This window comes from Elaeis guineensis, chromosome 14 (assembly GCF_000442705.2).
Source record: "Elaeis guineensis isolate ETL-2024a chromosome 14, EG11, whole genome shotgun sequence".
NCBI classification, from domain to species: domain Eukaryota; kingdom Viridiplantae; phylum Streptophyta; class Magnoliopsida; order Arecales; family Arecaceae; genus Elaeis; species Elaeis guineensis.
Genome location: NC_026006.2, coordinates 60,875,377 through 60,947,465, shown reverse-complemented (window position 1 = coordinate 60,947,465; position 72,089 = coordinate 60,875,377). Strand labels below are relative to the sequence as shown.

The following is a 72,089-nucleotide window of genomic DNA, read 5'->3' as shown; positions in this document are numbered from 1 at the left end:
GATTACATATATATATCTTAATGAATGATATCTTTGTCAAATATGAATTATCATCATTCAAAAATTTATCAAATATCAATCTTCTATATATTTATTTTATTTTTTATTTTTTAAAATATAGTTCATCAATTTTTTTATTTTTTTTATTTTTATATTAAATATAATAATTTAATATGAAATTTATTTTTCTATATTAGATTATTCCAAATCAAATGAACCTCGTGAAACAAAGTGGTGTTTAGAAACGATCAATCATTATTCTTCTTCTTCTTCTTTGGAGCAGCTACCTATCTTCGAGGCGGGGCGGCTCGCCTCCTAAACTCTGTCGCCATCGGGTTAAAGAATTTTGACCTTCTTTCCATTATTACCCCTGCTATTTCGTGGCATAGAGGTGTTACTCTCGTTTCAGCGTGAACAAGGCAGGGGATCAAGTGTAACATTCCTTGGACGGCCGTGATTTAATCTGAGATATTGACTAGTTGTTTGGGGTGGACTTTTAGGATCACGACAGCAGATGGGTTGGGCCATTGGATTTACTTGGGGCCCATATTAGTAGAGCCCTGATATCAGGGCCTCCAATTCCGATCCAGTGTAGGCTCCGGTCTAGATGAGATGACATAAGGTGGGACGAGGACTTAAAAAAAAAAAAAAAAAAACATGATGGGTCCATTTTGCATTTTATTGGATTTTAAGAAAATTGAAAGAAGATAAATTTTAAAGGATAGAAAATCCCTCCGAAGAGGAGGAGTCAGGTCCATCTCAACAAGAAGTATTGTCAACTTTGGCCATGCAGACCATACGACTTTATCCCTCTGGGCCTTTGACCCAAAAGGCGCCTCTTGAAGGAAGAACGGACTTCAATCCTATATAAGATAGTGCATCTCTGACTCACAATTAATATGAGACTAAAATTTCTCCCTACAACAGGTATGCATGAAGGCAACAAAGCTATAGACTCAATGACTTTATATGTGGTGGATCATGCTAATAGTATCTTATAGGAGAACGTTGCTAGTGTTTCTATTCAGTTTCATCATATTTTATATTATAGATGATGCACTCATACCAGATCAATCTCATCGAGACGGAGATTATTTGGTTGAGGTCAAAATGAAATTAGATATAATTGCCTCTTTTGATGTGTCTATTGCCTTTTCGCCAGTTTGGTGAAAATTAATGTTGCATGCGACATGAATTATGTTTGTGTATTTGATGTATTTTATTAATTTTTCTAATGAATGTTATTGTTCAGTGGCTTGGATAATTGATAGGAACAAGAGCGCATTAAGTGCAGATCGTGCTTGCCGGATGCATGACAAATTTGTTTAACCAACTTGACTTCCATCCTAATTTACAAAATTTTGGCTCGAATGAATTATATATTATCGTGACAAAATCTGACATCAAGAATTTTGGTAAAATCCAAGATCACATTGATGAAATTTGCAATATTGTTCACATTCGTCAATTGTTGAAATTGATGGCTATGGTCAGGAATTTGAGATTACTGGCAGAGACGCTAACTTTATCACATGGAAAAAGTCAAATGCAGCCACTATTAAAGTCCACGTTCCAGTGGGACAAGGCCATCATGGTTGAGATGAAAGGTTTTATCTCTAATGACATCTTTTGGAAGTATTGCCCCTCACCATATGGCATCTTTCGCAACTACCAATGAACAAAAAAATTTTGTGCACCATTTATGATACAATAAAATTAATGTAGAGTGCACCATCTAATCATATTTAAGCACGTAGCCACTTTTTTAATATGTATTTAATAACGTATTTAATGCTGCAGTTTCATTTTTTATTTGAAATTTTGAATGACGAAAGTGCTTCTTCTCTTTTGAAAGAATTATGATATCATGTAGTCATATTATGACATTCCGTATTCAAATTATGCTTCCTGCATAGGGGATGCCATAATTTTTCTTCTAAAAGTCATAAAGAAAGAAGGACATTTTCGTCATTGAAAATTTTATAAATTTTCGTCATTGAAAATTTTATAAATGTTCAATAACAAAAATGTTCCTCTTTTCCTTATGACATCCTGTGTGCAGAAAGTCATAATTTGACTGTAGAATATCATAATATAGCCACGTAATATCATAATTTTTTTAGAATAATAGAAATATTTTCATTATTCAAAATTTCAACTGAAAAAGCAGACTTACATACATTAAATGTGCATTGAAAAGCGATAGCTACGTGGCTCGATGGAGCAGTGTATTTTTTTTTTAACACCGGATGCGATATACAAAAAATTACTCACCAATAAACAACCCACTCCTGCCAGTATCATCCACTTCCACTACCTCACCTTGCCCACCGCTTGGCATAAGAGGCCATCAACACTCCAGAAGTCCTCCGATATAGTTAATAGCACTATTGGTCAAAGTAATCTTTAAGAAAGGCAATTTTTCCACGACCATGAGGATATGGCCGTCATCACCTTCTTTAAGAAAACAGCCATCAGATGAATAGCATTTGTTGCTGCTTGAATCGATCAAAATCGAAAGACGGATATCTAGTAGCTTCAAGTGGGAATGTTGGTGCTGGAGTGACCTGCAAAATAAGTCTCCAAATCGAAGCTTGTGGCTCCGACGAGGATCCTTCGATGCTTAAATCAGAAAAAATAGAAAAAAAAGAAACAGCAACAGATTCTCTGAGAGGGATTCGATTGAACTTACTTTAGTCCTCGGAGCTCTGGTTGTTTATATAGAAGGATGCCGAACAGCTGGTTGCATAGCTGTGCGATCATGCGATCCCGAGATTGTCGGACTGTTGAAATTACCATAGTAGGTGAGATAATTCTGCCTTTGATTGCTTTCGCGAGATCAGGGGAGACTGTTACGTCGGATTATTATCTGTTCAGGATGGACAGCTATCGCATGCATACAATAAAAGAATAAGTTACTGTGGCAGCTCATGCACAGGTCAAACTTCGCGGATGCCTCAGCTCAGCAGGGAGACTGACTCCCCAGCTCATACGACAATCAGTAGTTGTGTTGACAATCTGAGAGCCTGAAATATCTTACAATACAGTACCGATCTAAGGTGCTCACGGTATCCCCATAACACTACCCCTACTCCCGAATCTGAGAATTAGAGAAAGAAAGTACTCCAAAAGTACCTCGAACTCGATGCCGGATGTTTCTGCTTTCACGCCTGTCTTCTACATTTAAGGCTCATGGTGTCAGCTTGATACGGTCGTTACGGATGAGCGCAATTGTTGGGACCACTCAGACGACGTTCCTCTCGAAGCTTTAATTATTTTGCGGTGGCTTTTTATTTTTTTTCTCTTTTAAATTCACGCTTTGAAGAACGAATATGCACAAATTTTTTAGTATTGATTTCTCATCATTTTCTTAGGGCTGGATGGATTCACAATGCGTGAAGAAGCTAGAGCAGATTCTGGCTCGAAGGAGACAAGTTGTGGTTCCAGTTGCTAAAGCGGAACCTGCGGTCAGGAAAAAAGATCATGCCATTTTTGCCATCGAGCCCACGTCCCCATCATCGAAAGATATGGTGCATGATTCGTCAGAAAAAGTTTTGATCGATGGGGCACTGTCGGAGACAACATTGAAAATGAGTATCGTGGGATGCTTCAAAGAGGATCCGACTGAGATATCGAGGATGGAGAAGGTGGTTGATGATTCGGAGAAGGATCTGATGATGTCAATGGAAACTGGGGGGGTCTCTGGAGGTAGCGACTCCTGCTTAGTGTCTTCTTGCATTTGCTTCTCCTGCGGATCCTTTAGATCTGATGCTTCATGCCCCATCCACATGAGAGAAACTCCAATCCACGGTAGAATACCTGAGGAATCTCCTATCACCAATTGAGAGGCTGTTCCTCGATGATCAAAGGGGGAAGAAGCGATTTGTCGGTGCTTTAAGGTCCCTTGCACATGTGGGTCGATATTTAGCGAGTTTTGCAGGTTCCAATCTTGATGATCCGATAATGGAGAAGGAAGAGATTGACTTGCTGAAGTACCGATCAGAGCAACTAGAGAGGAGTAATGCCGAGCTAGTCAAGGAACTCAGCTTTACTGAAGAGGCTCTCCAGTAGACCCAGGAGTCAATCTTCCATCGAGACGAAGAACTGGAGAGGACCAAAAGGAAGATCGTGGCCTTCGAGCGGTTGAAATCCAAAGACGACAAGAAGATCGAAGGTCTCGAGGAGCAGATAGAACCCTCAAGAAACAAAAGTTTGAGACTGAGAGAGACTATCGTTGGGTCCGTGATGACTTGGAGCATCTGAGAAGGGCATCTGAAGGAAGAAAAAGCTCTCCTCGTCTTGAAACTCACCCTCAAAAGAGTCCTAGTGGGGGTCCATCCAAAAAGGCCAGGACCTCCGAGGGACGAGCCGTAGAGAGAGAGCACTTCGAGGAGATGAACGTTCTACTTTCAAGGGAGTTCAGACCTCTCCAAAATCATTTTTGGGAATCCAGCAGGCAGGATTGGATGTGGAGCACCTGAAGAAAAAGCTGGAAGAGAGAAAGGTAAGTCACATGCAAGCTTCTTTGGGATAAATTCATTGATCAGGAGATTTTACTTAAACGTGTTGAAAGCAGGAGAAAGCAATTAGAGAAAGAGGGAGATAAAGTTATAGCCCGAGCTTGCAAGACAACGTTCTTCGCGGGTTTTGAGAAGTGCAAGTCCCTGCCCAGGTGCATCTTCCTCCTGACTTCATTCAGCAGCTTCAAATCGATTGTCTAGACGAAGATTTGCAAGCGGTATTGTTTGACAACTTGTCAAGATTCACAATGACATCCTATTTTTGAGATGAGACAGACAAGATCAATGCAGCCATCCAGACTGAAAGAATCATCTACACCGAGGAATACCATCCTACAGATGACTACCCTAGCATCCCCCTGAAGAATGATTTATGCTCTCTTTTTTGTGATCCAAGGCCCCTGGTTTTATAATAAAATCTTCACAGAACAAATGTAATCCTCTTCTATTGATAAATATGAATCATACTTTTTAAATATATGAAAGAATTTAATGTGTGCTCGGCCCTTGACTATAACTACGAAAAAGCCCAGGCAAATACCTAGCCAGTTGTGCTTCAAGCAAGGCATGAGCCGAGTTGAAGGTAGAGCTAAAATCGAGTTGACTCAAGTTGTGATTGAAATCGCAAGAGATTATAATTTCAATTATGATTCAGAACGAATTTTTATACCTGTCGTATAGATTTTGAAGAGAGTTGGAATTCGAATTACCTCCGCATGGGAGTAGCTAGTGCACGTCTGTATGCACTACTTCAAAAGTGGTGTAAAGTGTGATTCGCCTGCTACTGGTATTAACTATCATATCGACAGCAGCAATTATATTCATTTGCAGTCTCCACGTGTCGCACGTATGCTAGTCCTCTAAAGATGCACGTCATCTGCAATTAATGCACAGACGGAGTGCGACTTTTGGTGGTCCCGTCCAGATCTGAGGTTATTTAAAATCTCCAAACAGGACGTGATATGACCTTACAAAGCTGTAGTTACGTTCTCCTTCCATTACAAATTTCTCTCTTCTTCATCTTTTTGTGGCTTTCCTACACGAGAGATAGAGATATAGCCACCATGGAGCCTAATTTTGCGCCGCTGAGCTTCCAGTCAGAAATGACAGAGCAAGACATAATTATGCTGCATGAGCTATACCAAATACCTCCCGTATTTCAATTTGAAGTTCTGAGGCCAGATGTTCGAGTTTACCATCCGTCTCTGGGTTGTATGGGCTTCTATGAGGAGTACTTTCGGGTTGGATTGAGGCTTCCTCTCCACTCTTTTTCATGACGCTCCTCCAATACTTCGAAATATCACCATGCACGATGGTCCCGAATGCATAGCGGCATATCTGCGGATTCACTGCGATATGTGTGCTGGTTGAGGTCGTGCCGAACGTCGCATTCATTTGCTTTCTCTTCAGCCTTAAGCGGCATCCTGACTTACATAGATGGTGGTATGTGACTCCACAGAGAAAGAAGGATCGCTTTTGCTTGATATTTTCAAATATGCCTTCCACTATATATGACTGGAAGCCAAAATTTCTTTTTGTCTCGCAAACATCAGGCAAAGACTGAAACTTTACTGTCGAGGGCGAACCCCAAGAGGCTTCGTTAAAGGAGCCTTTAATGAATAAGACTCTAGAGCAAGAAATTGTGGCTCTGCGGGGCTTTAAGATTCCAGAGTTGAAAGAGCTGCTGTTGGTTCAGATGTTATTTAATGTCAGTATCAGCCAAGTTGCTCCCCAATATATGCGAGTAAGCTGTTCTGGTCTTAATTCTTCTGGCTTTGTTCATCTTACAATTGGATCTCCATGATGATTGCAGAGCTAGAAGTTAGAAAGAGCTCGAGCCCGCCAAAGGGAGAGAGAAAAATTCTGTAGAAAAGAAGTATCAAGCCCACTGTCGGATGGAACTTCTGGGTTAAAGTTGGAGAACCCACGCAACCGACCCTAAAGATCAGAGAGTCTGAACCCTATCCTCTGAAGGGTCATGAGATTGCACGGGTGAGAGAGGATTTGCCTACCATCTCTGACGCTGTAGGTTACTGTGTGGATCATGCGGAGCAAGGCCTGGAGGAGGTGATTCTAAGCTTACTCGCTCCTCCAAGTTCTCCGATCCAACGAGCTTCACCTGCAGTCGAGCCTTCCTCAGACGAGGCTCCCGCTGAGGTTGCCAGTGCATCTGAAACTGCATCGCTTGGGTTGAAGCTTGAGGCCTCGAGCTGAGAGATCCCATGCTAACGAGCAAGCTACTCTTCAGATTGCTCTTCTCTGTTGATGCGAATGAGCTATCGGGCGTCCCTCGAAGGGAGATGAGGGAGGAGCTGTGGATCGCTTTATTGGGTATATTGGAATTTTCTCACTTAACACCTACTGTATGCTCATTTTTCATTTATGAATTTTTCTCTACTTACCAGCTCGCCCATTACCTAAACGAGTATATTGAAAGTTCTCATGAGTTAGCCAAAAAGACAAAAAAGTTCGGGCTCGAAGCTGAAATACTCAAAAGGGCAAGAGAGAAGGCTGAGAAGAAGGTCGGTGAAGTCTTCATGAGAGCTGATGCCACTGAGAGGAGAGCTGAAAACATCGAGGCAGCATTGAGAAAAACTGTCGAGGAGAATTCTCGACTGCTCGGAGAAATAAAAGAGCTGAAGACCCACCTCGGGGCTAAGGAGAAGTGAATAGCCGAAGCCGCTTCTTAGGCCGTGGAGGACTTCTGAGCCTCTGAAAAATATGAGGAATCAAGGGTTGAATACTCTGTCGATGCCTTTGACGTTGAAAGACAGTCTATTCGAGCCTGAGTTGCTGCTAAATATTCGGATCTGGACTTAAATTTTCTTGATAAAATTTGGGATCCTACCGTAGCGGATGTCTCAGCGGCCGATACCTCAGATCTAGGCACCACCTCGTAATTTCTATATTTTTTTGGGTCCCTTTGGGATTATTTGTGAGAAAACTTGAAAGAAATAAAATAAGAAGAATCTTTTCACCATACCTCGGCTAGTGGACCTACTGACATCGATCTGAGGCAATTCAAGTTTGAGTGATAACCTCATTTTGCTCTCTTAAATGTGGACGATTATAGAGAATGACGGTTGATGACTTCGTCCGATAAGATCATGCTTGGAAAATGGCACAAGATTTGAAAAAATACACCACGTGGGCCCATTCTGTTTTACGAAGCATCGCAGAAATTTATTCTCATTCTGGAGGAAGTGCATTATTAACAGCTTGGGCATTAACTTCTCAGAAGCACCGATTAGCGATTGATGCGGTTGCTAGCACTTATAAATAAGGAACCAAAGAGAAAAAAGATCTCCACTTCTCCTTCTGTGTCAAGGAATCTTTTTCTTTGACTGCTGCCATGTCTTTACCTTCGAATCTACCATCCTTGGAGCAAATGAAGCAACAAGTGAGAGAGCGGAATACCTTTACAAGGGATGCCCATCGGAGGTACTTAGCCTATGGAAGGGATAGAGCTAGGCGGGCTGGTGCATCCGCTTCTCGTGGGGCTCCCCCTCCTTTGCCTCCTGTGGCTATGCTTCCCCCTCCATTTGAGCACATCCCATCTGCAATCTAGGAGCATTGCATTGCAGAGTTTCAAAATTCTGCGGTGTTCATAAGGGAGATGCTCGACGTCGTCGCTGCCATCTTTATCTAGGGCTTCGACGATTGCAAGGCTCGTCTGTAGAAAATAATGTCGTATCTAGAATTTCATGATATAGAAGCTGGTGGCACTGATGAAGAGGTAAGACCTCGATGGATGAAGAATGAATCAGCTCACTTAGATGGTGTGGAGGTGAGGTTCCTGGTGGACGAAGATCGAACCAGCTCACCAGCCGATCTGATGTTCCATCGATTGCAGTGGGACATCCGTCATCATTTTTTTTTTATTTTCCTTTCCATTTTCTCCCATCCCCCTCTTCTTCTTCTTACTTTCCTCATTTTCTTCTCTTGTTTGCAAGACACTGCCTGGAGCAATTGTCCTCTCTTTGTAAAGTATGGATCAGCTTCTTCTTTATAAAGACTTTAATAAAATGAAAATGAATTACTTTGCTTTCACCTTTAAATTTGAATCGATGAATCCTGTATGAATCTTGCTGGGCTCATAGAGAACAGCGCAACGCGCACTTTGCTCGGCTCATAGAGATACAGTCAAATGCTTAGATCGGTACTGTTTAGCTTAGTACGAGTGAAGTTCTAGATAGCTCAGCTTTAGCATAACTGAGGCATCATAATAACCATCTCAATATTGCCCCTCTATTTCTGAGTCAGAGACAATGCTTCAAATGGAAGGAATGCTGTTGAGATGATTACTCTAGCCATATGTTGTCTGTCTTTTGGCTCTTCTTTTGAGGAGGTAGAGTATGCCAGCGGTGATCTTATGCCTATGGCATCTAGCACTTTTCGTCTTCATGAGTGACTCAAGCTCTACTGGGATCTTTAAGTTAGCCCCACCTTGAAATCATCGAAGTCTTCTCGAGGGTCTGGTAAGTTAGCCCTCACGAGTGGTGTTGTGTGCCTGCAGCGATCTTGCATCTGCGGCATCTAGCACTTCTTGTCTTTGTGCGAAAGGTATTATATGCCGGCAGCGAGCTTGTGCCTATAGCATGCACTCTCGACAGCCTTCCTTTAGCGTCATATAGCATTTCTTATCTTCGCACGAGAGGCATCATGTGCCGACGATGAGCTTGTACCTGTGGCATGCACTCTCGACGGTCTTGTGAATGTCTGATAAGTTATCCCTCACGAGTGGCGTTGTGTGCCTGCGGCGATAAGTTATCCCTCACGAGTGGTATCTTCGCATGAGAGGCATTATGTGTCAATGGCCAGCTTGTGCCTGTAGTATGCACACTTGACGGCCTTCTGAGAGTCTGATAAGTTATCCCTCACAAGTAGTATTGTGTACCTGCGGTGATCTTGTGTCTGCGGTATCTAGCACTTCTCGTCTTCGTGCGAGAGGCATTATGTGCTGGTGGTGAGCTTGTACCTGTGGCATACACTCTTGGTGGCCTTTCTCTAGCGCCATCTAGCATTTCTCGTCTTCACGCGAGAGGCATCATGTGCTAATGGTGAGCTTGTGCCTGTGGTATGCACTCTCGATGGTCTTTCTCTAGCGCGATCTAGCATTTCTCGTCTTCACCGCTTGTGCCTATGGCATGCACTCTTGGTGGTCTTCTGAGGGTCAATAAGTTATCCCTCATGAGTGATGTTGTGTGCCCGTGGCATGCACTCTTCGGAATCTCCCCTTCCTCTGTCTATTGCTGCTTGAATCGATCGAGATCGAAAGACGGACATCTGGTAGCTTCGAGCGGGGATGTTGGTGCTGGAGTGACCTGCAAAATAAGTCTTCAAATCGGAGGTTGTGGCTCCGACGAAGACCCTCGATGCTTAAGTTAGAAAAAACAGAGAATAAGAAAACAGCAACGGGTTCTTTAAGAGGGGTTTGATTAAACTTACGTTGGTCCTCGAGGCTCTGGTTGTTTATATAGAAGGATGCTGGATAGCTGGTTGCATAGCTGTACAATCATGCGATCCCGAGACTGTCGGACCGTTGAAATTGCCATAGTAGACGAGATAATTCAGTCCTTGATTGCTCCCCTGATCTACTGTTATGCTAGATTATTATCTGTTCGAATGAGCAGCTGTCGCGCACACACAATGAAAGGATAAGTCGGCTGTGACAGCTCATGCACAGATCAGACTTTGCGGATGCCTTAGCTCAACAATAAGATTGACTCAGCTTATACGACAATCAGTAGTTGTATTGACGATCCAAGAATCTGAAATATCTTGCGATGTAGTGTCGATCCGAGATACTCACGGTATCCCCGCAACAGTGTCCAATTAGCTTTTGACAATCCTAACACATAGGAAACTTATAATTTACAAAGACAAGATTAATGTGAGCTGTGAAATCTCTAAACTGCAAATATTATTGTGCAGATGAGCCGAACCAGCATTGTTGCATGGGAATTTTCTGAAACATTGCTAATGCTAAATTCTCAACTGAACTATATCATTAGATTGTGCACATTTTCCCATTTATAGAAGAGCATCAAAATTTCAAGTTCTCAAATCAATGCCAACCTTGGTCAACAAGAATTGGAGGGGAAAAATAAATGAAATAACTAATGATCGAGTAAGTTATGAATAATCGCATAAAAGATTGATAAGGCCTTTATTTTCCGCTAATACATTCTCTTTCTCAAAACTGGGTTTCGGGCTTCCTTCTTACCGGGTACCATACTAGATCCGAATGGAGTTATTCTGACAGCCACTTGATATAAATCCTTCAACCTGTAAAAAAGATAAGTATGATATGGTAAACCTTTCATGTGTCACTTAAAGAATTTTATTGGCATCAAAATCCAACCTACTGACAAAGAGGGCAATGGCACAATGGTATACTTGCAGACCATTCAACCCACAAATCCAGCACCCGACTCCCAATCCTAACCCAAACCTGACCCCAGCCGACTCATTAATGAATGAGTTGGTCATGGGTCGATGGTAAGACGATTGAAAATTTTATGCCTTTAGACCCAACATGGTCCCAAATAATTATCCTATTTATGTACAAGTATATAGTTTTTACTTTGTTTATATATCCTTCAATTTTTAAACTCGTATGAAATTCTATTCTATAACTTTATAGCATAAAAAGAATAAAAATAATAACATATTAGAACATGTTTGTACTGTTTGTGATCTAATTCTTGGAGCATTTGATTGAATGTTTTATTAATAAACTTCTTAAAGCATGGATGGTTTTAGCTTGATCAATCATTCAAGATATGCTTTTTTTATATTTGATAGCAACCCAGACCTAATCCACGCTGATCTGAACCCAGCACACCCCTAAGTAGGATGACCAGAAGATCCATTATACTTTTATTGCATCAATCCGAACCCAACCCAATCCTTTAATTAGAAATATATGGAAAAAAGTTTAGACAGAACACCCCAAAAACCATGAGACTTTTTATTTCTTCATTTTCTTTTCCGATGAAAAGACTAAATGACTAATGCTGTTGATCTAGTTTTTTAAATCTGAACCCATGCTCTGGCTGAGCCCAACTTTGCCTCTTAGAAGCTCACATATGGGTTGGGCTGAACAGTGCAGACCGCGTTTAGATGGGCCAGCTCAGATATGGGTTGGGCCAAATAGTGCAGATTACATTAATCTGGGCCAAGTCGAGCCCAATTACCGAGAATGCAACACCTAATTCCTTGGTCTTTGAACTTGGAAAATAATCGAGCCGAAAAGTGAAATTATACCATTAGAGCACAAGGATTTATTAAGTTCCCCTATTGCCAATAAAAATAGTAATTATTACAGGAGGAGAGTATCTTTAATCGCACATCAATTGTGAGTCAAAAAAAGACTCTGGCTCGTAGAATGGGAACTTCTCTCTCTCACGAGGCATTTTTTAAATCGTAAGGCACCAAATGATCAAGGCCCATATTGGTTGTAAGTTAAAAAAGACTCTAATTTATATGGAATAGGACATTCTTTCCTTGTGATGTATTTTTTAAAGGACAAAACTATGAGACTTCAAATAATCAAGGCCCACTAAAGCCAAAATACACTGAAGTATAAAACGGCAGAGTTAAAACAGACAAAACTTCATGCATATAGGAACGGAGATCGATTCATCCATCCAACCTCTAACCAAATAATAATAAAATAAATAAATAAATAAATAATTTGACCTCCTTCTGAACCAATTCACTAGTTTTGTTGTGACAACGGCAGCATTGCACTCTATGCAACACGACTCATGGATCTCTTATTACAATTTTTTTTTTTATGCAACACGACTCATGGATCTCTTATTACAATTTTTTTTACTCGTGGTCATATTTCAACAAGACCTACGAACGTTTTCTCTTGGGGGCAATCTCTGCCTGGGTCCAGCATTTATCGAGCAGTACCAGACCTGAGAAAAGCTGAGCTGACGGAGCATGGATCAGCATTGGTTTCATCAATCTGGACTGAGACACAGAAATCACAGTCCACATTAAAATTTGATCAGGGACCAGGCTTATTCTTGTTCAGCCCATCTGTAGCCCGAGTTCAACTCTTGGTGTATACACATCACACATAACTTTAAGAAAAATGGTAACTCGTTTCCATGGCCACTAAAAATCACTGATGGGTCTCTTACTGTATGAAAATCTAATTAAGGTATTCAAGTTGCTGATTATCGGGAGAAATTGTTGGCTGGATCAGGTCTACTATCTCAATAGTAGATTAGTTCAACTATGAATACAAATATGGACAACGAAATAGGAGCAAAAAAAAGTAATATAGACGTGGTCGTGCATGTTGGATTGTGGTTAATTAGTCCGTGATTGATTCCCTCTAATAACTGTACACGAGTTTGGACTGATACACACCAACCATGTACTGTATCAGTCACCAACTGCCACAGAGTTTTCCATGTAGGGTGAGACCCATCGGTGAACCAACCGGCAGTGGTAAATGAGCGAGGTGTGTCTTTGCTCTCAAAGACTCGTTGATCTGTGGAAAGATATTTCTTTCCTAAAAAATAATATTTAAAAAAATATTTTTAAAAAAAATATTTTTTTTAAAAAAATTTAATATATTTGATTGATCATGAAAAAAATAATCTATTGTATAGTGATTTATATCTTATTGAGTATTTAATTTTTTAAAAAAAATTATAGAATATCAATCGCACTCTTAACAGACACAGAACCATATCTTTTAAATTCTAAATTTTATATAAATATATATTAATATATTATAATATAACATTAGATCGTAATAATTTATTATATTAATATAATACTAACATATTAATAATATATTAATATTTTAATATAATAAATTTATTAATATAGATATAAATATAATATTAAATATAATATATTATTAATATTAATATAATATAATATTAATAAAAATATCATATTATTATAAATATAAAATAATATTAAAAATAATAAATACTATAATAATATTTTTTTGTAAGAAAAAAAAAGATATCTTGCCATATATCACTACTCTCAATATGTCATTTTAACCATATATTAATATTTATCAAAATTTTATTTATTAATTTAAAAAATATATTTTTAAAAAAATACTATCAATTTTTATTCTATAAAAAATTTAGGAACCCATCTTTTCCGTGAGGTTCCGTCTCTTATAAAATATATAAAATATTTTTTTAATTTTTTTTAAAAAAATTTAATCAAAAAAAAATTCTTTATTTATTTATTTTTTTTATTTCTTTTTCTCCCCCGTTACTTTCCATGAACCAAACGGGTCCTATCTGGCAAAGCATAGCTGAGCTGTGATGAGATAAAGATAATGGTATGTATTGTTTGTTTCTTCTTATTTTATTTGATTTCAATTCGTTCTAGGTTATCCAATCGAGGCGTTTTCTGTAACCAAAATAGATCACAAAGCCAAGATTCCCTGGTCACCCAAACGCGTTCCATCAATGTCACCCCACACTCAGAACTCCCATCCAATCCAACCACTGTTGTCCTTTCAATCACTCTCCCATCTAACCTACACGTGACCCAACCACCCCCCAAGCCAACTCCCCGATCTCTCTGCTCGACAGCGGGCGTGCACCCGGCGGGTTACACCTACCGGGCGGTGACACCACGCCAGCGACTATCCCTGTCAAACCCAGCTTTACATCAATCAATCCACTGGCCGTCAACTCCGTCCGCCACCGAGTTCTCTTACAACGCATGTTGGACCCCCCGGTTGTGGCCACGACGTCAACCGTCCGTCAAATCCAGGCGTCAGGCCGTCACGTCGCGGTCTAGCCTTTTATAGCAAGATCAAAGTACCAGATTCGGCCCAAAAGGTTTCTAAAAGAAGTAACGAGGGAAAAAAAAAAAGCCGAGCCGAGCCGAGCCGATGGCTCGCTAATATTTATAAGGGTGATGGAGATGGACGAGGGACAATGATCTCGATCCGGGGCCGTTGGATTTGTTGGGCCAGCCGGCGGTCTAGTTGAAGTGCTGTCGCTGGAAACCGAGGTCGGTGGTCCGTGGGAGGAGCGGGCGACGGGACCCACGCGAGTTGGACATGTGGGTCCAGTTGGCGGTGGGTGTACGAGGTGACTGTTCGCTCTGTGTACGGGTGTTTGGCACATGGTGCACCTACCGTGGTGTGACAGCGGCCCATGTAGAGCCGTGGACGTGGATGGCTTGGATAGGGAAGTAACGCTATTTGGCGAGCCAAAATTTATAATAATAAAAATAAATTATATTTTTAATTTTAAATTATATTAATTTTTTTAAATAATTTTAAATCATAAAAATTTAAATTTTGATTTTTAAATTTTTTAAAATATTTAGATGTGAAGACAGCTTTTCTAGACGAAGAGCTAAATAAAGAAGTGTATATGATACAACTGAAGGATTCACATCTCAGACGAGTCCAAGATATGCAAGTTCAGAGATCTATTTATGGATTGAAGCAAGCATTTCGGAGTTAAAATATACGTTTTAATAAGGTGATCAGAACGTATGGCTTCATTAAGAAAGAGAAGAACCCTGCATATATAAGGGGCTAATAGTTCAATAATTGTATTTTTTATTTTGTATGTGGATAAATTTTTTTAATCGAAAATAATGTCTCTGCATTACAGAAAAAAAGTATAGCTGTCGTCATAATTCTCCACAAAGAATCTGGAAGAAGCGCCTACATTTTAGGGATGAAGATCTATAGGGATAGATCTAAGAGGCTGCTCGGACTCTCTCAATCTACGTACATAGATACCATACTGAAACGATTTAGTATGAAAAATTTTAAGAAGAGCTATCTCCCGATAGGCTATGAAATTACTTTCTCTAAAAGGATTATCCGATAACTCCTCAAGAGAGGAGCGTATAAGCAGGATTCATATACTTCAACAGTGAGATTCAAAATATACGTTATGAAAAGATCTGTGGCTTGTTTATGGAGAATCAGATTTAAAACTTATGAGGTTTACAGACTCCAGTTTTCAGTCAGACCATGATGACATAAAGAGCATGTTGGGATATATCGATACTTTGAACGGTGGAGCAATCTGCTGAAAAAGTTTCAAGCAGCATACTGTGACCAACTCTACTTGCAAGGCAAAATATGTCGCAGCATCCGATGCTGCGAAAGAAGATGCATGGTTACGAAAGTTCATTGGCGAGTTCGGAGTGGCATCCTCTCTCGATGGTCTGTTTTGTTGTACTGCGACAGTACTGGCGTCATTGCTCAAGCGAAGAAATCGAAGTCACATTAGTGCACCAAACATATTCTGCACCACTACCATCTGGTCTGAGAGATCGTAGATCAAGGTGATGTCGAGCTTCTGAAGATCGATGGAAAAAAAAATCTGACCGACCCATTTTTACTAAAATCCTAATATTAAGGAGTTCGAAGACCATAAACTAAAGATGGGTATACGATACTGCACTAATTGGCTTTAGGCTAAGTGGAAGTTATTGAAAATTATGTCCCAAAGTCAATCATCAACCTGTTGATGATTGTGCTAAAAAGTATAAATGTATATGAATTGATAAATTAATAAACTTATTATTTGACTTTTTTATCACAAAGTAATGAATATTTTCTTAAATGAACTTCAATTGTTGTGATGAAGTCCTTAGACTATTCTAATTGATATAGGAGGATATATCGTTTAGTCCTTAAAATAAGTTCATGATCAAATGATACGTTATTACTAGGATGATAGCATTTATCGAGTGTAGGTTGTTGTATATCATATGCATTGGTTGTCCTCATACCCAAGTGGTATGGAGATACTGGTATGACATACAAGTGAGATGTAGGAGTACATCTCATTGAACGTGACCAACAGCTGGGTACTTTACTGCCAAGAGTAGCTCATGAATGATATGGGTATAAGTATCCCTCCGACCTAAGATCACCATGGTGACTTGCAAGTAACTCATTGTAGTTTGTTGTCAGACTATCTGAATTTTTAATTCAGTGACGGAAGATTTTTGGGTACAATCAAGTATTGTGAAATCGGTGTATGAGTCAAGATGGAATTGATCCCTCCGAATAAGTAGGAGTTAATGCATCAGTATGTTTCAATTTAGTAAAATTTTCAAGGATAATCCATGTGATAGATTTGAAAGGTTGAATCATAATGTGGTTGACTAATCTGGGTTTGACAGTTAAACTTCAGGTCACCTTGAGTATTAGGATCAAAGAGATAAATTATACGATAATCATATGCAATAGGTTTATGAATGCTTTGCAATTTTTCAACCTATCCGAACGTCGGGTCCCATTGCTAGATGGTTACATTGATTAATTTAGAAAGTTATTCCTGTGCTATCAGCTTAGATTCGAACCTATAGGGTCACACTCAAAAGAAGTTTCCGACTGATCATGTAGCTGATCAACGATTGATAATCATTTTAGGATTTAATTATTAATTCGATTGATGATTAATCTTGTACAAAAATTGTAATAAATTTATTTACTAATTGTTGATGAATTATGGGAGGATTGATTAGCGATTAGATTGCTAATTAACTCAATTTGATTGAGTATTGAAGTTTGGATTAAATCTAATTGAATATGATTCAATTTGGTTTGATATTAGTTATGAGATAACCTGATCGCTAAGAATGTTCGATTCCTGATTCGAGCTCGATTAATTTTTAATTTGATTAGGATTTAATTGAAACTATTTGTTATCTAATTAGATTAAGTAATCTAATTGGGTCTAATCTAATTTTTTGGATCAAAAACTAATTAGAAATAAATGCAAATTCGAATTTGAATAGAACAAGAAACCCTATGCGCCATCTTTCACTATGCCCTACTTTTCTCCACCCATGAAATTAATTTTATGTGAATTTTTTGTACCCAGAAGGTGTGTAATGCCTTCTTTGATCCTTTTTGGATCAGGATTTGGTTAGTTCAAGTTTGACTTCGAATTAGTTTGAAATCAAGCTTAAACCAAGAGTCTAAATTTTATGGGACTCTTCATTGCCGCCACCAGCCTTCTTTCTCATATGCAAATGAATTTTTGTGTGATATTTTTTGCACCAATCTGAGTTGTGTCATTTTCTTTCTGAGTCTCTTATGTGTGGATTAAATCTGATTTAAAATAGAGTTCAAATTTGATTTGAATTCATGATAAGATCAAAGGCTGTTTTGAAACTGAATCAGATTATCCAAACACTACATGGGATGCCACATTTAAGAAGGGCTAACTTTTGTGCACCAAACCACTTCAAATTTGGCATGAGATAACCTTAGAGAGTGCATGAGAGATCTGAAAAAGAAGGGTGGGTGTCTGTGCATGAGAAAAAGAGGAAGAAGATCCTCTTTGGGGTGTGAGATCTAGGGTAGGGGTTCTAGGGTTTTCTAGTTCCTATTTTGTGAGAGAGAAAAATACAAAGAGTTTTATTTTTCTTCTTCCATGCCATCTCCTCCTTGAAAAGCTCCTCCTTTTAATCTGAAAGTGTCTGTTTAATCTGAAGAAAAGAGTCTCCATCAGCCATCCAAAGCCTTTGTCACGAGCTAGCACTTTCGAGAAGGACGATCTGCTCGGGCTTCGAGTGAATCATCTGTAGAGATCGGACACACTGTATGGTTGCTCGACATCAGGAAAGATCTCCTACCACATCCATCAGCAGCAGTGATTGTCGACTTCGATCAGATAATAGGTTCTGAACTCATCGATCAGATCTAAGCATTAGATCTGATTCAGGACATCGAGACGATCGATGCAGTATTTTCTTTCAGATCAAATTTTTTTGTGTAATATTTTTATATCATAGATTATTAGAAAGATAGTTTAGATCTGATCTAAAGAATGTGCAGGAGATTAAATAGTTTAATCTACTGCTTCCGCTATAAAAAAAAAATTACATGCTTTGAACTACTGTTTCCAAAATGGGTGTGGTAGGGTAGGCACCAGGGCGGGGGGGGGGTTGGTGTGGTTGCGTGGGGCGGGTGGGGTGCGCCGGAGGGGTCGGTCCGGAAGAAGGAGAAGACTCCTTAGGAGTCTTCATCGTTCCTTTTTTTTTTATGCTTTGCGATTCGTGAGGGGCACTGGTCGAGCTTGATTGCCATGTAAGTACGGTTCAGATCGAAAGAAGTAAATTGGTGAGAGAAAGTCATTAAAATTATCGGAAGGATAATATTAATATGGTTTAGAAAGTTCGGAGACTAAAGCTTAGGTTTTTGTAGTTTAGGGACTATTTTAAAAAATCCAATATGGTTTAAGAACTAGAAACATAATTTATCCTAATAATAATAATATTTAAAAAAAAAACTATGCTACTAACCAGAGTTGCCAAGACACTAAAATATTTTCTTACTTGAAAAGATAAGCAAGCAAGGTTTAAGTAAATAATGTTCTGGATTTGATGATTGGACTTTAACCAATTTATGTGGTGCCTTCTAGTTGATCTATCACTATACACTCTAGTAATTATAGTTTTCTACCCCAAAAAAAAAATATTATAGTTAATGGTATGCTAAATTATAAATCCATTTGCATAAGAGACTTAGCTCTCCTTTAATACAATTATTTATTGATATTTCTTGACTTAAACAATGAATGAGATTGAGTATTAAACATTTCAAGTGAATTACTCATTCTCTTCATGGTCACATCCAAGACAAGCTGGTTGTTGTTGATTCAAGCGTTGGATGGTCGCCCTTTGTAGGATGTGGACATATTCGAAGTATCGGATAGTTCTCTTTTTCTTTTCTTTTCCAGCGTAGTTACTTGCATTATAAATTTAATAGGTTGGTCAATAAGATAATGATATTCCATCAAACTCTTCTGCCTATGGATGTGGTTATATACACAATGGTCAAGAAAAAAAAATTATGTACACTGTGGAATTTAAGTGTTGATAGCAATGTATTAGACCAGCTTTGTTTTATTCTGGATATCCAGGTCATGTGTTTAGAATATTTTATTTCAGAAGACCTGTAGTGATGCTCATCATTAAAATATCTTAGAGATTAGAAAGAGGTGTTTTCGGTTATGAAGAACCTTCTATTAGCAAAATGATTCACAATAATTGATGAAAACAAACTACAAGGCATTTCTGGAGACTAGTTACCATGCATGATGCTGGTCCATTATAGCAATCCATGTTATGCATTGTTTTGGCAAAGTAAATCGTTACTTTACCTATTCAATTTGGAATAATCTTAGATACACAATGGTCTATGGTCTTTTGCACACATATTGATCATGTCCTTCAACGTTCTTACTCTTTAGTGTGATCATATTAGAAATATTCATGAAAGGAAGTTGTTTTAGTACATGAACTTGTGTCTATGATAAATCCGATCTATGCTTGATAGCACATACAACTACATCATAGAATTAGGGTTAGTTTTGAAAAATTGTTAATCCAAAAAACTAAGAATTAGCTTAACATTGTTTGAATATGATCATCGTGGATCCGTTCCGTCTGTGCATTGAGATTCATGCTTGTTCTCTTTCCATCTTGATCACCGACGACCGACCTCAGATCAAAAGGTGTCGGTGCAAGTGTGGATGGCGAGCAATCCAGAAAATCATCTTGGGTCTCATCGGCGGGGTTCAACCAAAGGCAGTCGGAAGCGGACGGTGCAAGGATGCACAGTTTGGGTTTCACTGAATCCATTGCCGGCGGAGGTAACAAAGCTTATTAGGTGATTCCTGGAAGTGATCAAGCTCCAAAGGAGATCATAAGGGGAGAATTGGAGGCTTGGGCGGCTTCAGCAGTCGTAGTGCGAAGGCTGGGTCGAAGGGTGGCACTAGAGATGGTGGCTCGCAATTTTCGATCTCAGGTGGGGGTGAAAGGGGAAGTCATGGCCTATGGTCTTGAGCTAGGCCATCTACTTCTCCATTTGAGGTGATTGGGGAGAGAGAGCTTGTTCTTGGCCGGCTGTGGGTTGTGGTCGGTCAGGCATTGGCCATGGAGCACTGGCGACATAATTTATTTTCAATCGGGGGGCCATCCGATCAGTCATGGTGCGGGTCGACTGCCATGGCTCCAGGTGGAGTTTTGGGGATGGAGGTGCTCCAGAAGATCTTGAGCCTAGTTGAGGAGTTGGTGGCAATGGACGAGCGACGGCGAAGCACGGTGATTGGGCTTCACATAGGCCAACATAGGATCAACCTCTCTCGATCGCTGCGATCGGAGGTGTTGATCGAGGGGCTGGAGGGGCCTTTCTGGCAAAGATCTATCTTCGAGAACCTTGACGGGGTGTGCATATGCCATGGGCACTTCCATGATCCGACGACGACTTGTCCAGTGGAGGGGAAAGGGGGCAAGTTTGGCCTGGAGAATGTGACTCAGGAAGGAGGGAGGAGGCGGCAGCTGTGATTGGTGGTAAGGATGGCATTGGGCCGAGTTAGGGATGGATTTCTAACTATCCAAACCCAAACTCAAATATCCAATAATCTATCCAAATCCAACCCAAATACTATCGGGATTGGAATTTTTTTTGTCCAAATCTATCTCAATCGGATATCGGATAATTTAGATTTATCCAGTTCAAATCCACTTGTGTCACATTGAGTATTTTTTTTATTTCTATCAAGTTTAAAATCATACTACTATTCTACAAATCATACATGTCTTAAAAAATAAAATTAAACAACATTTAGTTTCATGTTCAATCAAAATAAAATTCAAATTGCCTTAAGCAAATAAAATTCAACAATGCTTAGTTCAATAATACTTAGTTCCACATTCAATTTAAATAAAATTTAAATGCAATATAAATTTAATAGACCAAAATAATCAACAGTAATACTTAGTTCTAACACCTCTGAAGTAAATAAAAATATAAACATAATTTTTAAAAAGCATTTCTAAGTTTTAAGTTCCAAAAAGACTTAAACAACAATTAAACCTGCTATCAATAGCCGATGTTTGAAATTCAAGTTTAAATTTAAAATATACCAAAAATAGTAATCATGTTGGTGTATCTTGTAATTGCATGAATATTTTTGTCTTTATTTAGCTAGAATATTTTTCATAAATAAGTTAGGATTTAGTAACTAGTTGGTGATAATTGATCAAATATATTTAATATATATATATTTTAAAATACTAAAATAGTTCGGATTGGATATCGAGTTGGGTGCATAACTATCCAATCCCAGTCCAAACACAAAATTAAGCATTCGGATTTTATCTAAACCCAACCCAAACCCAGTCAACGCATTGACTACCCAATCCAATTGGGTCGGATCGGATCGGATACTCATGGGTTTGGATTTTGTTACCATCCCTAATTAGTGGGTCGGGGTGGGGCCCTTGCTGGTGGCCGTTCACCAGCGACTACCTAGGCCAGAGGCATCGATCGAGTAGGAGAAGAAGAAGGCTGGGTCGACTCGGCACATCGAGTCGGGTCCTGGGCTGAGTCAATGTGGGAAGGTGCCCACTCGATTAGGCTCGGACTGTGTCGACTCGCTGGGTGGAACCAACGACTGGATCAAACCATGAAGATCGCATGGTGGCGATCACCCCTTCGAGTTACGCCCGGATCAACGGCAGGATTCAAGGGTGGATGCACCAAGATTGGTGTTGAGGAGGAATCGGGCTTAGGCCCAGCGCTAACCAGCCCACCAATAGATTCTCTCTGCTGGCGGTGGGATGGGACCCATGCATTGGCCTGTCCACGTCATGGAGGTGAGCGGGCCTTCTGGACCTATCGCGGGGCTAGCGGGGGCTCGGGGCTGGACTCGACCTAGCCCAAGCGCACCCAGCCCTCTGAATTTGACATGGGCTGGATGCCTGAAAGGCCCATTTTGCGGGAAAGTAGTATTGGTGGATCCAAAAAGGGCCTAGAAAATAAAAATAGAGCCAAAGATAAGGCACTAGCCCTATCGGAGAATCAATCGGAGGTGATTGCTAGTCTAAGGGGTCCTGGGATGTTCATTTTCTCAGCAAAGCCCTTGGAGAAGGAAGAAACTACTCTACCTCTACCCGAGGAGCTGGGGAGTGACCCAAGTGCCCAAGCCGCCTCAGATGGAGCAGAACCTCTGGGTGCGGGTCCCATGGATATGGAGGTATCGGTGGGTGGTTTGACTAGGGACCATGATGAGGCAGTGGCACAGCTGAGACAGACCATCCAGGGAGCTAGGGAGGGTCTATCAATGGTGGACTCATCGCCAGCAAGGACGAAGGCAGACTTTCAAATGAGAGAGTGCTAGTGTAGATCCCCTTCCCTTCAGCTATCACCATAGGATGCTGGTTTGGAACATTTGGGGGGTGAAAAAGTTCTCATTTCGATTAATGCTGGACAGGATTATTTAGTGGCACTGGCCTAACATCTGTATTCTTCTTGTGACCTGACTTTCGAGGGTGAGCCTTACCCGTGCTAGACGGCAAATTCCTGCGGTATGGAGCTTATATGCTTTTAAGTCTAGAGGCCTATCGGGAGGGATCCTGGTGATGTGGAGACGTAGTTTGATCATAGTGGATGCTTTCCACAGATGCGAGCAATAGGTGACCTTAGTTATCCGGAGCAAATCGGAGGCCCATGGCTACTATCTGACGTAAATGCGAGCACCGAGCATAGGGAGCAGAGTGTGTAGTAGTTTGAGATTTTTAGGATGGTGTCATAGAGCTTGCCATCCTTGATCGCTGGGGACTTCAATTACATTGTGGGGCCCCACGTACGAGAAGATGGCAGTAAACAGCACATAAACAGTGCTGATTCCAGAGAATTCATGCAGTTTATTGGTGATGAGGCCTGATTGACCTGGGTTACTTTGAAACTAGATTTATCTGGTACAACAACCGTTAGGAGACGGCTAGAGTCTGGGAGAGGATTGATTGTGCCCTTACCATCACTGACTGGCTCCAACAATTTCTGGCACCAGGTTCAGCATTTGCTGAGAATCGCCTCCGACCATTATCCACTTTTGGTCATCACAGATGGCCCACGTATGCCTAGGGCTCCTTTCAGATTCGAGAGATTCTGGACCTTCTACCCTAAGTTGTGGGATCTGATTAGTGAGGTGTGGAGATTGCCGATCCGTGGTGATGCGAGATATTGAGTGACTCGAAGGTTGAAGTTGGTTAGATGTAGGCTCATCCGGTGGAACTGTCTCGAGGTTGGTAATCTTACTAGATAGATCGAGGGGGTGGAGGAAGATATTGCAAACTTGCATATGAGAAAGGATCAAGAGGGGGCTTCAAGAGTCTGATCTAAAGAAGTTTATCGTAAGCTCTCGATGCACCATTCCTTGCTGAGATAGTAGGAGATGATGTGGAGCAGAAATTCAAGATCCAGTGGATCAAAGAGGGTGACCGTAATACTAGATTCTTCCATCAGTCGACGATGGTCCGGAGATCTGCCAATCGGATTAGACAGCTAAGGAAAAGTGATGGTGCAGTGGTGGAGGATAGCGGGGATGTCAGAGAGCTGATCATCAGTTTTTCAGATCATGCTGGATAATCGCACTTGGGGAGATTCTCTACTTCGAGGGGCCTAGCTGTGACCTGTGTCTCCGATCAGGAGAATGAGTCTTGACTCATCCGATGTTTGCTAAGGAGGTGCAGGGTGCTCTCTGGTCCCTGAGGGAGAACAAAGTCTCGAAGCTAGATGGATTCATCCCCTTTTCTTCCATCATTACTGGTCCATAGTTGGAGGTGAGGTGGTAGAGGCGGTGCGGAGGGTTTTCGACTCTAAAGCATCTCGGAGGAGTGGAAGAAGACACTGGTTACCCTCATATTGAAGCAGTTTGATGTGTCTATCCCAGAGTATTTCAGATCGATTAGCCTCTGACCACCCTCTACAAGGTGTGTGCCAGGGTCCTGATCGGACGACTGAAGTCGAATATATCTTAGCTGATATATCTTGAGCAAGGTGCCTTTGTCAGTGGTCGTAGCATTACCGATAATGTCCTCCATACCCAGGAGTTCATGCATGATCTACAACGGACTTTTATCTATCGTAGCTGATGGTAATCAAGCTGGATATAGAGCAAGCCTATGATCAAATGAGTCGGTGCTTTTTACAGCGGATGATGTAGGAGCTCGACTTTCAGGATAGATAGACTGATTGGATCATGCATTATGTGGAGACTTCGAGCTTTATGATTCTAATCAATGATGCACCAATGAATTTTTTTACTTGACGGTTGGGCTTCGCTAAGATTGCCCTCTTTCTCCTAATTTATTTATCTTATATGTTGACGCTTTGTCTCGGACACTGAGAGCGGTATCCCAGGGATCGGAGCTGGAGCCTTATAGATCTACCCTTGGGACTGACCGACTCTTACACCTCCTTTTTGCCAATGATTATCTTTTGATTAGTCGGGCCTCCATCCGCCTATTGCCAAGCACCAGGCCACTTTGAGAACTTATAGAAGTCCATAATCATCTTCAACCTCAAGATGAAGGTCTAGGTGAGGTAGGCTATCCAGGAGAGATTGGGGATCTAGGAGCAGACTGGAACCCTAGTTTATCTTAGGGTTCCTATCACAGGACAGTGTCTTCTGAGGACTGACTGCAGCATATGGAGCAGTAGATTCAGGATCGCCTCGATGATTGGCAAGCCAATATCCTCTCTATGATGGCAGGAGGACCCTCATCAGATCTATCCTGAGCTTATCCCGATCTACCTTCTAGCGAATATAGTGATGTTCGTTTCTTGCCTCTGAGGTTAGAGCAGCTTTTCCATAATTTCTGTGGGGCTCTAGGCAGGATGGTTGGAGAGTCCATTTGGTGTCTTGGGATATGGTCTATCAGCCCACACAGGTGCTACTGGATAAGAGAGAGGCTATGATTGCCACACATGCTACTAAATTTCTTCTCTAGCTTGATTATCTATGGTGTAAGATGATGAGGGCTCTGTATGGAGCATGGAGTTAGGAGTCTCAGATCTGAGTGTCTGTGGATGCTCTTTCATTTGGAGGGAGATCTGCGACCGTGCCCCTGCTGTGCTTGCCCAGGTCAGATAGTTGATTGGGATGGGGCATTAGTTGAGATGAGCCAGAATGCTGGATCTCTAATTTTCTCTTTTCAGATGGTTGATATATGTCAGCATGGAGGTGGATGACCATCTATAGGTCTGCGATTTACTTACCACTGATGGTAGGGGTTGGAAAAGTTTAAAACATCATCCATTCTTTGGTGGTCTGCTTACTGATCGAATTCTTACCATCCGATGCTTGTCCATTGGATAGGATCTGAGGGTGTGGGGCAGTTCGTACTATCCCAAGTTCCTGTGAGGGGTCTTTCCATGATTTGCGGGACAGTGCCACATAAGAGGATCAAAGCAATATGAATTGGAGAGTGACTGCTCATCCAGAGTGAGGCTATTTATTTGAAAGGTTACTTGGAGCCGACTTCCGATCCACATGTTGCTCAGGGATAGGGGTATGGACCTCTCAACTGCCTGTCCAATCTGTGGTCTGGAGGAGAGTCGACGAAACATGCTATTCTGTGCTGCCGAGAGCGAGACTGATTTGGAAGAGGGTGGGGATCAACTTTGGGAGGCGACTAGCAGCTTTTGGATTGGGACCCTTCCTGGATTTGATTCATCGAAGTACGATCGGAGCGCAGATTGGGACCTAGGGAAAGGATGGCGTATGTCGCTATTAGATCTGGCTTTTTATGAACAGTTTAGTCTTCAACGTAGAGGTGGTGCCTATATATCGGATGCTGGAGAGAGCTATGGGTCTGGTTAAGGAGTACTGTCATTTCGATGTGCTGTCTTATCCTGTGATACCTCCAAGTCTGGGACCTCCATGCTACTCCTGCGGTGAGCCAGAGGATTATCTTTATTTTCTGGGAGCCCTCACCCTTGAATTTTATTAAGATCAATTTTGACGGCAGTATCAAGGATGGTATGGGGCTGCTAGCTTTATCATTCAAGGTCCAGCTGTCAAATTATTGACGATGGGGGATTCATACCTATTTGAGCCATCCGTCTCAGATGTGAAGCTTCAAGCTGCCTGGGTGGGCATCATCGTATCAGACATAAGTTACGAGCAGAGAGGATTTGCATTGAGGATGATTCGATGACCGTTATCGACTAGATCCGGGATGACATGAGATTGCTAGAGGCCTATCCGCTACTCCATGACATCTGGGCTTCCATCCAAGAGTTTACTGAGATATCGATTCATCATGTCTTCTGAGAGGCAAACAGTGCGACAGACTAAATTGTCTCTCTTTGTCGCTGAGCATTCTAAAGACTGGACTTGGCGATACGGCCAGAGAAGTCTATGAGCCTGCAGGATATTTTATACTCTGATATGTTAGATTGTCTCACATCAGAGTCGTGTGATCATTCGTCTGTACTAAAAAAAATATATTAATCCATCAAAATTTAGATTTTATGTTTATTTTTTTAAAAATTTATATAATAATTTTATATTCAAGTTTGCTTGTCATGTATCGAAGTCAAGCTCTAGGATTCACCCAACCTACCCTATAAGCAGCCAACCCTAAAAGCAGCTCTTCTTGCTTTATGGCATAGGCATATAGCATGGTATCATTCACAAGTCAAATATTTCTTAAAGATAAAGTAATAACAAATATGATGTTAAAAAAAATTTATGACAAAGAATTCTGAATCATGTACTAAATGCTGGAACATATTTTAAGAGAGCAACTAAATTGAGCCATTTAATCGTGTAAATTTTTTATCTTTCTCATGACTTCTGTCCTTCTTTCATTCTGTTTGGCCATCCTTCATCACCGATCATCGGTCACGCCTACAAAAAGTTCTCACTGATCGGAGATACCTCCGATGGGAACCCTCCGACAGTCAAATTAGAAAGGAGACTAGACAACAGTAAAAAATTAGGGGCTCAGCAGAGAAGAGAGAGAGAGCTAGAGAGCTCAAGAGCTTAAAGGCGCTTACCAAAACTGTTGCCTTACCCTGTTTTATAGTAGAATGCGGTATGGTCCCGTCATTAATGGTACAGACAGCTGGAGAGTTGTCAAATCGTCGGGAGCTGTCAAATCACCGTGGGTTATCAAGTCATTGAAATTAATCCATGTCCTTGACAGGACAATACCCCAGGACGGCCGTACCGCATGTTCCTGACGGGACAACAGCCCATAGCGGTTGTACAGCGTTTGGACGGGTTGGCCGACTATATGTCGGTATTCGACTGCCGGATCGTCGGGTGGTGACTCGGAGACACCGTCGGCTGATCTGGTATCTTGTGAAAATCGGACGTTAGCTGTCACCCCCGACAGTGAGTCGATGATGTGGGTTCGCGTTTGCCGTTGAAGCAGTATTGCTGTTGGCCGTATACTTCGTCGAATGTCCAGTCATTCGTAGTACTATTATCATGTCGAGTCGTCCGTCTTGATAAAGTCGACTTGATAGATTGATGATAAATCGACGTACAGAGGTTAGTCGATATATCCCACGTGCAAGCACGTTTAAAGAAGATGCCAAGTAGTAAATTCCAAGCATCAAGTAACTTTCAAGCAGATGCCTATTAAAATTATTAATAAATTCAAAAAACCACGCATAGGCTGCATGAACCTTGATTACAGGCTTTGATCACTCGTGATATGCCTTCAGTCCTAAACAGACGATGAAATCTCAACAGGTTATAGTTATATATATATATATATATATATATATATATATATAATTTTAATTGGCATCTTGCATACTCACTTGGGCCCAGGCCCGTGGGTTCCAATAGCAATCCACAATACTCCAAAGGATATTTCAGTAAATTAAGAAAGAAGATAGAACCACGGCATCAATGGCTCGGATGGTTCCAAAGACATCAATGCTGACATTTGTACTTAATCGTCCGGGACGTATATATTTATAAGGTACGTTGCGGAACGGTTATAATTTATTCCATATATTTAGATGATTATGACACATGCAACAATTACACATATCCTTCTTTTTTAGGTAACAACTCCATGCCTTCATCTCCATATAAACAAGATTCGGGATATCTTCTGACCTATTTATGTAAGTTATACTTTGAGATTTCCATCATTCCATCAAAACTTGGCCTGATTTAAGTATCGGGGTCTTTATCGGATCATATTCGGCAATCTTAGGTGTTCCTTTTTTTGAGTTCTTAAAGTTGGATCTTTTCTTACCCCAAAAATTAAAAAAAAGTTGGATCTTCCACTCCCAGCAAAACAACTGCTATTCGCCACTTCATTCTGCTCCGTGATGCAGGATTTTGGCGCTAGCAAGTGTGGGAGGCACCACTCAGAATTATTATATATACTTTATTCTCTGATATGCGCTGATGCATTTACTGTAGAGTACTTTATTTATTTATTTATTTATTTCTTGAGAAATGGACAACAATGGTACGTGAGGAAGAGAAACGGGAGAGATGATTCCAAGCCAAGAAACTGTGTGCCATCTATCTCTTCCGAGGAAAAGAAAAAAAAAAAAAAATAAAAAAAAAAGAAGAAACAAAGAGAGAGCTTTAGACAGTGTTGGTGGTTATTGTAATATATGTTTGTTGTGATATGCTTTTGAAAGCAGTCGGAAGTCTTTCAGCTTTCCAAGTTACGATGTAATCCCGGAAATCGATGCGCTACCGCCATTGTCCAAAGTCCAAACATCTACTCGATGGTAGCGACGGGGGATGGGACGGGGTTCCCCGTGACTTACGCTGCTCTCCTCCCATGGCCCCTCTTCCGCAGTCGCTCGGCTCGGCAGCGTGGTTACAACGTTCCGCCATTAGATTCCGTGCTTCTCACGAGACTGCCTTCTTCTTCATCTCTCTCTCTCTCCTCCTTCTCGGAAAAGTCCTCTCGAAAAAGCCGCTTCGCTGGCGTTCTCCCGTTTACCGGAGACCAGTTCTCTATCACGTGATTCTCACGTGCAGGAGATTAATTTGCCCAGCCAACCTTTTCACACCGAGATGGTCAATCCACGCCTCCAGGGAGATCTCTCTTGCTGGGATATTTCAGTGACATTTCCAAGCGAAGCAAGTTTCTTGGGATTTCACTAATGTTGATGTTCACCCAACTTTTTGGAGATGGTTGGTCTTATGTGAAAAGTGAATCCAATATAATAATTTCCAGCATGTTCAAACAAATAATCAAATCAAATTGCAGAAAGTCCCTGAAATTTAGATGGTAGATAATTGCTACAATGTTTGATTGAAATTTAGATGATAGAGAATTGCTATCATGTTGGATGAAGTTTAGACCATATAGAATTGCTATTAATGGGACGAACATTGTCCTATCTGACCTTGGAGTAAATCAATATTATATAACTTTGGATTACCCAAAGAACTTCATCTCGAATCTTATTTAAAACAGGTCCTAAGAAATAAATATCCATTTATATCAAGGTTACAATCTCGGCAATGGTTATATCATCTCAGTTATGACTATGCGATTAAAGCAATTATAATTATAGGAGTAACATGAATTATATAGGAGTTATTGTTGGATGATTAGATCCTTGGATAAATGATTCGGACTGTATTCTCTCATTAAAATTTTTTTTTCATGATTTTTTTAAAATTTTATCGATTTAAGTATTGAAGGATTTTCTATTAGAAAAAATTCTAATAAGTAAATTTTATTTATGAAAGAGTTTTGCTTCAAAAAAGTGTGGACGGCCATGTTTTTCTCCACGACTTCTCTTTATTCAACTCCAAGAGATGACCGACCTCTTCATCTTTCTTTTCCATTTTAGACTATATGTCTAACGTCATAATATATAGTTTTAGATTATTTTTTGCCCCAAATGGCAAAACGTGGGCAAAAATATGAAATTCCGCTTACAAAGTTTAATTGTTAAGTTCATTGAAACGCTTTGTCAGGGATCATAAAATCACGAATAGTTGTGCGAAGCTAATTAAGGCTTAGCCTAGAAAAAGAGCATGAAAAATTCTGCCGTATTCTTCCTTCAAGTTCCTTCGACATTGTAATGTTTTGCGCCAAACAGAATATAAAGTTGAATCTCACCTACATCAGCGCTGTTGCAGGCTTGCAGCCTTGTCAACGTGGATCCCACCGGTTCATCGGAGCCACGTGTCACGCAAAAGAATGCCCAGTTCCTTCTCGAGCCCGAATCACCGATTCTCACCTTAGTGCAAGTGGAACTCGAGAAATGTTGCTTGGTAAAAGCGACGTCTTCAGTACGAGAATTTGCGCGGCCCCGCTCCCTCTCCTCTCTCGAGAGAAGGCAACAGCTTCTCGGTTCCCAAAGCCCCAAGTCTGAACCCAAGTTGGGAATAAAAACTAAGCCTAGTTTTATCAAAAAAAAAACCTAAGCCTAGTTATGTCCCCAAGGCCATCTCGAGAATGGACATCTCTAGATCCATGAAAGCCCCTTCCCTATATATATCTCCCCCATTCAGCAATCCCAAGGCCAAATACACAATGAGGAGATAAAAAAAATATAAAAACTATTCTAATCCCCATTCAGGGGGGAGACCCTATAAAAGCACTGCCCTTTTGACAAGGCTGGTGTTTTTTTTTTTGGTAGGGGAAAAAAAAAAAAAAAAGAAAAGAGGGAAGAAGAAGCTGGGTGGATCTAAACAAGCAGTTTGTTATCAAATTTTCAGAATCAATGGGAGCAAGGAGAGGAAACATGAAAGGAAAAAAAAAAATTTCTTCTCTCTCTTTCTCTTTTCATATGTTGACAAGCCACACCACCAAACCCCAAAACACACTTCCCATCATTTCCCACAGCCCAATGCCCCCACCTCCCATCATTTTCAGTTACGCAAGTTTAAATAAAAGGAAAGGAAGGGAGACGCAGACCAAAGAGTGGGACATGGAGGGGTTTTGTGACACCTCACACATTCCCATGCACACACTACCCCACACTTTCGCTTTCCCTCTCTCTATATACTTTCCCTCTGGTCACCATGTCTATGGTCCATGTTATGTGTGGTAACAGTCACTCTCCCATGATATTACATCACTCCACAGCACCTAACATTCCTCGAGGGCCTATCTGACCTTAGCCCTTGTACCCTTCTGGGCTATCTGTTATTTTACAAAAGATTGTTTCTTTGGTCTTTTCCTTTCTTGTTTTCCTTTTCCTTTAATGTGATGGTGTTTTCACACCACCATCTGTTCCTTGTTTGTTGGCACAGTAGTGGGACTTGAAAGCACCCATCTTTTCTTTGTCCATCAGAGACTGAATCTGATAGCTCACTTGCCTCTCGCTCATGTCCTCTTGACGCGTCTTCTCTCTCTTTCTTTCCTCCCAATCTCATCAGTACAGTGAGAGGGTGTTGAGAACTGATTGTTAGGAGGTTTCTGGCGAGGGTTGTGGTGCTTTCTTCTTCCCCTGTTGGTATTGGTTGAGGAGGAGAAGGGATCCCTGGGTATGGACGTGGGGAAGAGGAGGAAGGCAATGTGGCTCTACCCAAAGGTGGTGGGCTTCAACCCTCCTGAGAGATGGGGGCACTCAGCCTGCTTCTTTGAAGGGGTTGTTTATGTTTTTGGGGTAAGTATGAAGCGGACACCTAAGTTGTTGCCTGTTCCCCTTCTTTTCTATTGCTGTTTTGATATGGTATGTATTGCTTTAGATTGAATTGCTTTTTATTAGCTTCCACTTTTTGAGGTTAGTATTTGAAAGAAAGAATAAATACATGTCCATCAAAAAATTCATATTTTACTTTTGCTAATCCTTTGAATATTTGGAATAGTTTTTGGCAGCTTAATTAAGCTATGCTTCATCTCCTGATTTAACTTCTTATGCTACTTATCTTTATATCCTTGCTTGTGAAGTTTGTGCTCGCTGTTTTTGTTGTTTTATTTGCTGCTTTTTAATGGAGTTTACCGTACTCAAGTAATTAACTTAGCAAGTTAGGCAGGCGTGCTTTTCATCCTATTTTTTTTTATTAAACTTTGTCTTGCTACCTCTATTATAATGTTATTTTTTTGAAGCTTGTACCGGTTTTGTGAGTGGAGTTCAAATATGCTAAATTTTTACGGCAATATGTAATAAAGTTTTCAAGTTAGCTGAAGTATTACACCGTTTTGGTTTCTTCTTCTCTCTTGTTTTGCTTCAAAGAAGAGGTGGGATTGCTCCAGGTTCCCCAATTTTTTATTTTTTATTTTTTTGAAAAAGACTTTCATCCTTCATTTTGTCACCATATAGAAAAGCCAAGAGCTTTTTGGTGTGAAAATAGTTTCTGGACATATGTTAAAAACGTTTACCAAATAAAACAGTTTAAAAAGCTATATTACTTTCTACGTTTCCTTCTGCTTTCTTCTAGATCTGTTGTAATGGTTTTTTGTTCTTCCGCTGGAATGATGTTCCGTATTTCCTTTTATAAGAATATAATTCTAATTTATGAAGAAAATATTGGATCAGGATCCGATCGGATCCGATCTAATAATCTAACAGAAGTTTTATAGGCATTATTTTGGCCACTAGTTTTATCTTCCTTCTCCTAAACCTCTGTTCAATGTTAATATCGACTAGCGAGAGTCCATTAAGTTCATGTGCAATGTTATACATAACCTCAATTAAAATCAGTTGACTCACTCAAATTTTGATTATTTGATATCTTGCGAGAAATGACTAAAGTTCAGGGCTTGGATCTTGGTGTTTGATGCAAACTGGTTGGTGAGTGTGTCATGTTGGATTAGATGTCTACTGGGCGTGTAGCCGGGCAATTAAAAGTTCTAGATAGAAGAGAAATTTGTGTTGGACCAAAGAAGATTTTTCTGAGGATAGGAAGGAGAGAGGGAAGATGGGGAAGAAGATATTTCTTGTTGACTCACAATTAAGGTTTTAAATCTCATAGGATAAAGATGTCTTGATTTTTTTATGGAACGGAATGTCTTGATTTTTTCATGGAACGGGATGTCCCGCTATCTTGTCCGATTCCAATAGCAGTCTCACATCTTGATGGATATCCTCCATCTTTCTTCCTTTACTCTTTCCTCAATTTCTTTCTTTCTTTCTTTTTTTCTCCTTCTTATCTTTTTTGTCCTTCTTTTCCTCTCCTCTCTTTTTTTTTCTCTTTCTTTTCTTGTCTCTTGCTTTCTTTTTTCTTATTTTTATTTTTTATTTTTTTCATCTTTCCTTCCTCTCTTGCTTTTCTCTTTCTTCTTCTCTTTTCGCGTGGATAGGTTTCCGAGTCCCGAGCCCATCCGGATCTCATTTTTGCATACTAACCGGAAAAGATGGTTGAGATGCACCCCCCCCCCCCGCGTCCCAGCAGCATGTAAAACTTTGTCACAATAGAGAGAGCAATAACCTATGGCAAGAGGAAGTGTACTAGTAATGGATTTCTCTATACATTTTTAAATATGTTATCAGAAATATAATTCAGCAGATATAGTTAAGTTTTTATTCTGCACAAGTATTAACACCTTTATCTCTTCTTTCTGCAGGGTTGTTGTGGTGGATTGCATTTTAGTGATGTCCTCACCCTTGATCTAGATGGCATGGCCTGGAACTCCCTTGTCACTACAGGTCAAAAGCCTGGAACCCGAGACAGCCACACCGCGGCAATCGTAGGGCATAAGATGGTAGTATTAGGAGGCACAAATGGTTCGAAGAAGGTGAATGATCTTCACGTATTAGATTTGTGGACGAGGGAATGGTGCAAACCCAATTGCAAAGGCTTCCCACCCTCACCACGTGAAAGCCACACTGCCACAGTGGTAGGCAATGATAAACTAGTTATATTTGGGGGCAGTGGAGAAGGGGAAGCAAATTACTTGAATGATGTTCATATACTAGACTTGAAGAACATGTCATGGACTTCTCCAGAGGTGAGAGGTGATCCCCCTGCACCAAGAGATAGCCACACTGCTGTTGCAATTGGCAATAAGCTTCTTATCTATGGTGGTGACTGCGGTGATCGTTATCATGGGGAAGTTGATGTGTTTGACATGGATACGATGACTTGGTCAAGGGTAAGAATTACTAATCTTTTCTCATCTTAATATCTTTTACACTGTAATTATGTTGTCTTCCATAAGGAAATTTATCCTTTAAGTGCTGGATAAATATCTAAAACAATTACAAATAGAACCACTCGTCATTGGTACATTGCATGGATTATATGGATTGTAATTACTCATCTTTTAGCTTATGTAGTTTTTCTTCTTAACAGTGTATAGATTGTTTGGTGATGCCAACAATTTCTAGGTCAGTTCAGGTGTCTCAAAAGCATAGCCTAACATTCATATAACTATATAGTATGGATTCATTCCCCAGTATAGATTCATTCTAATACTAGTTTGACAGTCTTAAACTGAAATCCTTGTATGGGAGTATCATCAGCAAATTTTCACATTGCTAGGATGGTGTTCCATTTGGCATTTAAGTTGTTTATATTTGTATTCTAAACATTATTACAACATTTTTGTTACTGTGCTCCTGTAAAACAGCATATACCTTGTGAGAAGATTGGAAGACATTCTGCTGCATGATTTGAACTCAATCATCAACCATCATATCTGGCTACTCTTGAACATGCAGGGCAATCCCATCTGTGTCTGAGGTTGCTCCATGTACTTCTCTTCAGACAAAGGCACCTAACATATCACGATATTCTCCTTCCATTTGCCCAAGAAATTGCTGAATCCTCATTCCACCAGACAACTTTAATGAGACAATAATGCTCTAGAGATTCATGTGATGCCTTTTCTGATTCACACGATCATATCTAAGTTCTTTTTCATGCTGCATTGCTATGCTATTCTCCAGGAGATAGCCTAATGAATCACGTGGAAATAGCATATGTTGCATCATAAACCTAAGCTTGAGAAAAAAAAGGGAACATTTCTAGCTAGTCCATTGGTAAAGCTTACTCACTTGGTTATTAAACTGTGGTCATGCTCTCTGTTTTACGATTAGTCCGCTTGAATAGGGCTGTGACAAGCAAATTTCATTCAAGAATCTCATGATAATTATATTTTGCTACAGTTAGCAGTTCAAGGATCTTCACCTGGAGTTCGAGCAGGCCATGCATCTGTCAACATTGGGTCCAAGGCTAGTATCTAGTGAATTATTAGAAGCCAGAATTTCTGTTCAGTGGTTTGTTAGAAGAAAAAGCTCATTGGTTTTATTTCCTGCACTGTAGGTTTACATCATAGGTGGAGTAGGAGATAAACAATATTATAGTGATGTTTGGGCTCTCGACTTGGGTACTTTTTTATGGGCACAGCTTGAGATTCGCGGCCAACATCCACAAGGACGGTTTTCTCATACTGCCGTAGTCACTGGCACTGATATTGCTATATATGGGGGGTAGGTCTCTATGTTCAATACCTTCATATTCTACTTTGAAGTGGTGAATATGCTTGTCAGGTGTCAATGCTTCATCTAATTATGCTTCGCATTTGCAGTTGTGGGGAGGATGAACGCCCGCTCAATGAGTTACTCATTTTGCAGTTGGGATCTGAGCACCCTAACGGTCGTTACAACATTTCGATGTGCAAAATGTTTGGTAATCACTGGAATCAAGAAAAACGAAAGTTTTTAAGAGGAACAGAACATTCGGTAAGTGGCTTTTAGATTTTCAGGTACTCAAGCCTAATAGCGTGAAATAACTTTGCTTCGACATTGTGCTTGCAAGCTTAGCTATTGTATTGAACTGTACTGCAGAAAAGTATGGTTCTGAAAAATGGAGAACTTTGTCAGCAATCTCGTGAAGTTGAAGCAGAACCAAGGAGCTCTCTTTTATGTGGTTTGGGTAAAGTCTTGTTCTACATTGAAATGAGTATTATAGTATCCAAATTTAGAGTTTCATGCCCAAGATTTTTTTTTCACTCTCAGATAACAGGCATGACAAAAGGAGGAAAACCAGTGATGCTAGAGTGTGGGAGATCGAATCAGAACAGGAAGAGCACTCTCTGTCGCTTTCCCAGCACTCCTCTCCTTCACAATCTGACCAAGAACAAAATACTCTCCACAAATTGTCGTCTTCGACCAATGACTCCATATCGGCCTCTCAACAATTTGTTCCCTTCAAGCTACATCATCGGCGGGAACCGGTAAATGGTATTCAAAGGACTACCTCAGATGTTCATTTCTTGGGTGCAGAATCCCCAAGACAGCCAAAGACAACACAATTTCTTCATTCTGTTCCCCTTGCAAGGCAAGAAGTTCAATTTCTAGCTGTAGATCAGAATCCACAGCTGAGGCCTGCCTTTCTTCCGTTGGTAGAATCTCATTACAACAATTCACCCTCTTTGACAATCTCTGGGTGTGTGTCTGTGTGTTGTGTGTGGCAATTCTCATTTGCTTCTCTACAGATTGGAGCCGAGGTTCATGGCACGGTGGATGGAGCATTTGACTCTGGGTACCTCATGACTGCTTATGTTAATGGCCAAATGCTAAGAGGTGTCTTGTTTGCTCCGGTAAGATATATTCTCCCTTCCTATTGCCGAATTCAAAGTAAAATTAAGTTCATGGTGCACTGTTCTTAGCATCTCTTGCTCTTGCTTGACTGCGTCGATCAGGGGCCAGGTGTTACAGCTCCAAGTCCTGCAATCAATTCTCAGGGTCTCACAGGCTCCACTGCTGTTACTCAGCATTGTTCAGCTCCCCCTCATGCCATTCCTATCCATTTCAGGCCACGTTCACAAGCTGCCACCTTTGTGCTGCCCGAGCGTGGGCATCATATGCGGCAGGCTCGCCAGCTCCAAGTTGTCAAAGCCCAACCATCAAAGTCTAACAACGATCTACATGGTGTTGTCCTGACGCTGGGAGGACCTGGGGGAGCCAGTGGACCTTAGGACTGACCCACAGACTCTTTAATAGCCTTTTTGAATTGAGTTGCTTTGTAAATTCTAATATGGGAAATACGAAAAGAAGTTTTTCAGCTGTTTAAGTTTAGGAATTGTTGTTACAGCAGTTGGTTGTTCTTTTGCCCTCTTCCCAGATGGCAGGGCACTATGTTAATCCTACATATAAATATTGATTTCGATGTAGTTAGCTTGCAAGCAAGCGGCTGGTGTTTGATCGGTCCGATTGCAGCCATTTTCTGATGGTCGATGTAATAAGATGTACCCCATAACAGTCACAATCTTTTATATTTGAGTGCTACTTATAGCTGCAGTTGTTTCTATGCAATATTTCTTGTGCATAAGGAATATATTATTCTCATTCCTACTCGCAGCAGTGGTTATTTTGCAAATTGACTCAGTTTATGTCAGCATTTTTAAATTTAGTAGTGCAGCCTGAACAGGAGATGGTTCGGCTCTACTTCTATTTGGGTTTGGGTGGCTTCTTTCTGCTGTAATAAAGTGCCAAGAGCCATGCATGAGGTTTAATCCTCATGAAATAATTAGTGGAGGGAGAGATTTTTTATAGATGATTGGAGAAAGATTAACATAGATGATTTGGTTTGAAATTAACAGCTTATGTTTTTACTTCAGATTGAAGTTCGACATACTTATCAGTTTCTTTTGTTATTAGGTCTGCATAATCTTCATAAGGAAGGATTGAACATATTTTTAGTATAAAGAAGCATCAATCATTCTGGTTTTTTGATTTCTAGGTGCACTTTTTAACTTGATACGGGACCCCCAAAAGAAGCATCAGTGAAGAAATCAGAAAGAGAAAATGCAACTCTTTTTAGCTGTCATTTTAGAACTAATCTTTAGGGGGCCCCTTTGCAAATTGTATATTGTTTTTCTTCAGACAATTAAGTCCTCCAATAACTATGTGGTAACCTTGCCCAAAAAACTCAGAATAGGAGGACTAAATTGTTCTCTTAAAAAAGCAGAACAGCATTTGTTATTGCTTTGTATTGTAAAGGGACAGTGAGATTATCTTGAATTGTCATTAAAGACATAAATTAAGGAAATAGAGCCAGGTTAGTAGGTTACTCTCATTTTTATTGGTTTGAGGTACATCCAGTTTTTATATATGTTGCATGCTTTTTATTCTTCTACTCTGTGAAGCCAAATTTTGATTGTTTATTGCCAATTGAGCAACCTCGCAGCCATCTGGCTGATCTCAGATGGAGTTAGTTCTCTAGGTTAAAATTGAATCCAAGACTAATTGCTGTTCCAGTATAGGCCTGGGTAAGGGTGGCAATTTATAACTTGACAACGTGACCAACTTTAGACAGGTTCAGACCAGGGATAAATTGGTCATGAAAGGATCAACCCGAACTAACATGTTTATAATGGATTGGATTCAGTTTTAGAATCGTGACTCATTTAACCCATTTTGACTCATTTGATAGTTAGATTAGATTATAATCCCATCCATTTGATTTCACCTATTTACGACATATCTAATTTATTTAAAATTTATTTAATCAATTTAACCTAATTTGGTTCATTTATTGAACAAGTGATATTAGTAGTGTTGGGTTACCGTTTGATAAAAAAGTTAGTTTTAAGCTTAGATTTTTGAACTATTTAATAAATAAATCAAATTCAAGTAGACAACTATTTTACTCAATTCATATTTCGTCCCAACCCATGTTCCGACCTAATTCATATCTAATCTAACCTGATTGCTGGCCCTATCTCTAAGCAAAATAAGCCTTAATTCTGTGGCAAAATAAAGGCCTCTATTAATAGATAACCATTACTTTGAGCAGGCTTGTGTTTTGCAGTTATATAAGATTGCTTCATTAAATCTCCTCAGACGTTTCCTCTCAAATGCGTTTGTGGATAAGTCAACTAAACAGAGGGTATGGCGGCAGCCAGGCATGAGGAGAAACCATACGACATCACATGAGCCACCCATGGGGAGATGCATCCACTCAGATCGCATAAGAAATTTTGAGTTCGAATGAAACTATGGCAAAGTTTTGAGGAAGTTTTGCTCCGTACATGGACCGACAAAAATAAAGTCCACCCAAGAAAATATGCAGAATTTTAGGAAAAATTTAGAGGGTGTTTGGTTAAGAGGAGTTGGGATCTAGAATCAGAGTGGGAATAAATAATTTTCATTCCAATCGTGTGGTTGGAAAGAGTTCTATTTCGATTTCGATTCTCAGACAGAATGAGAATGATTCAATCTATTTAAAACTCAATCTCTATTTTTTCTTAATAATTCAAATTTCTATTTCGATTCTGATTTCGGTCATGAAGCGAATGCTTCAAAAAATTTGGCCATTCTGATTTCCATTTCAATTCTAATTTCAGTTGCGAACCAAATACCACCCTAATTCTTTTGTATATGATTCAAATATCATGAATTTAATAAGAAATGCCTTAGGTCCTAAAACTAGACAAAATCCAACTTTGGGATGGTTTATGGTCACCTACTCTCAATCTTATTTCACCTATTCACAATCTTATTGGAGCAACTAACTTGTAATTTCAGCCAAAAAGAAAAAAAAGCAACTAACTTGTAACACTGAGTGTATATTTTATATTATGACGCAACCTCTGGATATTATAACCTTAGTAAATATAAGGATCAGTCTTGCCGTGTCAAGGAATACCTTAATAATAAAATTTTAAAAATATAGGTGGATGAAACCCTTTAGCATTATCCTCGCTATTCATTTTAATTGAACATCTAATCTATCTTATGCCATTGATGGAGTTAATTGGGTGAAATGAAAGAAAGACCTGAAGATTAAGAAATCACAAGGCAAAATTTCAAGTATCGGGAGGGAATAGGGGACTCTTGAAAACAAAATAATTAACAAAATTGATATTATAAGGAAGAAACATGCCAAGAATTCAATTTTTCTTTTTAGAAAAAAAGAGCAGATGGAAGGCAATAGTTCCCCAAATTAGAAGTATAGGAGAATGAAATCTCAAAAACAAATGAAATACAAAACCAACAATAACTAATTTGACTATGAAAATATCAAAAAAAAAAAAAAGGAATACTTTGTGTTACACATTCTAGTTCTTCACTAGCCAAAATAAATCCTTCATTTATATAATTTTTGTTCTCGACTTGTGAATATCCATCTTTCACGAACCCCCTGCTCTCTCCTATGCAATGCATTCAAAATTCTAATGTTGTAAATTTGTGGATCATGTTCGGTCTTGCCAAGTTTCCAGTGGTGTAGTTCACTTTGAAGACCTCCAAACCATTCAGGATGGAATCATAGTACTTTTAGGCTTTGTTGACTCCGAAGGGTGTGCAAAGGCACTCACAGCTGCTTATCGCCAGGGCCATTGCTCGTGTGCACTGAATAGCCCTTCCGGGAGGCCCATGCATTTTGTGGGAGTTTTATTGCTGATTTGGAGGTGAATTTATTTTGGGAGTTCTTGGGAACCAACAGAGTACTCTCTCTCTCTCTTTTTTTTTTGCTTGGAAAGATAATTGGTTATATGATGCAGTACAATAGATCCTATTTCCTAGGCTCTATAGTCTAGGTTGGAAGAAGAATGGGCTAGTTGCCAACTTTTTTAATCACAGAGCTTTGGTTTGGAGACTCAAACAGCTGCAGATATCCAAGAAGAATTTAATCAATCGCAAGCTTTTTTAAACCCTGTTACTCTCAGCCAAAATCTAGATCAGTTGATGTGGAAATTGGAAAACAAAAAGGTATTTGCTGCTGCATTCTCTTGCCGATTTCTAAATTCTAAAGGTGTCAACTAATGGTTTGCCAGCTCTCTTTGGAATCTCAATGCCCTGCTAAATATCAGATGTCTCTTGTGGTTTTGTTGGAAAAAGAAATTGAACACTAGAGATAATCTTGGGAGAAGATGAACAAATATTGGGATCGATGTATACTTTGCAATCATTCGGGCGAAATGGTGGATCACCTCTTCTTAACATGGAACTTTTTCTATCTTCAAAAAGAAACATGTGCCACTTTTTGTGTGTTCAGAAAAAAAAAAAAGTGCCACTTTTTCTCCGCTATATGGAAATCAATTTGCTTGCCATTTGAAATTTTTCATCCACAATCACCTTTTTGAAGATACATGTTTGGATTGGAGGTGTGGATGTTTTCTTAGATCAACCTAACCCGTTATTTTAATGTTATTTGCAGCAAGTAGTTGGACTTGTTGCAGGGAAAGAAATGGAAGAATCTTTCTTAGCTAATATGGTTTAATATTTTTAATAGCTACAAAACATTTGATATTATTAAATAATTGATCAATTTTATGTAATCAAAATCATCTTTTAGATTTTTCAAAAGTTTAAAAAAAAATTAAAAAAAAATCCTTTCATAATTATCTGATGTATAGAGATTCACATGCCTTGTCGACCCTTAGAGTTGAAGAATATAATTATGGAGAGTTTAAGCCAATTTAAAATCTACATTTTATTTTCAGTTCTCTTTTTATCTACGTGTCTCAAATCGTGTATGACTTTGCCATAAATAAAATTTGAGCGACCTAGCTTCCTTTTTTTTCTTTAAAATAAAAAAAACTTAGAAACTTTCTTCCAATAATTTTATGCTTGCTTTCTCCACACTAATATCCAGATTCTAAAAACTCTACCCTGCTATAGAGACTAACATATTACTATCAATAACTATATATTGGATTGTGGTAATATTTAACGAATGTGGTTCACTCTAAGGAATTAAAAGAATAAAATGGATAATACTATTTCAAACTGGTGAACGATTGATAATATTATATAATTCTTTATAGTTTTTGAGAATGAAAAATTTGATTCTACGATGTATGCATGTAGATGGATTGGAAAAGAAAAATCAGTAAAGAATCTGTGATGCACCGGAAGAAATAACTAATTGAGCAATCAAAATACCAAGCTTAAAAAATTGAGTTGTGGATTTGAAATTTACACATGATTGCTTAAATAAAGTGGACAACTTTTATGTTAAATTCATGAAGGGTCTAGAACTGTATTCGGAGCTATGTTCAATATTGTAATTATTTTTATGGTAGAAAATTTCATAATTATTTTCATTTTATCGTCCCCAACAATCTAAACAATTAAAAAAAAAAAAAAAAAGAAAAAAAACACCATCATGCCAAGCAGGCAAGGGTAAAATGGTCATTCTGTCATCGCCGGAAGAACTCTGAGCCCTATATAACGGCACATGTCCAGGGATGCACCGCCCACCTGGTACCGCTCCGAAAGATACCAGCTCCAAATTTCCGACGAGTATTCCCTTCTCTCGTCGTCTGAACGAGGGGCGAGCTAGAATTTGGGTTCTTGAGCGGCCGATGGAGCTTCCTGAATCCTCGAATCCAGTCTTGGCTCCCCGATCCAAAGGTAACAGATTCCTAGCCACCCGAGCTCCAGCTCTCGTTCTCTGCCGTTTCATTTCATCTTGACTGGGGTTAGGGTTCCCACATTCTTTGTTCCCTTCGGTCTCTCTCTTCTTCGTTCGATCGGGGAGCCAAAGATGGATGAAGATATGGACGATTTCCGCGATCTCTATGGCGACCTTGAGGATCGTGTCAATGCGGGCATCTCCTGTGTCCAAGAAAATCAATACTCCCGTTCGGCTGAGAGAACTATGAGCAGCTCGAAGTGTGGGGGATTCGATTCGATCAATGAGGAGCACAACTCGGATGATCTAATTGCTGAAGGCAATGCGAGACCGGTGGCTTCCAACCGGGGGATGGAAAGTCTGGCTTTTGGAATGGAGGAGAGCGGCAACAGCAGCGACAGCGAAGGTGATCTTCGTATACTTTTGAACGAGGATGACTGTTTGAAGATGCCACCTTCACAAAGAGTAAATCTTGGGAATGGAGGCTTGGTGGTGGGAGAGGATGAGGGAGGGGAAGAGGATGAGGATTTGGTGAATCCTTATGGGACTGATTGTCCACAGAAAAATCTGAAGTGGGAAAACCAGTTGTGGTCGCCTACTGATGGGATGGTGCAGGTTAGCACTGAAAGAGGGAATACAGCAAAGTTGAGCTGCCATGGTTGGGTATGTGCTTGATTCTTACTATTGCTATTTAAATGCATGTTTGATTTTTATCTATTAATGCTGTTTCGTAGGTATTATGCTTTCTTTGTTTTTTCCTCCCATTGTTATGTCATAGATTGGTCAAAATGCAAGTCTAACAAGAAAGATGTCAGAACGAGTTGGTAAGGATAAAAAACGTACTAAACTATATATTTATTTTTTTCTTGTAAGAAAAGGGGAACAGAAAAGAAAGCTGCTAATAAGTAGGCAACCGAAGAAGAAGAAAAAAGAGAATGAACTAACCGGGGCTACAAGTTGCAACAAAGAAGCTTTCAAAGACCCAAAGCATGCTTGTATTAATGTTCATCTTAAACTTGTTGCGACAAATTCAACAGTTTGGGAGAATGGGTGGCTTTTATCCACTATTTGGCTTAAAAAATCTTACAAAAGATGGATGAAAAAAGAGGGATTGCCCATCTACCCTAGCCTATTAATTTGCATCCTCCCAAATAGAAGGATGCAAAAAAGGATGGATCGAGCATGTAAGAGGTGGGTTTCTATATTGATAAAATTACTCCTCATTAATTTTTTGACAAAACTATAACATTTCTTTACTTTTTATTCATTTTATTTATATATATTTTTATTTTAGCTATACTATCAATCATATATATTAAATTTTATTATTAATTATTTTATTATATAATTTTTATAATTATAAATAAATAATTAGAATTATCTTGTATTTATTCTATTTATATTTACTAAAAATTTATATAAAATTAATTAAATATTTTAATTAAATTATAAATTAATCAGTTATTTATATAATAAATATATAAATAAATCTAATTTATATATAATTAATTTATAAAATTTAATTAAAATAAAAATTAAATATTTATTAAATATTTTAAATAATTATGAATTATAAAGATTATAAGTTTATATAGTACCTTATTTTTTTAGTATAAATAAGTATTATAAATTGATGATAATAATATTTTTACCAAATGATAGTTTAATAAATATATAATATAAATATTATTCATCCTTTTTCATTCTTCTTATACTATATAGAGAAGAAAATTATTTTCATCCATCCTTTCACGTTTCATTAAGATTGGAGTGGCATCAACACAAAATAACTTTACAACAAGGGATTCTATGTGCCTGTGCTACTCAGGTCAGAGCTTATCTTGTGTTTGGTTGGGGCCATGAGAGGGTGGATGGATGAAGTTGGAAGGATGGATGGCCTCCATCCATTGTTTGATTCAAAAAATTGTAGGAATGATGGATGAAAAAGAAAGGATTGTCTATCCATTCTTGCCTACCAATTTACATCCTTTCAAATCAGAAGGATTCAAAGAAGGATGGATGAAGCATTGATGGATGGATTTTTGCATGAACAAAATTATCCTTCATTAATTTTTTTGACAAAATTATAATATTTCTTCACTTTTTTATTCATATTATTGATATATATTTTTATATATACTATTAATCATATATTATTAAATTTTATTACTAATTATTTTAATTTTAGTATGCAATTATGTTAATTATAATTAAATAATTAGAATTATCTTTTATGTCTTTATTTTTATTTACTATTTTTAGTTAACTATTTGTATAATGCTAATTAACTATTTAAATTAAATTATAAATTAATTAGTTATGTTATCTAATTAAATATATAATTGATTCATTAATAATTAATTTATAAAATTATTTCTTAAATTAAAGTTAAATATTTATATAATTTTTTATATAATTATAGATTATAATGATTATCAGTTTATAAATTGTTTACTTTTTTAGTATAAATAAGTATTATAAATTGATAATAGTGATATTTTTATCAAAAGATAATCTAGTAAAAATGTCATATAAATATCATCCATCATTTCTTTCATTTTTTCTATACTAAATAAAGGAGAAAATCATTTCCATTTGTTCATCCTTCTTTGACCAAATATACGAAAAGATGGATGAAAGATCTATCTATCCTCTCCCTCATCCATCCGTCCTTCCTTCAATCTATCCTTAATACTAAACAGAGGGTTAAGCTAGTGATGCTTTCGGCTACTAAACTTTTGCCATCTAGGATGCAGCATTCCACCACTTCGCTTAGCAGCATGATACTTGTATTGGTCTCTCATAATCCTATTTTCATGATTTAGGTTGCTCCCATTTTGCTCGCCCCTTTGTGGAGTGCTAACGCATGGAACGAAGCTAAGGGAGGGGAAGGCCGCTAAGCCATGGCTAGTACTGTATTTTATGCTATTGGGCGATTTTGGTGCCTCACTCTTATTTTTTATCCATCTATCCTTTCTCTCATCTATCCTTGTTCTATCCATTCTTTCTTTCATCTATCCTCTCCCTCATATATCTTTCCTCTTCTATCTATCCTTCATACCAAACAGAGGGTTAAGATCTAGATGGGTTGATCCGATCAACCTATCCAACTCGAGAGTTGAAAGCCTTTTGGTTTTCATCAATCCTAAACATGAAAAGACCACAAATTCATGCCACTTAGTGACTGGTTAGGCCAACTGCATGACTTGCATAGGTCAACTTGATTTCAAACATCTGTATCAAGCACTTTAGATTTGCTGGGAAAAATAAAAAAGAAAAATTTCTTGTTTGCTACTTCACTCTTTGGGATTAGGGTTCAGTATTAGTGCTAGTAAAGACCTGCCATCCCAACTCCCCAACTCCATTTGTTGTCATTTATAGCCATTGCCATCTGAACTTATTTATTTATAGGGTCTTTGTGGTAGGAGATGCCTCTTTTTTGAAAAAAAAGAGTTGAGATTCTATCATTTTTATAAGATAGATGCTACATATTTAATAAAAATGTTATTATACTTATTTTCCATATTTTTCATATCTTTTTATGTTTTTAAAATCTTGTACTATTTTAAGTACTTATTTTATTAATTTATGATGTTGACTATCATTGAGCCATTGATCCATGATGTAGACTCCAACAAGGGTGGGTGGTTGAGCTGGGTTTTTTTTAGAATATTACTTATGAGTAGTAGAGCGTCTTGTCCACATAAGCAGTCATAAAAGTTGTGAGCTAACTATTCAACTCTTTGAGTGGTTATCACTGCAATGGGATTTTCCTTTAGAAGCCCTTGTTGATATCAAATGTACGAAGAAAATTTCTAGAGCAAAAGAACATGTATGGTACCTATTTCTTGTCCACTACTAAAACAAGACTCATTGACCCCTTTGTCTTTGTCCCTTCAGCTATGTTGTCAATGGTTAAAAACTTCCTCAAGATAGATACTATTGAATGTTGCACCCTGCAAACAATCATGTTCACACCACTCATGCAAGTAGGATTCCCGCAGAGTGGAGAAACCCATAGAATGAAGTGCATAGAAGGTTTCCATTGCATTCCATTTTGATTATTTTGAATTATCCAAAATCATGAAAGATTATGCGAGAAATTGAAACAAGATGGTATCATTCTTTTTCTTCTAAATTTCTATTTAAAAAATTGCCTATGATAAACCAACCTTATGGCACCAACAATTCGTCCATTTATTCTAAATTGGAGGAAACACATGGGAACTTAAAGGTTTATGTCTAAATCATCGATTCACCAAATTCTCAACTTTACATTCCCTCTTAAGCCATACATTCGCGCTAAAGTTCCACCTTTTAAAACTTAATTCAAAAAACTATGGAAAATACAAATAGAGGATGAGCCTTGGCGTAATGGTAAGATTTTTCCATGTAACCTAGAGGTCACACGGTCGAAATACGAAAATAGCCTCTCTGCATGTTGGGGCAAAGCTACGTATGTCCGGCTTTCCCCTAACCTTGCAATGGTGGCAGCCTTGTGCATCGGGCTGCTCTTATGGACCATGTGAATATCAATGACTGTAAATTTCTTCCTACATGATTTGAACCTAGATCCAAATCTAAATTTTGAATGCAATTTGGGAGGTCAATACTCAAATGAATTCAATAATGATCAAATTTTGAATTGGATGTGGGTGGCTATAGGATGGGTGGGATGGTGGACGAAAGTCGAAAGGGCCTGAGGGCTTTTGAGGGGTGGATGATGGTGTTACTTGGACACCCAAAATTTTGGGATTTTTGATGTGTCAGACGCTTCATGACACTCCTTAACACTTCATACCACCAATTTATGATACCATTGTCATCACGTGTCTAGTTTTCGCACTTTTATATGAAAGTTTTTGTTTCTAACACAATTTTACCATCTGTTATCATTTTTTTTTCAAATTAGAAAGCATGCATTTAACTCCCTATTCATTATATGCATACATCAATACAAATTAGCGCGCACACACACACACACATACATACATCTATCCATCCATCCATACATAAAAAAATATAGGCAGTTATTAGATTTTTGGGTGTGTGTGATTTGGAGGGGAGGGGTTGAGGGTGGAGAACTCCAGTTACTAGATTTTTGCTATGAGATTTAGGTCTAGTATTCATAAAAAAATATAGGCACATAAGCTAGTGAGCTCATAGACATACACGTATGTGAAGCTCATAAGCTAGTGAGCTAATAGACATGCACGTATGTGAGGCTATTAGGTTTGGGTCCTCCCATACTTGAAACAAGATTTTATGAGCTTTTGGGTTCAATGCTGGACTTAAAACCTGAAATTTCAGGTTAGATAGGTAAATTGTGGTTCTCCTTTGCCACCCTTTCCTAAATAAAGCCTCCAAACATGTCTACCCTCACAATACTTTCCTCATCATCATCATCATCTTTTTTTTTTTTTTAATTTTCTGACTATCACATTATAAACAGAACTTCGTGGACTATGCATGTCTCAGGCCCTAAACAGATGTCCCTCCTCAGAAAGAGATCATTAAATATAAAAAACATTGAGACAAACTATGTTTCGGGTCATATAATAGAATGAAAGTTGAATCAGTACCCTCTTAGAAGTAATGACCCATGCTTAAATTCTTCCTCAACTTTTGCAAGGATAATAATCTAAATTCAAGTGATATCCATGACCGTATATCCATATATGCAATAAATTGAACTGTATTAGTGACTCATACTGTGCACCCTTTGTGTGATTTAAAATGTGTGACAGATTCAAAGCTTAATATTAATTTGATACAGAAGTAGGATAAGCTAATATACTATGATGTGAAAAACGCAAACTGCATCATTCGGTAATTTTATTTTAGGCCTGTCCTATGGACCTTTATTATAATTACTGTTTTCTGCTAGCTTAGCATGAAATTGTTCATTCGATGCATCTAACGGTAAGTTTGATCTGCAAGGATAAAAAGGAATGGATAAGAACTAAAGTTGAATGTGAATGAAGGAATGCATGTGAAATGAATGATAGTTTCATTCACATGTCTGATTTGCTAGGTAGATTCTAAAATGGAATCAGTGTTATCTTTTTGTATATCCTTGACTAAGGAGTAGGTAAAGTCTAATAATATTTTACATTAAAAATATTAATCAAATCATCCATTCTCATTTAATATTTTAAATTCCACTAACTGATTCATACCAGAGATATCATTAATCATCTATTTCCAAATTATCTAGTAAATGCTGCAAATTGAAACTTTTCTTTCCCACAGCAATATGAATGACCATTCCTCCCATTTAAGAATGGATTAACAAGTTCTTTATTTAAGGAATGGTAATCCAAAGGAAATTTAATTTCATTAATTGTTGGCAAGCCGAACATCAGAACGAGGCTAAAGTTGGAATTTTCATCTCATTTGAGCCATATTCTGCAAACCAAATATAGCATAAGAAGTTTTTTCTTTCCTTTTCTCCTAACCAAATTTTTGTGACATTGAAGCTCTTTTTGTGGGGTTATTGGTTTATTTTTAATCCCTTAAACTTTCATTAAGTACCATTTGTTGTCTCATTTATGGGAAATAATTTTTATCTGTTAGTTTCATTTTCTAATTACTTGCTTTTCTAAATTTTATATGACATTGTTAACTCCAATACATCAAAGTATGCTCAATTTTCTTTTATTTTTGTATATTTTCAAGAATTGCTATCATAGTATGTTAATCAATAATTCTTGGAAATCTTCTAAAGTTTGACCCTCTCATCATTGATTTTGTATAGTATGTAGGATCTAATCCAGGAGGATTCCCATATAATGGAAAAACTTCAGTGCCTGGAAGAGGCGATCGGGATCAGCCAGTGATGCTATCTTCAGAGGTTACTGCAACCTGCAATTTGAGGATTCCTGCATCAGCTCAAAATGGATATAGTTTCACTTTGCCTCGAAATAAGTTTGTTCTGACCATAGTAAGTATTGTCTTTCTGAAACAAGTTTCTTAGAGGAATCCATCATAGAAAAACTTGTCTTGGTTTTATTTGGTTGTCAGATCCCCATTCTGTCTAATCCCCAGAATGGAGGTGTCAGATCTGCTGTTTATTTGGTTGTCTATCATTTCTTTTCCATTAGACTTTATTGCTGTTGTGTATTCTTTTGATGACCACCATGTGGCTTCCTGCAGGACCATTTTTGATATAAGTATTGAAGCATTTGAGCAGAAGCCCTGGAGGCAACCACAAGTGGATATAACAGACTACTTTAACTTCGGCCTGGATGAGGATAGCTGGGAAAGCTACCGTCAAAACTTGGTCCTTGTTGATAACATTATGGGACATTCTTTCAGTATATAGTGCCTTAAACTTTATAATGCCTTTAATTCGAATTTTTCAGGGTCAGTTTAGGCAGCAAGTGTTTGCCCTTAATTACAAATTATCAGGGCTGAATCAGGTGAATAAAATTAGTCTCCATAGGAAGTCATGAGCTTAGTTATATTAGTAGCCTGTGAGCAAGATTTTCATGAATAAAGCTTCAAATAGGTTGACTCTGAGCTGGGATCACCTAAAGCCATGTTGAGTAAAGCTTATCAGTGGGGACATAAAGAACAGTGTTTCTTAGATATGGGAAATGTTGAGGAGAGGTTAATGGTGCTTCAGATGGTATGTTGGAAAAACATTATTTGCATCCATTTCATCTAATTGCCATTTGAAATTCTGTTCAGTTGTAAGTATTATTACCACCTATATCATATATAGTTCTAAACTTGTAATATAATAAATTTATGTCCAGCCAAAGGGTAGAGCAATTCAGGTTGAAAGTGGTGTTGGTGAACGCACACCATCACTATACATAAGGCGACTGAGATACAGTGATTCTGATGTAGTGATACAGGTGTGTTATTTTGATCTTTTTTTTTCTAAAAAAAATGTATTGCATAATTTCCTTATTCTTTTTAACATTGCTGATGGCTTGAACATTTTAGATTGCTACGGATGATTGTATGAAGGATGTGTCCATTCCGTGTGGGAGAACTTGAACTTGCAGAACAAGGACATGTAGATTGCTCAATGTTAGAATGTCAGAACGAGCCAAATGAAGGGTAAGGAATTTAGCAGTTTTTGGTTGCTTCTTTATCTTTGCACCAGTTCAGTTTTGATAATGTTATTAATGAAGTCCAATATAACTTGCTTTTACTTCTGAGAGAATCATAGGCAACTAAAATATTCTTTTCTATTGTTATTCTTCATAAATAGTAATAGTAGTAATGGTTAACCCATGACTTGTTTACCCCTGTGATTCTTGTGTTTCACTCGCTGCATGGGTACTGGCCAGAAGACAGTAGGAAAAGTGGTTAAGATGGATATTCATGAGCTGAAGAGGATGGAATGAGATATTTAATCTGCTGAACCCATAGAGCTGAACATTCACATGCTTTTTGATCTATTGGGCCCTAAGTCGGATTCTCTGAAACTGCAAAAACAGGTTCTTTGGCACAACTATGTCTATTTGGATGTGATACGCGTACATATTTATAATTTAAGTTTATATCATTAGTCAGGATAAGGTATATGTTGGTATGGTTCTTAACAATTCATATAAAGAAGAATCCGTGTAAGTTTGTGACTCATCTATTGTTGTATGCCAAAAGTGACTTAATTGACCTATAAATAAAGAAATTCTTGTAGAAATTATAGAGTGTACAGGTCCATATAAACCCTTGATATGCAAGCCAACCCAACCAGTTGGGACAAGGCTTGATGGTTGTTTTTCTATTGTAATAAATTTCCAAAATTCTAGTGGTTTAAAGTTAATGAAAAAAATTACAAATAAATATCACATTCTTTGTGGTTTTTATGCAGGTTTCTGAGATTGTTCCTTGAAAATCATAATTCCTCATTTAGAAAACTTAAGAAGAATTATGCAAGAACTGGTGCTGATTTATGTTTGAGGTCTGCATATGGGGCTAGCATTGGAAGGTTGCTCATGTTAAAAGAGTTGTGTAACGCAGTCTTCATCTTTAAAGTGGTTTTTATAATGGCGCATTTAGAACAAAATGAACAGGCTGCTATAAAATTCGTGTTTTTCAAAAATCTTGATTCCATACTTTTGTTGTCAGGAGCATGCCACTCCAGTCTTTTTTCTTTATTTAATGTTTGCCTTTTAATTCGTATTTGTATACTTGAGAAAAACTCAAAAAAGATCTTGGGACATTCTATGGATGAGCATGGCAACTAACAAAAGGCTTTTATCAAAAGGCACATGAGATTATTGGTTGTGTGATGGATGAGTATCTAGATAGCAATGTGAAAGGTGTAAAAACCTACAAATTCTTTCTTCCTCCTTCCTCCTCCTCCTCCTCCTCCTCCTCATCATCATCATCATCTTCTTCTTCTTCCTCTTCCTCCTCCTCCCCCTCTGAGAAATCAACAGGAGAAAACAGTTGCTTTAATCTGTTCGAAATTAGAACTCCCTAGCTGTTAGGCGCTTTCTTCACCCAATCTCCTCGTCTGGAGAAGACTCTGACAAGAGATGCAAGAGAGGCTAAAATCTGCTCTACTGATATTGGTCTTTGGAGAATGGTACCTATCCAGTCATCTGAATATCTGCAGTTTTAAACTGGTTTCTGTGCTGCAATAAGGTGATTTATGGAATATTTTCATTGAATATCAAAAAAGTGAAGATGCCTTCCTAATAAAGCCCCTCATTCCACTGTTGTAGATTATCTTATTGCATATTATATGTGCAGAAACCTGTAAGCTATTTTTAAGCAGTTGGTGCTGGTGCATTGGACTCATTTTTTGGGAACAGGGTATGGCTAATTGACAGTGACTATTGTGACAGCAATATTTTCTCTTTTGCCTGCTTATGTTTTTGGTTGGGATTTTGGATGCTTGTGGACTAAGATTTCCGTGGATTGATCATTATGTTGTCCTCCATGCAGCCAAGTTTTCAAGTTTTTTGATTCTCTTGAGCTTATTATTTTCCTGATAAGCAGTGATCCTTGTTATCCAACTTTATTTTGTTGTAATAACGGTTCCTTTTATATGGGAGATGAAATGTGCAACTTTAATAGCATTGTAGTTGCTGGCACGGTGCATTCATGTCAAGCTGTGTATGTACTATTTATTAGTGTTTTTTGGCATGTCTATCAGTGCACATTTACATCTATATGTTTAACCTCTACTTGTCATGTTTTTTAATGCAATAGCTCTGGTTCTTATCTGCTAGTTCCTATGTGCAGAATGTTGTCTCTGGACCATGATGATCAAAGATGTTGGAAAACCACCAATCCTCTCATGCATTGCTATCCTGGGGTGGCAGAAACTAATTTAAGGGGACCTGCTGAAGAGGTTAAAGCCAAACTGGAGTACTCTAAGGGTGATAGAGAGCATTCTTTGAGAGTTGATACCTTGCCAATGGAAGCTGAATTTGCTTCTGGTTTTCAAGTTATGCATGGTTTCAGTTCATCTGATATTGATAATCATTATGAACCATCCAAGGATGATGGCTGTTTGGAGAAAACTCATGATGCTACTGGAAAGCCATCTTTGGATGCAGTAACTGGACTGCAAGAGTCAGTTTTATCTGATTGTTATCTTTCAAATGATTCCAGAATCAATGCAACTAAAACAGAGCTAGAAGATATTAAAGGCAACACTTACGACCATCCCTTCTCTCCAGCAGGTTACAAAGGTTGGAATACACATGGACACAGTATCATCGCTGAATTGAATATACCTGCAGAAGATGAACAAGCTTTTATACAGTCTTCCAGGAAGTGCCAGAATGATGTGGATCATTTCAAAGTGAGTGGCACAAGGGAAAGGAAGTGCCATCACTTTACTGGTGTGGGAGGACATTTGTCTTCTAATAAACAAACAAAAATGCCAACAAGTTACAAGAGTAGAAAGTATGCTGAAAAGCATGCTAGTGAAGAGTCTTCTACTAAAGCTTATCACAAGAAGGGAGATCATGATGCACATCTCTGGAGGAACCAGGATGAGAGAGACTATTTACTTGAGAAAAGAGCTGCTGGAAGGGATTATTCCATAAAACACCGTGAGTACTACTCACATGAATGGTGTCACGATGATCGAGGGGAAGGAGTTGTTGATTGTGAGCATTTTGACAAATCAATTTCAGAATATGGTTCCTTTTTCTTGGGAAAGGATTCAAGCATGGGGCACAAAAAGGAAAGGGAGAATGAGCATATCATCTGGACTGATAGTGTAAATTATGATAATATGACTGAACACAGATATAGACAAAAACATGTACAAGAAATGCATAAAATGTATGTACCCAAATGCAATAGGAAAGAGGAAATCTTTGATCACAGGTTCTGTAGACCTGCATCCTGCAGTGGCAGAGGACAAAGAACCCCTGAAAGAAGAGACAAATTTGACGAAAGTTCATGTTTTGACTTGTATGGATCTAATAAGTATATGGAATATGATGCCAAAAGGTTGAGACATATTGATGGTAGGCTGCTTGATTCTCAAACATATGAACACCATGTTGAGGATGAAAGAGGTTGGCATGATTCCAGTCCAGCAAGAAATTACTTACCTGTGTCATGGAGGTTGCATGAAAAATTCGTGGATTACAGAAAACATTTTGCTATTAGAGAGATACCATCCATGTATAAGAAATATGAATGGCATTTTCTTCCAAGCAGCAAGGATTGTCATCATTTATCTGATGAAAATGGAAACAAATTTGATTATGATGAATCCATTACTGAAGAAAGAGGTACATACGTTGATGACATTGTTCCGGAGAAAAGATATGGTTGGCTTGCTAAGCCAAGACCTCATGTTGATGACAAAGTCTCTTTTCGGCATCAAGAGCCATACTTGCTTTCTCGAAAGGAATCTTTTCTCTGTGAAGGGAGTCCAAGACATGAGAAGAGTCTTGTTAATCAGCATTTAGTTGGTGGTAGAAAATTTTCTGATGACCGCCGATTGGGTAATGCTGAAAAGGAAATAATTAATGAAAGAAATGCTGCTTCTGATGCTAGGGAACATAATAAATTTGTTCTGCACAATTTTGATCAGCAAAGGCATGAGCTGGCAACTTTAGTGTGCAGAGATGCTTTCAACATGCATTTGAATGGTTTGGAAAGAAAGGTAAAAATAAAATTTGGGGAAACCAAGTCTACTCCCTTGTACAGCTGTACCTGTGTCAAGCTTATGTTGAATAAGCATGTCTTTTTAACTTGGGGTGGCTTGTCATTTTTTTCTCCTTTTCTACGTGGAAAAAGAATGCGACACCCATTGTATCTTTTTTGTGGTTCAATCATTTATATACAGTTTATTTTATGACCTGTAAAGCTTTCTGCTTGTCATGCTTGGGCTGCACTTATCTCAAATGTTTTCAATCTAAGGCAATTGAGGGTGCTGCTTTAGCTCTGTGCACAATTTCTGGAACTTGTAGAAGGATGCCAGAATTTCTGTCAGTTGCTTTCCTGAAGTTATTTCAGGTATTTGCTTGATACATTTAAGATGCGAACTGTTCGATTCTTTTGTAATGTCTGGGAAATTTGTGGCTTTCTTATATTATATTTAAGTTACTGAATTCAAATAGAGCAAACAGCTATGTTTTTCTTCCACTACCTCATATTCTTTCTCAGGCTTTCTTACATAATATTTAAATATTCTTCGGATAAGCCATTCTTTTTCTTTTTACATTTCCAAACATGTTGATGGCCTGACTTCCTTTTGAGCTGATACTTGTTCTGACTTTCTTATAATGTAAGAAATGGATTTTGTTTTTAGGTTTAGGTTTCTTTTTCCCTTGCTTGGCATATGCCTAATCCACTTACAATTCCTTCACAATCTGAGTGGTCTTGGTCTAGGTTATCCTAAGACAACAGGTGTAGTTGAAAATTATGCCAGCCTTGCTTGTTGTTGTCTTACTGCTTAGTTTTCTTGTTTTATTAGGATTTAGACACGATTGTTTTCAACCTTTCTGCACTTTTGAGTATATGTTTATGCCAATTTGTGCATTGGTGATGTTCTGCATAACATCCTAGCAGCGTTATGAATGTTGTCTTGTTGCTGGTCTGAATATGGTTTTGTTTAAAATACATTTCTTTTTGCAATCAAGCCTACATGCTGTTCATCCATGCACTATCAGCCTGACTGCCACAACTTTTGCATACTACTTGATGATGATATTTTCTAGAATGATGAATGTCAGAGTTATGACATATGAATAAACTAATACTTTCTGCTGCTGACCACTTGTGCTGTCACTTCATATTTCCGTGCACTTTCAGTGTCCATAAATACAGCAAGTTGCATTCGTTAACATTATAGGAATATTTGAAGTGGGAAAATAATTGGATCTCAAAAATGGGCTGGATTATTTGTTGTATCTGTAACTGTTGGCAGATATGGGTTGTGGAAAGTAGGTTTTCTGGGTTGTTTGGAAGTATGCTGGACCTTTTGTGGGAATCTTGCATTTACATCTTCCTTCTCCAATAATGTTCTTTTTTGCCACTTTGTTTGAGACAATAAAATAGGTGGTCTGTCCTAATCAGGTTTTTAGAGATACTTCTGCTCTATGCTGTTGTTATAGATGTTAGAATGGTATGTGTAGAGGAAAAATATGTTTGCATGCCTAGAGGGAGGCTGTGTCTATGGTTCTATACTTCTATGCTCAAGTGAGATCCTTAATTGCAAATGATGATTTCTTTGACTTTGATATTTATGACTGGCCTTTAATTGTTCTCATTCTGCTATTTGATTGTTCAAGCTTTACATTTTCTTCCTCCGTAAGTCCTTAATCTTTTTCCTTCTACAGGGATTTTTGTGTAATAATTCATGGATGCCATTTTTCCCCATACCTAAAATTTTATGCATGAATTATTCTTGATCTGTCTGCCATTTTTCTGTGAATAAATATAGAAATTTTGTATTCTCTTAGTATGTCTGTATTTGATGCATGTTTTTTGCACTCACATATGCAATTCAGCTGTCTATTTGAATACCTCTTATGAAAGGTTTATGCATTATTGATTATTCTTTGGTGATTTTTATATATTGACATATTTGGGTTTAATTTTTGCGTTCGGTAGCGGTACAGGGACTCTTGATCCAAAATTTTAAATATATATTTATTTACATTATATTACAACTATATCATCATAAAATTTAAAAAAAAATATATAAATATGTATTAAAATATATCTAAACTTTTAAAGTACAAAGTACAAAAAATGATATACTAACCTCAAGATCTACTCTGCATTTAATATCTCGTCTAGTGTTTGTGACGTTTGTAGATATCTGGATTATTAGCATAATCTGGAAGAACATCAGTCCAACTCTCTAACCAAGATGTACTGTACTTCTAAATATTCATCCCATAAGGCATCCTCTCTAGATTGTAAGACATTTTAGATCTCTTACTCAAACTCTTGCTTTGAGAAGTATCATTGGGATGATGGTATGGCTGTGGAGGAGCCCATCCGAATATGTCGGTAGTAAAATCTGATCCGTAAGATGCTCCAGGCTGCATATGGTTGTAATCACTAGAAGACGATGTCTCGGATGCATCATATCCATATGGATCATAAGGTGGCTGTGGATAATAAAATCCATAATGCGAGGATGATCCAGATATATCCATGGATCCTACTCCATGTGCAAGATCGTCTGCAGCTGCATCGTGTGTTGGACGATCTCTAGAAGCCCATCGTCTATATAAAATCGGCTCCCCACAATCTCTACCGACTCGTCCATCATGGTCCCTATCTTGTGTGGCATATGTAAACTGAGACTCACCAATGAATCAAATATCACCCTGCGGCTATGTCTCATAAGCAGTGGTCTCCTATCCTTCAGTTCCTTCCTGATCATCAGATCCATGATTACTACTATCAGTATCATCATCACTCTCTCTGATCTTTGAATCTGAGCTAGATAGCTCCTGTACTCTCGAAAGTAGTGCACGTACAACTGTCTTTTCTTTTTCCTCCTTATGCCCTTCTGTGACTGAGTTTTCTGTGGTTGGGAGGATGGATGTTTTCTTGCTGACTGCCGACCTCGTCTAAACATCTATCGCTCAAACCTCTGTGAGGATGTATCGAACATCGAGTCATGTGATGAATGAGTCCCTTGTGTCCCCTCAGGCTGTGACTGATCAGTTGGAACCTTATGTGAAATATTTTTTTCTGTCCATTGCTCTGGATCTATTCTGATCTCTCTAGCTACCACACTGGCTGGTCATAGAGGGGACCCCGGCTCATCAATATCTGGCTCTTGCTGCTGACCTGCAAGCCATCCGATGATCAGATTGTCGTCCTCGTCAGCATAATCATCTAATGTCCGATCAGTGTACTTCAGTTGTACTTCTTCCTGAATATGTTTTAGCCTCAATCTCATATTATAGTGAACATATACAAGATCATTGAGGTATTTTTATGTCAGATGATTTCTCTGTTTGTTGTGGATAAGGACAAAAGTCGATCAATTACGCTCACAGCCACTAGCAGAGATCGTCTGGAAAAGAATGTGGACAGCCACACCTCTCAAATATTCTGCGGATATTTCAAAATAAATTCATTATTTAGCTGTAAAAGCAAAATTATATATCAAATTTTATGATATTATTAAGCAAAATTACATATCAATCTATGCTACAAATTATTGATATGTAATTTACCTGGATTCATCTGCTTTTTGCTTACGATAGCTGATGGGACTCCAAAGCTGTCTGATCCCTCTCGAAACTATTTCATCGATAAAAAATATATTTATTAAATTTATAAATATATTGTTGAGTATAGATCGAATTCAGTTGAATAATTATATCTGTTTTAAACTAGCATACCTCTTGCCGACACAACGATGCGATTTCTGGATCGGACACCATCTTATATATCACATTACGAAGAGCAGTAAGAAGCTCATTATCCATATCTATCTCAGAAATGGTATACTAGAATCTCGGATTCAAATAATAAGCTGCAGATAAATTTCATAATTGATTAAGTACATTTTTACAAGTATAAGAAAAAAATATTTTAAAATATTCTTGAATCTGTGCTTACCGACTAGATGCAAATCTCTGTCCATCTGATAGTCCCAATGATGCTCAATGATGTTAATGAATTCTTGAGCATGCTTCAGATCATTCTCACTGATCTATTTCTTTGTCCTTTCCATCATGTAATATAAGAAACCTATCTGAGGATATCTTTCACTATCCACGACGCAAAGCACCTAATATAATAGCTTAATAGCCTTCACTACCTTCTCAGCCTGCTGTCAGAATGACTGACTCGTCACCAAGTTCTCCACATGACTTTCATCAATGCTGGCCCTCGCATATTTGCTCTCCTGCCACTCGGCACTGACAAACATTTGACGTAAGGCTGCTTTCTTCTGAAGAAGACTATCAAGTGCTATATAGTTGGTAGCAAATCGTATGATATCCGGTCTTAAGATCTCTCCCCCAGTATACGTCCGCATCAATGAAAGAATCTGTGTAATTGTAGATTAATCTAGTAATAGTCTGAACAATCTCCACTACCTGCTGCACCCTACGAATCTTTCCAATATCCATCAATATAAGATCAATACAATGTGTAGCACATGGAGTCCAGTATATCTATGGTCGCTGCTCCATCAGTAACTCTCCGGCAGCCTTATATTGTAGTCCATTATCTGTGCTGACTTGCACGACATACTGCTCACCCACTGAATCAATCACCTCATCCATTAGACCAAGGATATATGTGGCATTGTGCATCTTATCTGAAGCATCAATTGATTTGTGAAAAAATAATTTTCTATCATAGTATGTCAAAAAATTAATGATGCTCCATCTAGTAGGACCGATCCAATCATCACACATCACTGTCAGTCCGTATGTAGGTCATTTATTCTTGTAAGAAGCAATCCATCTCTGCAGATCCTCCCTGTTACTGTCAAGAAGCTGACCATAAATGTCCTTAGGTCCTGACTGATCTACACCATGACCGGCAGCCTCTATGGCTGAAATGACAGATCGATAGTAAGGATTGCCTGCTGCATTTGCTGAAATATGGTTGAAATGAAACCATGATCTAATAGCTCGCCACATATCCTTCTTCTTATTCTTTTTCACCATAGTGTCAATCCTTTGCTGCTTTGAATCCTTGCTGGAAAAAGTATGTGGATCCAAATCATGGATAGTGGCTTCTGCTGGAATATCTCTGGAGGATCTCCTCCTACTGTCAAAAGCTCCCAACAAAGATGATATGCTGTGTCTGCTCTCTCTACCATCGAGCTCTCTGACTAAGGTAGTCCTTCTGAACTCGAATTCTCCCTCACTGATTGCTGATCCAAACTCCGATTTGTAACATGATGGTCCAAATCGTTTTCTATACCTAGCCATCTCCTCACGTCGGTACTGATCAACCAAGCTCATCTGAATGGCAGCCTCAATCTGTGCCTCCTTATTATCTGAAGCGAAAGCTTCTTCTGACTCTCTAGACTGATAAGGTGGCTTTGCAGTTCGACGGTCCACTTTCGTCTTTTTCTGCTTTGTCCTTTCCTTCGCTGTTTTCGAATCAGCGAAGTGCTTTTTCATCAACTATCGGACCTCCTGTGGGCATTTCCGACACATGGACACATCATGATAACCACCAGTCAGGTGCTGCTTCAACCTAGTCACCCCTCCTCTCTTGAACTCTGTGTTGCATCATTTGCATCTCCACTGATGCCGAGCCAAGAGCATCTCGCTATGATCCCAACCAATGTCACGCTCTGAATCTTTTCTTACTCATTTCTGTAAGTATAACAAAATACGATAGTTTAATAATTATTAAAAAAATATTATATAAATTCAAAAAAATTTCAATAATAATTTTAAAACTCATAAATTTAAAAAAATATATTATATACTTCAAATAATATTTTTGAATTAACTGTAATATAATACTAATTTTACATATTTTTTATTTGATAATATTTTTATTATTTAAATAATTATAAAAATATTTTTTAATTTAAAAAATTTTAAAAAAATTCGAGGTTAGATTCAAATAGCTTGAATCATTCTAAACATGATTCCGAAACTCTGATTTTTTATTTTTTTTTAATTTTTTTTAATAATTTTTTATAAATAAATATATATTAAAAATATATATAATTAATTAAAGTCAATGAATGTCACACGCTGAATTTTTTTTCTTACAAATATCTGCAAGATAACAAAATACAGTAGTTTAATAATTATTAAAAAAATATTATATATAAATTCAAAAAAATTTTAATAATAATTTTAAAACTTATAAATTCAAAACAATATGTTATATGCTTCAAATAATATTTTTGAATTAACTAAAATATAACACTATTTTTACATATTTTTTATTTGATAACATTTTTTATTTAAATAATTATAAAAGTATTTTTTAATTTTAAAAATTTTAAAAAAAATTGAGGTTAGATTTAAGTAGCTTGAATCATTCTAAACATGATTCTGAAACTCTAATTTTTTATTTTTTTGAATATTTTTTAATAATTTTTTATGAATAAATATATATAAACATTTAAAAAATATATAATTAATGAAAATCAATGATTTTAGTATCATCATGTAGATCTTCTAAAGATCTATCACATATGATCAAATCATACCAAAATTATAAAATTTTGGTATGATTTTCTCTTATTTTCATACTTCTTCGTTCTTATCCTTTTTTAAACAACAAAAATATAAAAAATAAAATATTTACTAAAAGAATAATATATTATCTTACTTTCGACCAAAAATCAGCATCTCCTCGAACCAGTGTTGTAATTGATGGAATTTTTTTCTCTTTTCTAATTTTTTCGGCATCTCGTGGGAGTCTTCAGGCGAGCTCAAGAGTTCTCTGAGAAAGCTCTCGAGTCTCTCAGACAACCCACCTGGGCTGTCACTAAAAGATAGCCCAGGCCCCACCCCACCCCCCCTTCACACCCCCCCCCACTCCCCCCATGTGAAGGATGTCGGTATAGTTCAGTTCAACGCTGAACCGAATCGTACCGATCCATACCACTCGATTTTGGACGGTATGGCGCCGAATCGTACCGAACCACCCGGTTCAGTGCGGTTCAGAGCTATTTTTCGGAGAAAATGACCGAACCAGATCAGCTGGCCGCAAGTCCAGTTCGGTACGCCCCATATCGGGCGGTTCGGCCCGATACGGCATTCCTTGGGCCGGACGGCCCTGTCTCGCCATATGGGAGGTACCCCATCCCGGTGTCCCGCAGGACAACCTGCTGGGACCTGAATCCTTGATGGAAAGTATTATTTTGCTGATAATGATGCTTGAACTATTGTCCATTTCAGTTTGAGATTGCAAGTATCTCAAGATACTCATCGCCTGAGACAATATGGCATGCCATGCCATAATGCATGTGTTATAGACAGTTAGACACCCACATGCATTGATAGATACATGACAATTAGCTGTAGGAATTGTTTTTTTCCCAGATATAAATAGAATCGAATACCTTGTGATTGGTCTTTAATGATAATCTAGCATGAAAGAATATGATATTGAATCATACAGATAAGGGCAAAATTAACTAAGTTGATTTTTCAAGACAAAACTTGAATAAACCATAGAACATCTTAAGATTCAGACATTATTAGAGGAATATTTCTAAACAATATTTGCAGTTTAAAGTGGAGATACAAAAGTTATCTCATATACATGTTAACCTACAACTCTAGGAAGTTGATATGTGTATTCATTTGGGATCAGTTCAATTTCAGTGTGTTAGCTATCTAAGATACACTGCTGTTTGTGGACCAATCTACATACATTGACTGTATCGATGTAGGTCAATAATAATCTTGATTGACACTGTCATCTCATGAAAAGAAAGTGTAGTATTTTCTTTCTCTACTACCAATGCCCTCACATCATAGTGGGTGTTGACCTGTTTTGTCAACTTGTCTCCTATTGTCTTTGATGTTTCTTCTTCCATTGTCTGGGGTGCTGTTTATATAGTCAACAATCTAGGTTAACAACAGAAGATCATTATGATCGACTATTGGAATATTTTGACATAACTGTCCGTATACTCTACTACTTTCGTTTATATAGTATACAAGGTTCTCATCGCCTTCTCTATGTAAACTAACAGTACCATGTGCTTCTAAAATCTAGAAGGTGTACTCTTGATGTTTTATACTGAGTTTGATGGCAATGCTAGAGATAGTGGATCTATAATTGTAATATATGCTCGTTATATGTGGTTGTTTCATGGATTAGAATAAGCACTCATGATACTATAACTTATTATAGTTGTATCTTGTGAGCTATTTCTCCACCACATGGATTTCATCAATGCAACCTGCCAGCTCATTCTTTTCTAGCAGCATTGAACTATATATATACATTCTGAGAATTGTTTTGCCCATTCACTGGCCTCTTGTGGCCGTTATACTCGCTTTTTACAGGCTTTCTTCTTACGTTCATATTTTTGATCTTTACTACATTGTTGTGCCCTGCTGTGATGTCACGCCCATCGTCTTAATCGTGATGCTCATGTCTGCTGTTCTTAATGATTTTGTTAAGCTTCTGTTTCTGATGTGAGTGCATATTATGTTCCATGGATGATCCTGGTTTGACCTTTTTGTTTTGTTTTGTTTTGTTTTTTTTGAATATATAGCCACTCCTACAGCATGATATATGATTTCTAGGTTGTTGGCACTTTAATTATGAGTCGATCTTTGAATAGAGCCATCATGTCAGATGCACATTACTAAATTTTGAACGGTCATGTTGATAAACCTATCCATCTGACCTCAGTTGAGTGATGTCTGCAGATTACCTAGTATTATGCAATAGCTAGTCTGCTTAGTAGGTTGAACTGTCTGATTATTTCTATTAAACCATGGAGCTTGTACTTCCTTTATCTTGCTAGGTGCTATACCCAATTCTTTTACCTGCTGGAAGTAGAGAAGGCCTCTTATAAATTAGTTCACTTGCATATTTGTGAATTTTCTTGCCTATTTATCTTGTTCCTTACATGGGTGCGTTGTATCTCTTAACTGTGCATATTTAGTAGAATTTTTACTGTTGTTGATTGAACTTAATTTCAGTTTACCCATTTGACCATCTGTTACTGGCATTCAAATCCCTTTTGAGTTTTTTTTTTTTTTTTTCAGATTTATGCCTTAATATATGCTGATGATATTTCCACCAGCAGTCATATCTTTACACATATATGCTGTCGCTTAGAGGAAACACTGCTGCATTTTGGATATTACAGGCTATTCTCCTCATTTGTGCTTATGAATTACTTGAGTGTCTTTATAATATGCTTCATCTATGTGGGCATGTCCACACTTTATTCGATCTTCTTTCCTGGTGAATCATAAGACTTTAGACTTGAAAAACTCAGGTTGGTTATTTTCTTGGTTAAGTTATGAGATCAAGGCTTGTTGGGCAGCGTTTACAGGTTGGATACCTTTAGGATGTGGCCTCACTCCATATTTTCTCTATTGCCTTTGCGTTGGTGCTCATGGCATTTGCTAGCACAGATTAGCGGTGTTGCATGGATATGGATACAAGGATCAAGAATCAGTTTCAGACATGTTCCAAGTGTCTGACTCAGCAAGAGGGAGAAAAGGGGATATGGGGATACGTAGGATAAATTATAATTTTAATTAAATAATATAAGCCTTTAATATCATTTGTTTAAATAATAAGAAGATTTGTTTGTTAAGGTCTTTCTCATTCAAATTTCTCAATTAACTCAAGAATATGAGGATTTGCAAGGTTGTCACATTATGTACATCCTTGACCAACTAGTAAAAAGAATGAATACACACTTCTAACTTGAACATGGAGGGTCAATTTGATTGTTGGAAGAGTTCCAACTCTCCACAATCTTTGAAAGTGCTAACCATAGAACTTTATGAGTATCCAAGTATTTGATACATATCCGGCACGTATTTTTGGAGGTAGATGCGAGTGTCCAGTTTACACTATATATTAGGTGAATGCTTTACCAAAGATTGTGTTCTTTATCAGAGATTTTGTCATCTCTGAGATGAGCAAGGAATCAGACATTGCCATTCTCTCCATTGCTGATGCAGAGTATCATGTGATAGCTTATTTTCAAAGAGTTCTAGCTTTCTTTCATCTCTGCTGATATGGGTGTCATAACAAGTGCGACATCCTTGACGAACTAGTAAAAAGAATGAATACACACTTCTAACATGAACATGGCGGGTCATATTGATTGTCGGAAGAGTTCAACTCTCCACAATCTTTGAAAGTGCTAACCGTAGAACTTCATGAGTATCCCAGTATTTGATACATATATGGCATGCATTTTTGGAGGCAGACGCGAGTGTCCAGGTAACACTATATATTAGGTGAATGCTTTACCAATGATTGTGTTCTTTATCAGAGATTTTGTCATCTCTGAGATGAGCAAGGAATCAGACATTGCCATTCTCTCCACTGCTGATGCAGAGTATCATGTGATAGCTTATTTTTTCAAGTTCTAGCTCTCTTTTCATCTCTTGCTGATATGGTGCTTAAAGAAATTTGTAACTAGTCGGTGCTTGAACTCGGCCTTTGCTTTTGGCCCTTACCTCTTCACCCTTATTTTGCATTTGCTGTGCATATGTTGTTCATGATTGTTCTAAATATTGAACTACTGTTAATGGTTGATCGTGTGGTTTGTGCTTGGGTATCTGTTTTTGTAGAATGGTCTGATCATTGTTCGGTATGTTTATAATATAATTGCTGGGCAACCGATTTATTTGTGTACTATTCTGTTACATGCAATGTGGAAAATTTTAACCATGAGAAGGCTGTGGCAGTTTATCTACATTCATACATTCTTGGCATTTTGTATTCCTCATTACCATATTATTTTTTGCAGTTCCACAAAAGAGGCAATGGAGTTACAGTTACACACGAAAGGCATAGAGATGTAGCTTATACAGTGGATAAAGAACTCGAGACTTCCAGGTATGTTGAAGTTGTTCGCATGTTGGAGGTTCCTCTCCATATTCCAAAATCTGAGAGAACTCATAATCACCCAACCAACTTGAAGAAGAGAGTGAAAGAGTTAAAGTCAGAAGAACATTCAGATGATCACTTTGTTAAGAAATGTGAAGGCAAACATCCTATTTCACAAGGTCATGATGATGATGAGATTGAAGAGGGTCAGGTGATAGAAGATTCTGATGATCAACATGTGGTGTCAACGACTAAAGATTGGAATCGTGAGAAAAAAGTAGCATTCCCTACAGTTACAGCAAGCCGGAGAGCTAATGTAGAAGAGAAAAACACAAGCAAAAGAATCTACACCAGATAATAAGATATTTGTGGGATATGACAGCAATCGCATACTTGAGACACTAGCAAAGATGGAAAAGCATCGGGAACGGTTCAAAGAACCGATTGCTCTGAAGCGAGGACCTGAGAAGACTCTGAATTCACAGTTGGAGGTTGCAGCTGTAACAGATGAAGTTAATCAACAGAGGCCTGCCAGGAAACGGCGGTGGGGGAGGGCATTCATCTGAGTAGACCATCATAATGGCTTTGGAGTATTTTGAGAAAACCACCTGTTGCATTCCCTGTGAAGCTGAATAATTTCCAATGACGTTGATCTAAAGACGAAGTGCTCCTGATATTATGCTGCTGAACTATCTCTCTCTCTCTCTCTCTCTCTCTGATGTACATCATTGTTTCTTTAATTTGCTTCATACTGCAGTTCACATAATATTTGTTGAATTTCTATTTAAATTTTATCAAAAAAGTTTTACTGTTTTAGTTGTTGTTTTAACTGTACAGACTTGGAAGCTCTAAAACCTTGTTTTAAATGATTAAGAGCTCATCTGGTCAATGTCTTTTTGATTCTCTTCAGCTTGCTCTGCTTGCCTTCTACTGTCAAAACTTTTTCAAGGGTGATAGGTTTCATTTTAATTTACTATAACCTTAAAGGTCAAAACAACATATGTTAGATGGTCTTTTGATGTGCTTTCTATTTCTTGCAGGCTATTTAGTTGGGGTCTATGTTGTTCTCACTCTTTTATTACTTTGTCGTTTGAAGTACGTAGTTGCTATAAATATATCAATTTTGTTGCACAGGTTATTTGATCATCGTCTCGGTTTTGCATGGTTTTGAGATTATCAACTGCAAAAATATATGTTGCTGTATTTTTCTAGCATCAGTTGCTGGAAAAAAACCCTCTTGGATATCATAAAAATATCTATATGCTGCTAGTTTTGATTTATGGATTATGGCTTTGTAGTGTTCGACTATCGATGCGATAACCTTTTGCTGGGATTGTTTGGGTCCCACTTATTCCACGAGAAATCAACCAGCGATCTGTTCGGTTTGAGAGGAGACTGTTGATGAGCTGACCTCATCGGGGGCCCAGTAAAAGGTTATTCCATATGGGAATAGGGCCTAAAATGGTTTTTCCATAAGTTATGCTTGCTATTCTTTGACCAACCTTAGCCTATGATTGGTTTTTTTGTGTTTTTTGGAAAAATTATACTTGGTATAAGCATGTTTAATTAACATGTCTTTTCCTTTGCTTTGTTTATTTTACAATAATTGTTTGATATTTGTTTTGCTTATTTTGTTTATATACACAATTTTTGAACTAATTTTGGGTCAAGAGGATGACTTGGGAGGGAGGGAGAGAGAGAGAGAGAGACTTTATCAAAAGATGGTGTTGTAGCAAGACTCCGGGATGGTGCTGATGTAGTTGGAGCTGGTTATAGCTTGAAAATTACGGTATTAGAAGGAATTTGCAAGAGAAATCTACACTCGCTCGTGGTGTTCTGGTGGAAGATCCGTCGATACTTAAGAAGTTTGGGAATAGTGGAAAAAAAAAGAGAGAGAGTCGAAGAGCTAAAGGGGAGTGTTCTCTCTTCTTTTATTTGTTTTTTCTCTTCCTTAAGAGTCCTCTTCATATCTCTTTTGTATGGAGATTAAGTCCGTGAGCCGTTAGTCGGAGTTTGTAGGTTTGTTAAGCCTAACTTCTCAGGCCGCTAAGCCATATTCTAGCTATCTATTGGAAGAAGAATTTCTTCCCACTATCTTTGAATCAAGGTTGTTAATTATGAATATCCATCGCGGGCTTCACCTGCACAGCAGGTTGAGTTGGTGGTCTAAGTTGGACATAGGGGCAAGATCTCGAACTCAGGTCTGGGCCGATTTTTTTGAGTCACTTTAGGTGCACTAAAGAAAGGGTTGGTCTTGGATGGCAGGCCTCTTCCGTGACAAATGGTGTTCAAAATCCGGACCTTCATAAAATAAAAATTATTTTATTTATTTATTCACTTATTGTGTTGGTAGATGAAATCTGTCTGCAATGGGCTATGCAGCAAAGTTGACCGTCCTTCATGTACACTTGACTTGCCACACTGGAGGACATGAATGCGGTTCAGCTACATGCTTGTTCCAAGTGACCTTTAGAAATTTTCAGCTGCATGTTTGTTCCATAAGTGACCTCTAGAATTTTTCATGTAGAGTTTGGAGACTAATGATAAGGAAATTACTTAGACACCAATGCAACTTAAAGACAATTTCACTCAGTATCTCTCGAGTTTGAAAAATTTTAAAGTGATCCTTCAAGCCAGTTTAATGGTTTAATGGGATCCTGTCATCCATCTTTATTTACCTAAGATAATAGTAGGGCTGCAATTGGATCGATACGAATCAGATATCAATATATTCATATTCATATTTATTTTGTTTGATGAATATAAATATCTTATAAAAATATGGATATTAGTTAGACATAAAAATTCATATTTATATTTATTTTTTAAATAGATACAAATCAGATATTGAATATACAGATACAAATACAGATATAAGTTGATAATTAAATTTTTTGACTATAGAATCAAAAATATTATACTTAGATAAATCAAATTAGTATCATATCAAATGGTTATTTATTTTTCTTAAAAGTTTATAAGTACTATATAAAGTTAAATATATTTATAAATAAAATCGAATATTCGGATATAGAATGGATAGTTGTTTATCTATATTCATATTCTTTTTTTTTTTGGACGAACATAAATATAGATATAGATATTAATTATATGTTCAAATTTTTATTCATATTTAGATGGATTTAGACATAAAAATAGATTTAGATGATAATTAAGGTGCGGAGGGATGACACGCCGGGGGGGAGGGGGGGGGGGGGAGGCGGAGTGAGAGATAAGGTCTTTACTTTTTACAAACAACTTATGACCAAGTTCGCGCATTATTTTTTGAAGAGATAGCCATCCATCTATATTATAATTATTAAGGTCTAGACCTTTTGAGAATACACTATGTGACCATTCATTTAGCATTAAATCTCAAATGCAATAAAAACATTGCAATAGATGACTAATATGTAAGGATATGGTTGCTTCAGGAATGCAGCAGAGATATAAGATTTGGAGTAAACTTTATGCCTGCCAAACTGACAAGAAGGCATAATGAACAAATTATTAAGCTGATCAAACTTGTTTACGATAGGTGTAGCTATTCCAAGGGAGAGCTGTCATCAAATATTTCTTGAGATAAAGGCACACGTCTTATATTTACTTCGTATTTTTCATGAAGAGAAGTCATCAGCCAAAGTCATTCTGAAAAATGGAGCCCAGCAAAAATTGATGTAGTTCATGGTGCAACAATTTTCATAAGCATAATTTTTGGTATTCCTCTTGTTTTATTCCAGTAATTTTAAGATGTAAAACTGTCATCTATGTCTAAGGTTTTTATACCAACTGATATTTCAGCCAAGATACTGGTTTGTATTATTATCAGCCTGTCACAACAACAATATAAATTATATCTCACCCTCTACCATATCGGCTGATATAATCCATTATATTTTGATATATTATCCAATATGACATCAAATTATTGGTCGAGGTTTTCCTACATAATCCTTAAAATTTTATTTTAATTATTAAATATTTAATATATTGTTTAATAAAGATTTTTTTTTTTGGAAGGAAATAGGAACGAAGGCATTTCCCTCGTGGAGAATTTATTATCAACTTTTACTTGTAGTAGTGCAAATTAGCGAGAGGTTGAGTGTAATAACCCAGCCCATTTAGGCCCTGACTAAGCCCAAATTTTTGAAGCCCAAAAAAACACCTGTGTGCGGTGCGTGATAGAGAGGAGGAAGAAGACTCCTAACCAGAGTCTTCTTCATTTCCGATTTCATCGAGATCGGACGGAGGAGTGTCTGGTTAGGTCTAGGAAACTCCTCTATAAATAGACCCCTTCTCTTCTCTTAGATTTTCACCATGAATTGTTGAGAGATTGTCGGAATTTTTCGAGATGATCTCTATCAGTTGCTGGATGGGAAGAAGAGTCATCGGAGCTTTTCTCAACCATCGGAGCTAAGATAAGGGCTCGATCCTTCCTTCTCTCTCTCTTCCCTATCTTCTCTTGGCTCAGATCTTGCCACCGACCACCTGCCTTGCTGGAAAAATCAAGAAAAGAGAACTCCTATTTTTTCTATTTTGAACGAGACTTCCTCCTCCTTTTACCGGCCAGCAGCGTCGCCATCTATGGTGCCACACCTCTGGATCGTGAACCCCCACCTACCTGCTACTATTTTCGAAGCTCATGGCCGCCAGTGATCGGCCGATGACGGAAGAAATGAAGAAAAAAATAGAGGTCCTCTATTTTTTCAAAAATTTTATTTTCTTTTGTTGGCCGGCCACTGACCGCCAGCTGTTCCTTATTTCTGCTGTCGCCTGCCGTCCCTTATTTCGACCACCGCCGGCCGTCTGTTACCACACCTATCGTCGGTTTTCCGACCACCAACCACTAAGAATCACTGCCCCTTCCTCCCCTGTTCGGCCAGGAAAAGAAAGAAGAAAAGGAAAGAAAAGAAGAAGAAGAGAAGAAAAGAAAGGAAAAAAAAAGAAAAAAGAGAGAAAAAATTTTTTTCTCTCTCCTTCGCTCGCTAGGATCTTTCTACTCTCTCTTTTTCTCTCTCTAATTACATCACGAATTCTACGATAAACTTGAGATGAAAATAAGATGACCTGGAATTGCTTCAAAATTCATGTAGTAGGTCGGATCTCAGTCCGATCCTCATTCAAAATTTATAGCATCTGATCATAGTTAATCCATATTGAGTCATCAAGACATGACCCCTAATGATTTTGATCATAATTTTCTCTTTTAAGGAAGGCTAAGAGTTTCTCTCTCTATTTTTTCTCTCTAAAATTTCTCTCTTCATGATTTTTTCTTTCTAGAAATCTTATGGATCAGTGGAGGATCTAGATACCTATGTAACCCAGATCGATTGGTTGATCCTAGGAGATGTCCTAAACTTGTGACTTTAGGATATTTTCATAATTCTTTTGTCCTTAATTATATATTATTTTTATATTTAACCCTAATCATGTAGAGATATAATTGTTGTACAAGAAGATATCGAGCAAAATATCTTGATTTCGAATTAGTAGATTAAGGAGCTCATCAATTTCTGTATTTAGATCAATCATCGGTAGAGGTAAGAACTCCTGTACATGATCACTATTATATATGCTATTTTACTGTTGGTCTTATATCATTGATTTTATATCATTGAATTTGTGATCGATGAATTTGCTATGTTTGAAACACCGTTATTTGCTCATATAATTTTTAAACATGAGTATGTTATGTCGATATATATGTATCAGTAATTAATGGCATGATTATATGGGTATGATATATTTATCTTGATCACACTGCAAATTGAAATTAATTAATGAAGTCAACGTATTATAATTTCATGAAAAAAAAGATATGGTTTGGACTAGTCTTGTCATGTGGAACAGCCCGTCAGGAGCTTAGCCTAGGACAGTCTGTCAAGAGCTTATATCTGGGACAACCTCCACGAGCTTATATGTGGATCAGCCGATCAGGAGCTTATGTCTGGGATAGTCCATCAGGAGCTTATGCTTGGGACAGCTCCCACGAACTTTCATACATAGGACAGCCAGCCAGGAGCTCATGCATGGGATAACTTTGATGGGCTTATGAGTGAAAATTTGATCGGATGGAGACTAAGGCATAATCTTGGTTAGTCCAGAGCCAGAAAGAAAAAGGTTAAAGATCATGTGATTATGAAAAGAGAAATAGAAGACAAGATATGAAACTAATACTGAATAAAAGTATTTCACTCGTTAACATATGATGATACATCTCTTTCCACAAGATAGATAATTTATGGATGTTTACAGTATTCTAGATATTGAATATGAGATTTTATATTTTATTGCTTATCATTATTTTTTGATTATATTATTATATTGATGTGATATGCGAAACTCTGACTGGGTTGTAAAGCTCATACCCCTCTATTTTTTTTTCTTCTCAGAATTACAGGATGCTTATAATTTGCTATGATTTGGGTTTGTGAGTAAGCGGATGAATAGATAGAGCATTATTGATATCCAGTCAGATGATAGAAGAAATTGAATTTGTAATTATATAAATTTTATTCATTGTTATGAAAATAGATCATTATTATTTATAGATATTGAGATATTGTAATGAATTATTTTTGACCTTGCA

General features: G+C 38.0%; 2 protein-coding genes and 1 pseudogene across 3 annotated transcripts; 2 read left to right on the top strand and 1 right to left on the bottom strand.

The window, feature by feature from the left end:
- Positions 1-31,382: 31,382 nt before the first annotated feature.
- LOC105057336 (uncharacterized) lies at positions 31,383-37,510 on the top strand. 2 transcript variants are annotated; one of them, XM_010939931.4, is made up of 9 exons: positions 31,383-31,920; positions 33,822-34,349; positions 35,365-35,430; positions 35,522-35,688; positions 35,787-35,940; positions 36,046-36,133; positions 36,217-36,602; positions 36,696-36,800; positions 36,903-37,510. In XM_010939931.4, the coding sequence occupies exons 1-9, from the start codon at positions 31,801-31,803 to the stop codon at positions 37,176-37,178; spliced, it is 1,890 nt and encodes a 629-aa protein (XP_010938233.1). In that variant the 5' UTR covers positions 31,383-31,800; the 3' UTR covers positions 37,179-37,510. The 2 variants fall into 2 exon arrangements, with proteins under 2 accessions (XP_010938233.1, XP_010938234.1); XM_010939932.3 differs by lacking the exon at positions 31,383-31,920 and adding an exon at positions 33,673-33,708.
- Positions 37,511-42,565: 5,055 nt separating this feature from the next.
- Positions 42,566-66,258, top strand: LOC140853651 (uncharacterized; the record flags this gene model as incomplete). The annotated part of the gene is given in 11 exon segments (XM_073248300.1): positions 42,566-43,225; positions 49,320-49,489; positions 49,718-49,858; positions 49,860-49,983; positions 50,073-50,192; positions 50,323-50,424; positions 50,516-50,556; positions 50,558-50,632; positions 52,775-54,662; positions 65,421-65,827; positions 65,829-66,258. Coding segments are annotated over 11 exon segments (3,966 nt in total), but the record flags the coding sequence as incomplete, so codon positions are not given.
- On the bottom strand, positions 56,788-64,612 carry LOC114914776 (uncharacterized; annotated as a pseudogene).
- Positions 66,259-72,089: the final 5,831 nt, after the last annotated feature.

Coding starts and splice junctions, on each gene's coding strand:
- LOC105057336 (XM_010939931.4), top strand. CDS start 31,801: ATGGACGTGGGGAAGAGGAGGAAGGCAATGTGGCTCTACCCAAAGGTG. Junction 35,689..35,786: donor GATATTGCTATATATGGGGG/GTAGGTCTCTAT, acceptor TCGCATTTGCAG/TTGTGGGGAGGATGAACGCC. Junction 36,801..36,902: donor GAGGTGTCTTGTTTGCTCCG/GTAAGATATATT, acceptor TGCGTCGATCAG/GGGCCAGGTGTTACAGCTCC.